Genomic DNA, 72,089 nt, shown 5'->3' on the forward strand with positions numbered 1-72,089 from the left:
GTTTTGTTTTTTGTTTTAGAAGAGCTTTCCTTTGTTTCTGTTGGGAAAGAAATGCCTGGAGTCATGGTCATTGGATGGTCACGCCTGGGCTGGGGGAGGGTTCAAATGTTGACTGTTTCATGCCCAGACCTCCCAGTAGGTTGGTTCCCTGTTTCAGCCCCATTCTCACCCCACTCTGCTTCCTACCTGGTCCTCTGAGCTTGAGTCCTTGTGGTTTCTCTGGGCAGACGACTCCATCCTCTGATGTGTCCCTGCATGTGTGTTCTAGGTCAGTGGTTCTCAAACTTGGCTGCACACTGGGCTCATCTGAGTCATTAACAAAATCCTGCCCCCCTGGGCACAACCCCAGAGATTCTGATGTAATTGGCCCCAGGTCTGACTCTGCTTTACTAGGCAACCACTCTCCTTGTCTCTGAGATTCCAGGCATCTCTGGTCTGCTGAATGGTTTCCTCCCTGTTTCTCTTTGATGTTACTGATACACTTAAGCAAAATACTTTTACCATAGTTTTATAGTTCCAGGGAAGAAGAGAACACACATGCATTTACCTGGTTCATGAACATCTTAAATAAGAAGTCCAAAACCTAACTTCAGTCTACATGTCCAACACCATGTTCAACTACAACTTTACACTCTGTAATTTAGCAAATGCAAACTCCAAAACTGTTTCCTTTCACCCATCTTCACACAGCTCTTTCCCCACATCTGTGGCATCACTCTTGCTGCTCCCTTGAGAAGAGCTTGCCGAAGCCCAGAGAAGAGCTATGGCTCAGCCTCTGCATCTCCCGACCTTCCTTCTGCTCTGAAATGACTCCAACAGTTTCAAGCTCTTCACTGTCACACAGCCACAGTCAGAGGCAAAGATCAGTGGGCAGTCTGGGGTAGGAGTTTCTCCTCTCCCTCCTTCCTCTAGTCAGGATGGAAGTCATTTTCAGAAGCTCCCAGAAAACTTTTCTTACCTATCATTGGCCAGAATAGGGTCACCTACCCACCACGAGGCTTCCCTGGTAGCTCAGGTGGTAAAGAATTCGCCTGCAGGGTAGGAGACATGGGTTCAATCCCTGGGTCGGAAAGATCCCCTGGAGAAGGGAAAGGCTACCCACTCCAGTATCCTTGGACTGTATAGTCCATGGGGTTGCAAAGAGTCAGACATGACTGAGTGAATTTCACTTTCACCTGCCACAAGACCATGGGAATATCCCCACCTACACCCCAAATATCAGATATCTCATCTTGCAGTAGGATCAGTCAGGGCTCTGTTAGTAAGAAAAGGGGAGGCTCTGGGGGAGGAAATGGAAGTATTTTATTTCTCCATTCCTTCTGTGTCTTTGTTGGGGAACTAGTTATCTACATGTTTGATTCTCATGGTCAGTCCATTTTGCTCTAATTGCTCCCCTCTTGTTTTCTATATTATTTTCTCATTCTGTCTTTCACATCACTGATGGGGTTTTCTGTCATGTTGATGCTATTCTTTGTATTTTTAAATTCTTCAAAAGAATTTTCTCCTCAATTGTTTTCTTAGCTGCCTTGCCCCAACTCCCTTCATATTCTATTAGTTCATCTTTTACCTGTGGTTTCATCAATCTTTTTTGCAAACTCTTGTTTCTTTCCTTTATTTTGGAGGACCAAATATTTGTGTAGGTCTCTTGTTAGGGTTTTTTTTTTTGTTTGTTTGTTTGTTTCCAGCTTTTTCATCTTTGACTGAAGTCTTTCTGTTTATTCTGCTGTTTGCCTCAACAAACCTGTACATTTGAATTCCTTTGACCCTGCCTTCTGTCAGGACCCTGAAGTCTGAGCACATGAGTTAGAGATCTGTATGTAAGGGCTGGTATTCTTTGTTTGGTCTACAGCTTCCTGGTGAAGGTGGGAGGAAAGCATGGGCTCTGGGCCATGGGAGGTGGAGAACCCTGCCTGCTCCACTTGCTTCAGTTCTTTAAAACCACAGAGAAACAGTCTCCTCTGGGTGGGGTCTTCCTGTTTCACGAGGAGTGCCTGTGTGATTCTGTTCCCTTTCCCCTCCTCCCCATCAGACTGGGCTGGCTGTGTGATGTGGTATCCTTGTGGTTCACGGGCTTTCTGTCTCTTCACCCCTCCACCCCTATGTCTGCTGCCTTTCCCATCTGGGTCTCTTGCTCCTGGAATGGTGTTTCTCAAACTGGTGTGTTTTATAGTCTTGGGATCCAGCAAGTGCCCTGTTCAGTTCAGTTCAGTTCAGTTGCTCAGTCATGTCTGACTCCTTGCAACCCCATGAACCGCAGCACACCAGGCCTCCCTGTCCATCACCAACTCCCGGAGTCCACCCAAACTCATGTCCATCGAATCGGTGATGTCATCCAGCCGTCTCATCCTCTGTCACCCCGTTCTCCTCCTGCCCCCAATCACTCCCAGCATCAGGGTCTTTTCCAATGAGTCAACTCTTTGCATGAAGTGGCCAAAGTATTAGAGTTTCAGCTTCAACATCAGTTCTTCCAATGAACACCCAGGACTGATCTCCTTTAGGATAGACTGGTTGGATCTTCTTCTTAGAATGTTTATATTTCTTGCTTTCATTTCAATAATAATCTGAGAGTTTAATAATCTGATAATTAGTATGTATATATTTGGATCTTGCAGGTGCCTACCTTATAACAAAGGTATTTTCAGGGCTGCATTTGCTTTTGTGTTAAAGAATCTTCATGGGGGTGGGAGGACCAGATAATGGCACAGACCACCTGGTGCATGGTTCACATGGAGGAAACAGGTGGGGGAACTGGCCCTGAGGTGGGGCAGAGCGACAATAACATCCTGTACTATTGATGCTGGCACCACTCCGAGTGATGTGAGTCTGTTAACTCAGTGACTGCCAACAGCTCTATGAGGGAAGGCTTGACAACTCCCCTCTCACAGCTGAGGGGATGGAGGCACTGGGGGGTCAAAACCTTGCTCAAGAATATGTCTGCGGCTGATAAGCAGTGTGAGGATGTGACTCAGGCACCTGGGCCCCGAAGCCTAATTTCTTATCCATTAAGTTGTAAGGCTCATGTACATTTGCCCAAAAGTTAATTCAGCTAAAACCAGTTTGCTGAAAGATAGTTTATAGAAAAATCCATCTTCTAAGTGGGTAAATCACAGGATGAGCAAGTTGATGAATTTGATAAATTTATAAAATATTTCCTTCTATTAATTGTTAATAAAAATTTGTTATTTGAATCCGATGGATTCAAAGCCCATGAGGACTTTGGGGAGAAAATATCCCAGGGATCTGGCTTCAGATTGCCTCCCTGGCCTCAGTCCCCTAGTCCCTCTGCCTGTCAGTCTCATCTCTCTGCCCGCCAGTCTCTCCTCTCAGGCTGTCTTGTGAACTGACTTCTCTTTCTGTCTCCAGCAGGGAGCTGGTTAGAGAGACATGGAACATTGTCCTTTTTTTTTTTTTTTTAATTTATTTTATTTTATTTTTTTCCAGTGGGTTTTGTCATACATTGATATGAATCAGCCATAGAGTTACACGTATTCCTCATCCCGATCCCCCCTCCCACCTCCCTCTCCACCCAGCTCCTCTGGGTCTTCCCAGTGCACCAGACCCGAGCACTTGACTCATGCATCCCACCTGGGCTGGTGATCTGTTTCACCATAGATAATATACATGTTGTTCTTTCGAAACATCCCACCCTCACCTTCTCCCACAGAGTCCAAAAGTCTGTTCTGTACTTCTGTGTCTCTTTTTCTGTTTTGCATATAGGGTTATCATTACCATCTTTCTAAATTCCATATATATGTGTTAGTATACTGTAATGTTCTTTATCTTTCTGGCTTACTTCAGTCTGTATAATGGGCTCCAGTTTCATCCATCTCATTAGAACTGATTCAAATGAATTCTTTTTAACGGCTGAGTAATATTCCATGGTGTATATGTACCACAGCTTCCTTATCCATTCGTCTGCTGATGGGCATCTAGGTTGCTTCCATGTCCTGGCTATTATTACACGGTTGGTGGGAATGCAAACTAGTACAGCCACTATGGAAAACAGTGTGGAGATTTCTTAAAAAACTGGAAATAGAACTGCCATATGACCCAGCAATACCACTTCTGGGCATACACACTGAGGAAACCAGATCTGAAAGAGACACGTGCACCCCAATGTTCATCGCAGCACTGTTTATAATAGCCAGGAACATTGCTTTAAGTGCCCTTAGGAAGAAATAATGAAAACCTGCCAGCTAAAATAACAGAAATCTTCAAAAGCTGTTAAACCATTTTTTATCCAATATGAATTGCTTTAAGTTTTACACATAGCTAAAAAAATAAGTTTCTGGTAAATGGATAGATTTGATCACTTTTGATCACTTGTTGATGACTTGATCATTTACTAAATTGACATTTGACAAATTGGCTCCCTTCCTTCCTTCAGCACCTCTCCAACAGGCAGATCACATTCAAAAGTTCCTGGTAGGTAGCTGTCGGGGACATGTCTGACTTGTGAGAAGAGTTGTGGGGTTCATCTTTGTGGTACAAATTCATAAAAGTTCATTAGCAGTAATGTTGTAAATACCCATTATGGGGTACCCAATAAAGAACATTCTTATCCTGTGATTCCAGTGGCAAGTAAATAGATATGTATTGAATGAAGACTTCAATAATGTCATGCTAATAATTTTTTTTCAGGTGAGTAAAGCAATTTTGCTGATCTATCATTTGTTACCAGGCAGAGTTTTGGTTAAGATGAGGTTCTGGTAAACAAAGGCTTTAATCAAGTGTTGGTATAATAAAGGTATGTGAACTAGCATTTTTTGTATTAAAGTTAAAAAAAAATTAAATATAGAACCTGATGTGAGTCTGCAGTTGTTTTTCCTCTTAATACTAACACCAATGGTTCAATTTCAGCAAAACCAAAACACCCATCATGTCACATTAAAGTTGCATGTTTCAGTCTGAATATGTTTGAATAATCATTGCCCTACTGTTTTGCTGCTTGGTTCTTATTTATTTTATATACATTGTTTTGGTTTATAATATAAAAAACATAAGCACAAGACATTAATATAAAGTTTCATATTTATACATCTTCATATAGCATAATAAAAATTAGATTAACACTGAATAATGATAACAATTCTCTTAAAAAATATTTTTTTAACTATAAAGCAAATTTTAAATTATTACACAAAATGAGGATAAAGGGATCTTTAATAAGCATGATACAAATAATAAGCTGACCAAGTAAAGCATTAAAGAAAGTACAAGAGAAGTTCATTTATAAATAAGGATGCAAATCCTAAAGATATTGTCAAACACTATCACATTAAAAAATAATACACATTAACTGAGATTTAATCCTAATAATGAAATAGTTCAATCCTAAGACATCTATTAATTTATTATTAATGGATAAAAAAGAAAGCCATATGCTATCTTCACAAGTGATAAATGGGGAACAATAAAATTTAATACTTTATTTTTGGTAAAATTCTTGATAAAATATGTGAGATAAAATAAGAATAAATACATACTTTCTGAACATGATACAGCAGATATGCCTTACCCAAAACACAACATCATGCTTAATGGAGAAACACCAGAAGCATTTATATTAGAGTTAGGAACAATATAAGGATATTCTTTATCATCATGATTATTTAACATGGTTTTGGAAGTATTAGCCAATTCAATTAGATAAGAAAAGGAAATGAAATATAAACATTGGAAAGAAAGAAGCAAAAGTTATAATCACTTGTTAACATTTTTATTTATTCCTAAATTCAAAGGGATCAAATGAAAACCTGTTAGAAACAATAGAGAAATTGAGTAACATGGATTAATATATGACTCATATGTATTATCTTAATAAAATTAGAATACACAGGGGGAACAAGACACTATTTTTAATAACAACAAAATGATGAAGAATTATTATTTCAATAAGATATGCCTTTTGACTTTTGTGCAAGCATGTATAATTTAATGAAAGTATAAGAGTGTGTGAGTTACTTGAACTTTGAGAAACCAGATAGTACATTTCCTGTGTCTATAATTAATTCTAGTATATGACAGAGCCAAAAAAAGAAAAACAGCTTACTTCTCTTTCCACCACTCCCCTCTACTATACAGCTGGCCTTGAATCTTGTATCTACAGGCCTCTTTTTTAGTCAAAGGCCATTCTTTTCACTATTCATAGTGGTGAACTGACTGTGAAACCCTGAAGGTCCTCCCCTCAAGGCTCATCCTTCTCAGGGGCCCCAGGTTCCTCCCTGTTCAGAGAAATAATCTCTTTCCCTCCACTACCCCTGTGCAGGTCCTGCCTGACCATGAGTATATCCTAATAGGGTTAAGAGGTTCACAGGTCCAAAGTGTGGCTGAAGGCTGAAGGCTTTCCCTCTCAAATTTGGTTATTTAACTGGCAGAGTCACCACCTACCATCTGTAATGGAAGAAAATTTTGGTGGGAACTTGGGGGAGCATCTCAGTGAGATTGGTCAGCAAGACCTAGGCTCTAGTCCCAGATCCACCTTAAGAAGGGATCTTTGGGGGCCTAAGGGTAAAGGGGTGGGGCAGATCTTGCTAAGGTCCTTGTCATGCTCCGGTTTTATCGTGGTCTAAGCATCACCCTGATTATTTAACTTATATGCAGAGTACATCATGAGAAATGCTGGGCTGGAAGAAGCACAAGCTGGAATCAAGATTGCTGGGAGAAATATCAATAACCTCAGATATACAGATGACACCACCACCCTTATGGCAGAAAGTGAAGAGGAACTAAAAAGCCTCTTGATGAAAGTGAAAGAGGAGTGAAACAGTTGGCTTAAAGCTCAACATTCAGAAAACTAAGATCATGGCATCTGGTCCCATCACTTCATGGGAAATAGATGGGGAAACAGTGTCAGACTTTATTCTTTGGGGCTCTAAAATCACTGCAGATGGTGATTGCAGCCATGAAATTAAAAGACACTTACTCCTTGGAAGGAAAGTTATGACCAGCCTAGACAGCATGTTAAAAAGCAGAGACATTACTTTGCCAACAAAGGTTCATCTGGTCAAGGCTATGGTTTTTCCAGAGTTGTGAGAGTTGGACTACAAAGAAAGCTGAGCACTGAAGAATTGATGCTTTTGAACTGTGGTGTTGGAGAAGACTCTTGAGAGTCCCTTGGACTGCAAAGAGATCCAACCAGTCCATCCTAAAGGAGATCAGTCATGGGTGTTCCTTGGAAGGACTGATGCTGAGGCTGAAACTCCAATACTTTGGCCACCTCATGTGAAGAGTTGACTCATTGGAAAAGACCCTGATACTGGGAGGGATTGAGGGCAGGAGGAGAAGGGGACGACAGAGGATGAGATGGCTGGATGGCATCACCGAGTCGATGGGTATGAGTTTGAGTAAACTCCAGGAGTTTGTGATGGCCAGGGAGGCCTGGTATGCTGTGATTCATGGGGTTGCAAAGAGTCGGACACGACTGAGTGACTGAACTGAACTGAAGCATCATCCTGGGGTTCTGGACTTGTTCGGATCTTCTCGTAGATAGTGTGGACGGCCAAAGCACACTCAGGGTTGTGTGAGTGGCAGTTGCTCTTCTCCAAGTCTTCCTACAATTCAAGCAGAGTTTAGGAGTGGTCTTGATCAATTTCTAAGCATCAAGCTGAAGGATTAGTTAAGCTACATCTCTTTATGAGCTTCTTGTCTTCACCCAGGTAGTTCTGGCTCTCAAACCTGATAACTCCCCCAAATACAACTTCAGCACAGACTCTCTATTGAACACTGTAGAATCTTTACACTTGCTCTGTCTTCTACCCAAGATGCTATGTCTCTCTCCCTAATCCAAGACCTCTATTTTTCTCACCCCCTCATGTCTCTCTTTTTGGTGAGTTTTCCCCTGACAGCCTTAGTTAAAATTGCACACTACCTATCCCACCTCTCTTTTCTGCTTTATTTTCTCCTAACACTTACCATCACCCAGAACTTGATGGTTTTCTTATTGATTTTTCACTCTCCATTCCCTCAACCTAGAATATTCTATGAGGCCAAGGACTTTTCTTGCTTTGTAGACTTTCGGAGCTCAGATAAAAACAATTCAGGGAACACAGTAGGTGCTCAACAGATATTTGATGAACTTTAATTTGGAAATCACTTTGCTCTCATTGCAAAAGTTGCTGTGAAAAGCTGAAAAGTGTCAGGTAAATGCAAGATATACTGTAATCCTCATTTTATAAAAGAATAAACTGAGGCAGAGGGAGGGAAGTGATTTTCTGGAGTTGATCAAGAAGTCTGTGTCACAAACTCATTTTATGAAACAAAAACAGACTCACAGACATAGAAAACAAATGTATGGTTACTAAGGGGAGAGGGGGGTGGCAAGAAGGGATAAATTAGGAGTTTTGGATTAGTAGACACAAAATACTACATATAGAAATGATAAACAACAAAGTTCTACTATACACTATAGGGAACTATATTCAGTACCCTGTAACAAACCATAATGGAAAAGAATATGAAAAAGTATATGTCTATCTATCTAAAACTGAATCACTTTGCTGTACACCAGAAACTAACCCAACATTGTAAGTCAACTATACTTCATTAAAAAAAAAAAAAAGAAAGAAATCTGTATCAGAGCCTCATATCCATTTCCCCAGACTCTTCTTTATGCCACCGTCATCTTTTTTGTACTTAGTTTCCTGTCTCCTTGAAGGGAGTTTATTTTCTCCATCAGACTGGGAGCTCCCCAAGGGCAGAAACTGAGGTGTCAGAGGCTTCAGCATGGGGCTGCATTTCTGGGTCAGATGTTGCCTCATTGGTTTCTCTATCCCAAAATCACTCATTGTTCTCCTCCTGTGCTTCTCTGCAGGGGTATTAGGGCTTGGGTCACAATGAACAATTTCCTAAGTTCCCCGAGGCCCAGGCTAGGTAGGGACATAACCCAGAGGGGCTGCCATGGGAAGTCACAATGTGGAGGGCACTGAGGCAGTTGGGGACAGTGCATGGAAGACCAGGCTGGGGATGAAGACACCCCTATTCTCCCTCACTTGCATGGTTCTCTGATAAGTCAAAGTATTCCCTCTTTGTCTCACTTTCCCCTACTATAACCTGCTGGGACTGGACCAGATCCTGATGCTTTGTGACACAATCATCTCGCATTGTCCCCTCTTTGGGGAAGTCAAAGGATGAGAGAGGAGAGAACTTGGCCATTGGCTACACCTGGGCATCCCTGCTTCTCTTCTGCTCACACTTTTCGTCCAGTGGTTCTCAACATGTGGGACCAGGGTCACTTGGGATCAGTATCACTTGGGAATTTGTTAGAAATACAAGTTCTCGGGGCTGCCTTAGACCTACTGAATCAAAAACTCTTGGAGTTGGCCCAGAAAACTTCATTTTTACCAAGCCCTTCAGGTGTTGCTGATGCAAGCTCTATTTGAGAATCATTGCTCTGGGAAATCCTTTAGATGTCTTCTTTTCCTCCCGTAATCTCTGTCTTCAGTTCTTCGCCGCTGGTGAAATCATTCTATCTATGACCGTAGCACCAATTTCCAACCAAGGGTCAGTAGCCAACATGAGATGCCCTCCTAGGAACACCTCATCAATGGGAGGACATCAAAACATTTACCTAAAGATGTGGTATTAGTGGTAGGATCTCAGGTAGGTAGGACAGAGAAAGACTTTGAGCTTTTCCTGTTGCTCCTCAGCTTCTTAGGTTTGCTCTCAATCCTGGACCTGCTAGGGTGTCCTCCTTTTACTTCCTTGAGCCTTATATTGGTGATGGGGTCTACCAGACACCTGGTCATTTACACTTCTCTGCTCTGCCAACCCTCCTCCTTAGGTACTGGTGAGGATGTGATGAGGCTGTGGATGTATGAGTGGAGTATGCTCCCCATCGGTGGTTTCCTAACTTGGCACCTCAGCTCCCAGCATGCTGTGGGTAGCCAAGCACACCAACTGTATTGTCCAAAGCCAGGACTGGACCCAGAATGTGATAGGGAATAGAATACTCTGGGTTTCCCCAGACTTATTGCCTCTGAGCACATAGCAGAACTGGTATGATTTGATTCCCTTGGACCCACCTTATGATGTCTCAGGACGCTGATCTCTTCATAGGGAGGGTCTAGGCTGTTGGTCACACCAGTCTGAAGGTTGGTAGATTCCTCTGTCGGAAGGGCTTGGGGAGCCGTTGGCAGGAGAGTAGACCCACCTATGTACAGCAGATGCTCAGTGAGAATGAATGGAATTGGAGGTGATCCCTCGTAAGCCCTTGAGTGAGAGCAGTCATTGCTCTCCCGGTCATGTATCAGGTCCCAGACTCCTGTTTTGTCCCTGCCTTCCTTTGCTTTTCCTTTCTGGGCATGCACGTAGCTCCCGCCCCCAGCATTGCTCTACCCCAGGCTTCCATCAGGAATGATTCACGGAAGAGGTCAATGAGCCTCTACCTGCCCTCTGCCCTGCCGCCCTCCCTGGGGTCTTGATCTACTCCCTTCCCCCAGATCCCCCTTATCCCAGCCCTCCCCTCAGGGTCTACCCAGCACCTGCCTCTCCTGGTATGCATCTTCTTTCTCATCCAGATCCACACTCCAGCCCCTAGGCTCACCATCAGAACCATGAGTAGGATGCAAAGCCAAAGCCATTTGCTCTGAAGAGAACCTGGAGTCAAAGGCTGGTGTCAGATCTGCTTCAGTCAGGCCTGTTGGGTAGGCAATGGGGAGCAGGTGGGACTCCCCTGGCTCAGAGCCTGTGTCCTGAGTGTACATCCTTGATGCAGCTCTGACAAGTTTCTTCCTTTCCAGTATCTCTACACACTAACCACTATTACTATAATATTTCATCACCAGACTTTCTGTCCGATCTCTGAACAGGACCCTCAGAGGCATCCATTAGTTGTGTGTGACATTGTTCATCTCCTCCACCTGCCTCTTTCTTCAGACTCCCAGAAGAAAAATACGTTCTAAGAGGAAGAAGGGATAAAGGACTCTAGGATAGACCTTAGACTTGTTCTTTTCTCTGTTTGGGATGTCTTTTCTATAACCCCACAAGAAAACTTCTATTCATCCTTCAAAGCCCATCTCATGTGTTCCCATATCTGTGATGCCTTTCCCAAATCAGGAAGCAGTTGCTCAACTTTTTCTTCCTTCCTTCTTCCCTCTTTCCATTTCTCCCTCCCTCTTTCTTTTCCTTCCTTTTTTCTTTCCTCCCTCCTTCCCTCCCTTCCTCTCTTCCTTCCTTTCTTTCATACCCAAACCATATACTTTGTATTTTCTCCCACTTTATTGTTTAACATCTGTTTTATTAATTAATTAATTTTTAAATTAAAGGATACTTGCTTTACAGAGTTTTGCTGTTTTCTGTTTTTATATTTAGAAATTTTCTCTTCCCCTTCTTTGAACTATCTTCTGACAATTACTGACATGCTGTGTGTCACACACATAACAGATATCTGATATCTCTGCAGATTACTGCATATCTCTGATATGATATTACTGATATTTGGTACTGCACTGATATCTCTTGGCAGATTGCTTCTTTTCATCCTCACAAGAGCCTTGTGAAGTAGATACAATTATTATCCATATTACGGAAAAGCTATAAAAATTAAGTAGCCTGTTCAAGTCTCACAGCCAGAATGTGGTGAAGCCCCCACTGCACTGTAAGTTCCTTGAGGACAAGGATTTATCTTATTTTTCACTGAGCCTTTCCCCCCTCACCAGTACCAGTAGGTACTCAGTGTGAGGTTTGAAATCTAAGTGAGTGAGGAAATGAGATGAAGGAGACTTCAGACAAGAGCCCCACATGAGCAAGTAGGGGTCAGGAGGGCATTGGTGGGATGGGGCACCTGAACTAGTAATTACACCTTCTTTTTAACATCAGTTGTTCCTGCTTTATATTCTTAGGGAAAGTAGGGGACTTCTTTCCCTAGGCATTTTACAATGCCACAGTCTGAGGCTCCTTTGTAAGGGTTCACACCCCATGACCCATGCCACTTAGTCCCTTTATGTAACCAAGCTGTTGCTCTAGGCTGATGGGGAAAGTATAGTAATCGGTTGTAGTGACCACAGGTTCTCACACTGCTCAGAGGAGGGTTGAACTGTGGTTTATGTACTCAGAGGTGGTAACCATCCTCTGGAAGGGCAAGTCTGGAATGCAACAAAAAACTGGGCATCTATCAGCCTGAATGTGCTATGTAAGTCCTCCCCACCCAGGGTAAGGGCCAGAGTCTGGGTGACAGGAGCATTCCACGGTTGGGGCAGGGTGCCCTGAGTTCCTCAGTCTTTACTCCTCAGATCTTTCTCTTCCTCTGCTCAGACCTGATGTTTAATTCAGCCTCCCAGGCTCATTGATGTTGGGAAAGGGGGTGCACACACGCCAGTCTCACATTTATGTTCTAGGTGAAGCATCAGTCTCCATAATTGGTTCAATTTCTGGATTTGCAGGTTTCAAGACTGTAATGAGGCTGTGGCCATTCACTGAGGTGGGGAAGTTTTGGTTGCATCACATATACTGCCTTAAAGTGTTCCTCAGTACCCACCCCCCCCCCCCATTTTCTTTGAGGCTTACCAGCCTCGCCCTCCCCTAGTCTCTGCTGGCTCATTTTGATCACCTTCCTAGCTGATCACACTCACCCCTCCAGGGACAGATGTCCTCCAGGTGTAGGGTTGCATTCTTCTCTTCTGCAGGGTTGCTGACCACACAGGTGAGGTGGCTGTTGATGTGACTGATAGGCAGGCTCAGGCTTAGGTTCCTGGAGCTGAGGGGTATCCCTCTGTGCTCCAGGTGCCTGGGGAGGCCCTGGCTTAGCCAGACGACTTTCAGGTTCCCTGTGTTTCCTGGGATCTCACACTCTAGACTGATGTTGCACCAGCCTGATGTGTTAGATGATGAACGAATCTGGATCTGGGGGTGTGGGACGGGATCTAGGGTGAGAGGGGAAAAGAGAGAAGCTGACCTTCAGGATTGGAGGCCAATCTGAATGTATCACCTCTCTCAGCATGTGATACATCTGTGTGAGATTTCTGACTGTAGGCCTGGGGAAGGAACCTACTCTCCCTGGCCTAAGAGGTTCTGATTCCCAGCCCACTGGCAGCTTAAGCTTTCATGCTCAGTTAAGTCTAGACACCTAAATTATCATGGAAGCCTGGAGTGCTGCAGTACATGGGGTCACAGAGTTGGATATGATTTAGTGACTGAACAGTAACAACAATCTGATAATTATATAATTATAAGTAAATACATGATATATCAATATGTGGTAACCATATATATTATTGTGTATACAATAAATGAAAAATGGGAGACACTGAGAATACAATGTAAAGACATGTTTATATTCTTGTTTTTTTAGAGAATTAAAAAAATATTGATTATCTTCAAATGTTAAAGTAAAAATGTAAGTTTAGTAATCAGTGAAATAAAAGTACAATATTGTATAATTTCCAAACTGCTAGAAAAGTTTAGATAGAAGAAAACTGTATTAATAAAACAAAAGGCAAGAAAAAACTGATAAGAAACATTAAATAAGATGTCTGCTGTAGGTCCATACATGTAAAAAATTAAAATACATCTGAATGCATTATAGCCCCCTATTAAAAAACCAAGACCCAAATTAGGTAAAACCAGCTGTATGTTATTTATATTGTTTAATGATGCAGAAAGATCAAAAAGAGAGATGAAAAATAATAGATGAGGAAAATGTCAACCAAATGATTGTTGGTGTGGCAACAGTCACTATAGATTGCTTTCATCTGAGATGAAAAACATTAAGCAGGCCAGAGATATTTTAGATTACTATGTACCTAGCAACATGATTTGGAAATGCATAAATCAAATCCACTAATACTACAATAGATGGTTTTATTTACTGTGGCAGATATAAACGGATTAGAGGACAGGATGTAACATAGGTAAACAAAGATGTTAATGGCCAGGTGGCCAGTTTGGTAGGTAACTCACTGTATGCTCAGTCCCTCTTTCCTCACTGTCCTTGACTTTGTCTATTGAAGAATCTAGAAAGCAGAATTCTCCATTTCAGTCTTTCTTATACTTGCACTTGTTCTGAGCAGTGAAGTAGGGGAAATTTGCTGTGTGAGAGCAAAGGTCTTCACTCCTGAAAAGAGAAAGCTTCAATACAAGAAAGACTATTCCCCAAAAAATAGTCTTTCTTTTTTTGCTATTTTTTTTTTTCTAGAATGATGCCTAGAGAAACAGTCATCCTGTTTCAAAGCCACAAGCTTGAGAACAAAACCCATGTGCCATTGATGGCAGAGCAGGAAGATAGAGTGAGCCTCCACCTCAGGGGTAAATATTGAACAGACACATGGATGCCAAAGAAAGTTACCTCTTGACTTCTGGTTATTTGAGAAAAGTAAACACCCATTTCTTAAGCCTTTACAAGTCAAGCTTAATGTTAATTGAAATCAGACATATTCCAAACTTACATGAATAGGTAACAGTAAAAAGATTTGAACAACAAAATCAAAGTTGATTTAAAAAAGAGATCAATAAAAAATATTGCTAACTAAAAACTTAAAGTTATAAGTAAATGTCATTTAGAATGAGAATTGGACATAACTACAGATAAAAGAGGAGAAGGAAATGACAACCCACTCCAGTATTCTTGCCTGGAGAATCCCAGGGATGGAGGAGCCTGGTGAGCTGTCGTCTATGGGGTCACACAGAGTCAGACACGACTTAAGCGACTTAGCAGCAGCAGCACAGATAAGAGAAGGGCTTCCCCAGTGGCTCAAATGGTAAAGAATCTGGTTTCAGGGGTGAGTGTGACCAAGTGACCAAAGGAAGAAAACTCTTGTGTTATATACTCTGTCTCAGAGCTTAAAAGGCAAAATATCTCCGGGTCATTCTGAAAGTACAGTTTAACTTTAATATTCACATCAGACAAGTATACCAAAACCAAAACAAGACAAAACACACAAATCCATGGGTTAATGTCAGTTTCAAACAGAGAATTCAGATGAATGGATAAGGAAGCTGTGGTACATATACACCATGGAATATTACTCAGCCATTAAAAAGAATTCATTTGAATCAGTTCTAATGAGATGGATGAAACTGGAGCCCATTATACAGAGTGAAGTAAGCCAGAAAGATAAAGAACATTACAGTATACTAACACATATATACGGAATTTAGATAGATGGTAGCGATAACCCTATATGCAAAACAGAAAAAGAGACACAGAAGTACAGAACAGACTTTTGAACTCTGGGGGAGAACGTGAGGATGGGATGTTTTGAAAGAACAGCATGTATATTATCTAGGGTGAAACAGACCACCAGCCCAGGTGGGATGCATGAGTCAAGTGCTCGGGCCTGGTGCACTGGGAGGACCCTGAGGAGTCGGGTGGAGAGGGAGGTGGGAGGGGGGATCGGGATGGGGAATACGTGTAACTATATGGCTGATTCATGTCAATGTATGACAAAACCCACTGAAATGTTGTGAAGTGATTGGCCTCCAGCTAATAAAATAATATTTAAAAAAAATAAAAAATAAAAAAATAAAAGCTGTAATCCTAATAATTTCCACAGTTTTAACAGTAACACAATTTTAAATTCAATTCTTAAAGGATTAGTATTTTCATATATGATTAAAATTTATTAAGGATTCCACAACCAGTTTCTGCTGATTGTAAAAAAATAAAATCTAATTTCATTAAAAAGTCCATGAGCATTGTCAAAATTTGTTCTTTAATTTCAAATATCTATGAGAAAAATTTCAAATAAATATACATAAATCAGTAAAAAAAAAAAAAAAAAACCAGAGAATTCAAAATTCCTAAATTAAATATTAGCAAATATAACCACACAATACACTATGATCAAGTTGGATTCATTATAGGAATGCAAAGAGAGTATTAGGAAATTTACTAATGTAGTTTATGCCATTAGCAGATGAAAAGAAAACACAACACCTAGCATTTATTGAGCAAGTATGTATTTCCAGACTTAGTTACAAAGGCTTTACATGAGCTCATCTAATCCTCATAATAACCTTATAAAGTTACATGGATTAGCTGTGTCAGTAGAGTCATCTAGGGCAGGCGTAAGCAAAGGGCAAAAGACTGGATAGTAAATATTTTAGGTTTCTTAGGCTGTATGACCTCTTGAAACAACTACTCAACTTTGCCATTATAGGGAGAAACCAACCAAATACAACATCGAAACAAATGGGTGTGTAGCTGTGTTCCAATAAAACTTTATTTATGAAGTCAGACATTGGGTTAGATTTACCAATGGCTATAGTTTGCCAAACCTTGATCTGGGGCAATTGTTAAAAATACAAATTTATGGGCTCTTCCCAAGACTCAGTGAACATGTATCTGGGGAAAATGATATTTTTATATCACTTTAAAAGATCTGATTTAATGAACAGATAATTTAAATGTAAAATCAAACGGAATGTCTATTAGAAAGAGTCATGAAGCATAGATAGGTGTTAAGGCAGAGTATGCTTTTAGGCATTTAAAGTGTTCACTCAGCGTGTGGTTTTTTTGAACTTTTGTTAAGCTCTTTTCAATAGGTAAAGGAATATTAATCAAGATTGAATAATATAAAAATCCTAGAAAACTTAGGTGCATCTCAATCATTTTCTTTAAAAAATGCTTAAATCTATTTGTCTAAAGGAATAATTCTTGAATGCCTCCTGGGACCTGTATAAAACATCAGACAGAGGCAAGAAGAGTAGGGCATGGCTGCTGTTCCCAAGTGGACAGCGGGCCACACACAAATAACTGCAGTGCAAGGCAGAGAGAAATATGATCCATAAAAGAATTAGGAAAAAGGACTTTCAGACTTCAACATGGACATATTCATTTAACAGGGATGAGAAATGCCTTTATAGCACATGACAGTTCTGAAAGCACTTGAGGTGAGAGAGAGAGAGAGAGAGAGAGAGAGAGAGAGAGAGAGAGAAAGAAAGAGAGAGAGAGAGAGAGAGAGGGAGGGAGGCTGTACTTGAAGAACAGTGTGTTTGGCTGGAAACAAGGCTAGAACACTGACATTAACTAATGGCGGATCTCTCGTGCTGTGATGAGTACTTACTTCCACAGCAATGGTAAGTAAGCAAGTATTATTATAAGGTTTAATAAGGGAACTGGTGAATTATCAGAAAAGTTGGAAGTAAGACAAAGGGATTGGAGGCAGGGGGAGAAGGGGACGACAGAGAATGAGATGGCTGGATGGTATCACCTACTCGATGGACATGAGTTTGGGTAAACTCCGGGAGTTGGTGATGGACAGGGAGACCTGGCGTGCTGTGAGTCATGGGGTCGCAAAGAGTCAGACACGACTGAGCGACTGAACTGAACTGAACTGAACTGAAGACAAAGGGAAACCAGCTAGTAGCACTTCTTCTTTTTCAAGCAACTCTTCCTTTGCTCAACCATTGTGGTTTGCATATGACTTGTTAGTCAAAACACTCTGACCCTGGTTACACGCGACAGCACAAGTCCCAGGTCTTGACAATCAGAATATGTTATTTCCCTGGTCAGTGACCCATCTAGGGGTAATCTTGAGAACCTAGCCCAACAAGTAAGAGCCTCTTCCTAGAATTTCCCATGTGAAGTGAGCCAGGAAGCTCCCTTTGCTCTCTGGTTGAGTGGGATGCATAGCTGCAAAAAGCCACACTCCCAACCACTTGGAGAGGTCAGGAGAAGAAAGCTGATAGGAAAGGAGGAGAGAGAGAGAGACACTGAAAAAGAAGATGAGAGAATACGTGGTCCCTAAATACAGAAGTGAGCCCCTGTCAGTTTTTCAGTTTCCGTGAGCATGAGGGCCAGAGGAACTCCTTTACTGATCTTGCTCCTAGAGATCTAAGCATTTTTATCACGAAAACACTCTTTATTGACTAACTTAAGTAGGCTTCCATTTCTTGATGCCAAAAGAGATACGATGAAACTCTATTGGTATGATATCACTGAGAAAGCTATGCCAGGAATTTATCAGCCAAGAAGAGAAAGACAAGTTCAGGAATCAGAAGTTGGAGGCCAGGGAGCAGCTAATATGCTGTCCGTCTCTTATCAACAGAAAAACCCAGCTTGTATAGTCAACCCAGACAACCTAGCCTCTTCTCATAAGATTTCCAATTCCCACACTTCTCCCTGGCTCCCACTAGGTGAGGTGTGCAGGGAATGTCTTTGAGAGGGATAATCCCAGTAGAGCCACCAGTGTAGGTCAAGAAGGAAAGGGCCAGGTGGCAAGGAGAAGGGTAGAAAATTCGGAGCATGGCACATGGAAGAAAGTTTTGGGAAGCAAGGCTGAAGAGGCAGGGACCAGATCCTGTGCAGAGTTGAACTTCTTTCTCTGAGTACCATTTATTCTGTGCAGAATGGGAATGGGGACTGTTTGGTGTTAAACAGGTAAACAACAGGAAAAGCACTACATTTTAAAGAAGATCAAAATATCAGCTGCATGGAGGGTGATTTGGAAGGCAGAAGAGAAGCCAGTTAGGAGGCTGATGTGATAACCCAAGCAGAGGTGGCGGAGGACGGAGGCAAAGACGGCTGGTGAAAGAGAGCACTGGCAGATTAGATCCTCCTTCTCTGCAGCTTCTTCTCACTTTTTCCTGTGTTTCTCCATTGTACTGTTTGCCCAGGAGGGCAGGTGTTGGACTCCTTACTGGCCTGGGAGCTCCAGGGAGCAGACCTTGAGTCTTCTCCTATCTCTGATTTGCATCTAGGACAAAGTTTTGTCCCCAAATCTCTCTAACTGGACTTCAGATCAACTAGTTTTAAAGCATTTTACGTAATAACTAATTCGATCATTCAAAACTCCTACTTGGTGTTTTTTCCCACCCAGTTTTGTTTTTTCAGGTTTGCCAACATCTTTTTGTCACTCAAGAACTTTTAAATCAACTTTCCCCAAAGCATGGAGTAATATTTTGTTTTTAGGAACAGGGTTTTTTTCTTTTTCCTTTTTGGCAGCTTGCAGGATCTTTTTCCCCAACCAGGGATTGAACCTGTGCCCTTAGCACCTTTAACAATGAAAGCACAGAGTCCCAACCACTGGGAATTCCCAGGAACAGGCAGAAGAAATCCAGGTGTGCCCACCAGAACACTGACACAAGCTTCCCTAACTAGGAACCCTTGACGAGCCACCTATCCAACCCCATCCACAGGGAGGAACCTCCACAATAAAGAGGAATCACCAACTGCCAGAATACAGAAAGGTCACCCCAAACACAGCAATATAGACATGATGAAAAGGCAGAGAAATACCAAGCAGGCAAAGGAACAGGATAAAGCCCACCAAACCAAACAAAAGAGGGTGAGATAGGGAATCTACCTGATAAAGAATTCCAAAAAATGATAGTGAAATGATCCAAAATCTTGAAAACAAATTGGAGTTACAGATAAATAGCCTGGAGACAAGGATCGAGAAGATGCAAGAAAGGTTTAACAAGGACCTAAAAGAAATAAAAAAGAGTCAATATATAATGAAAAATGCAATAAATGAGATCAAAAACACTCTGGAGGGAACCAATAGTAGAATAACAGAGGCAGAAGATAGGATAAATGAGGTAGAAGATAGGATGGTAGAAATAAAAGAAACAGAGAGGAAAAGAGAAAAACGAATTAAAAGAAATGAGGACAACCTCAGAAACCTCTGGGACAAAGTTAAACACCCCAACATTCGAATCATAGGAGTCCCAGAAGAAGTCAAAAATAAAGACCATGAGAAAATACTTGAGGAGATAATAGTTGAAAACTTCCCTAAAACGGGGAAGGAAATAGTCACCCAAGTCCAAGAAACCCAGAGAGTCCCAAACAGGATAAACCGAAGGTGAAACACTCCAAGACACATATTAATCAAATTGACAAAGATCAAACACAAAGAACAAATATTAAAAGAAGCAAGGAAAAAGCAACAAATGACACACAAGGGGATTCCCATAAGGATAGCAGCTGATCTTTCAATAGAAACTCTTCAGGCCAGAAGGGAATGGCAGGACATACTTAAAGTGGTGAGAGAGAAAAGCCTACAGCCCAGATTACTGTACCCAGCAAGGATCTCATTCGAATATGAAGGAGAAGTAAAAAAAAAAAAAAAAAAAAAACCCTTACAGACAAGCAAAAGCTGAGAGAATTCAGCACCACCATCCAGCTCTTCAACAAATGCTAAAGGATCTTCTCCAGAAGGAAACACAGGAAGGGTATATAAGCTCAAACCCCAAAGAAGAAAGTAAATGGCAACTGGATCATACTTATCAATAATTACTTTAAATATTATTGGGTTGAATGCCCCAACCAAAAGACAAAGACTGGCTGAATGGCTACAAAAAGAAGACTCCTATATATGTTGTCTACAAGAGACCAACCTCAAAACAAGGGACACAAACAGACTGAAAGTGAAGGACTGGAAAAAGATATTCCATACAAATAGAGACCAAAAGAAAGCAGGAGTAGCAATACTCATATCAGATAAAATAGACTTTAAAACAAAGGCTGTGAAAAGAGATAAAGATGGACACTACATAATGATCAAAGGGTCAATCCAAGAAGATATAACAATCAAAACTATATATGAACCCAACATAGGAGCACAACAATATGTAAGAAAAATGCTAACAAGTATGAAAGGGGAAATTAACAACAACACAATAATAGTGGGAGACTTTAATACTCCACTCACACCTATGGATAGATCAACTAAATAGAAAATTAACAGGGAAACACAAACTTTAAATGATACAATAGACCAGTTAGACCTAATTTATATCTATACAACATTTCACCCCAAATGAATTTCACCCCAATGAATTTCACCTTTTTCTCAAGTGCACATGGAACCTTCTCCAGGATAGATCACATTCTGGGCCATAAATCTATCCTTGATAAATTAAAAAAAAAAAAATTGAAATCATTCCAACATCTTTTCTGACCACAATGTGGTAAGATTAGATGTCAATTACAGGAGAAAAACTATTAAAAATCCAACACATGGAGGCTGAACAACACGCTACTGAATAACCAATAAATCACAGAAGAAATCAAAAAAGAAATCAAAATATGCATAGAAATGAATGAAAATGAAAACACAACAATCCAAAACCTATGGGACACTGTAAAAGCAGTGCTAAGGGGAAGCTTCATAGCAATACAGGCTTACCTTAAGAAACAAGAAAAAGGTCAAATAAACAACCTAACTCTACACCAAAAGCAACTAGAAAAGAAAGAAATGAAGAACCCCAGGGTTAGTAGAAGGAAAGAAATCTTAAAAATTAGGGCAGAAATAAATGCAAGAGAAACAAAAGAGACCATAGCAAAAATCAACAAAGCCAAAAACTCGTTCTTTGAGAAGATAAATAAAACTGGCAAACCATTAGCAAGACTCATCAAGAAACAAATGGAGAAGAATCAAATCAACAAAATTAGAAATGAAAATGGAGAGATCACAGCAGACAACACAGAAATACAAAGGATCATAAGAGACTACTATCAGCAACTATAGGCCAAAAAAATGGACAACTGGAAAAATGCAAAAATTCTTAGAAAAGTACAACTTTCCAACACTGAACCAGGAAGAAATATAAAATCTTAACAGACCCATTAAAAGCATGGAAATTGAAACTGCAATCAGAAATCTTACAGCAAATAAAAGCCCAGGACCAGACGGCTTCACAGCTGAATTCTACCAAAAATTTAGAGAAACATTAACACTATCCTACTCAAACTCTTCTAGAAAATTGCAGAGGAAGGTAAACTTCCAAACTCATTCTATGAGGCTACCATCATCCTAATACCAAAACCTGACAAAGATGCCACAAAAAAAGAAAACTACAGGTCAATATCACTAATTAACATAGATACAAAAATCCTTAACAAAATTTTAGCAAACAGAATCCAACAACATATTAAAAAGATCATACATCATGACCAAGTGGGCTTTATCCCAGGGATTCAAGGATTCTTCAATACCCGCAAATCAATCAACATAATACACCACATTAACGAATTGAAAGACAAAAACCATATGATTATTTCAATAGATGCAGAGAAAGTCTTTGACAAAATTCAACGTCCATTTATGATAAAAAAAAAAAAAAAAACCCACCAGAAAGCAGGAATAGAAGTAACATACTCAACATAATAAAAGCTACATATGACAAACTCACAGTAAACATTTTCCTCAATGGTGAAAAATTGAAAGCATTTCCCCTGAAATCAGGAACAAGACAAAGGTGCCCACTCTCACCACTACTATTCAACATAGTTTTGGAAGTTTTGGCCACAGAAATCAGAGCAGAAAAAGAAATAAAAGGAATCCAGATTGGAAATGAAGAAATAGAACTCTCGCTGTTTGCAGATGACATGATCATCTACAAAGAAAACCCTAAAGACTCCACCAGAAAATTACTACAGCTAATCAATGAATATAGTAAAGTTGCAGGATATAAAGTTAACACACAGAAATCCCTTGCATTCCTATACACTAAGAATGAGAAAACAGAGAGAAATTAAGGAAACAATTCCATTTACCATTGAAACAAAAAGAATAAAATACTTAGAAATATATCTAAAGAAATAAAAGACCTATATATAGAAAACTATAAAACACTGATGAAAGAAATCAAAGAGGATACAAATAGATGGAGAAATATACTATGTTCATGAATTGGAAGAATTAATATAGTGAAAACCAGTATACTATGCAAAGCAATCTATAGATTCAATGCAATCCCTATCAAGCTACCAACGGTATTTTTCACAGAACTAGAACAAATAATTTCACAATTTGTATTGAAATACAAAAAACCTGGAATAGCCAAAGCAATCTTGAGAAAGAAGAATGGAACTGGACGAAACAACATGTCTGACTTCAGGCTCTACTACAAAGCTACAGTCATCAAGAGAGTATGGTACTGGCACAAAGAGAAATATAGATCAATGGAACAAAATAGAAAGTCCAGAGATAAATCCACACACCTATGGACACCTTATCTTTGACAAAGGAGGCAAGAATATGCAATAGAGAAAAGACAATCTCTTTAACAAGTGGTGCTGGGAAAACTGGTCAACCACTTGTACAAGAATGAAGCTAGAACACTTTCTAACACCATAAACAAAAATAAACTCAAAATGTGTTAAAGATATAAACATAAGACCAGAAACTATAAAACTCCTAGAGGAAAACATAGGCAAAACACTCTCCAACATAAATCACAACAGGATCCTCTATGATCTGCCTCTCAGAGTATCAGAAAGAAAAACAAAAATAAACAAATGGGACCTAATTAAACTTAAAAGCTTTTGCACAACAAAGGAAACTCTAAGCAAGGTGAAAAGACAGCCTTCAGAATGGGAGAAAATAATAGCAAATGAAGCAACAGACAAAGGATTAATCTCAAAAATATTACAAGCAACTCCTGCAGCTCAGTTCCAGAAAAATAAATGACCCAATCAAAAAGTGGGCCAAAAAACTAAACAGACATTTCTTCAGAGAAGACATACAGATGGCTAAGAAACACATGAAAAGATGCTCAACATCACTCATTATCAGAGAAATGCAAATCAAAACCACAATGAGGTACCATTTCACGCCAGTCAGGATGGTTGCTATCCAAAAGTCTCCAAGCAATAAATGCTGGAGAGGGTGTGGAGAAAAGGGAACCCTCTTATACTGTTGGTGGGAATGCAAACTAGTACAGCCACTATGGAGAACACTGTGGAGATTTCTTAAAATACTGGAATAGAACTGCCATATGACCCAGCAATCCCACTTCTGGGCATACACACTGAGGAAACCAGAAATGAAAGAGACATGTGTACATCAATGTTCATTGCAGCACTGTTTATAATAGCCAGGACATGGAAGCAGCCTAGATGTCCATCATCAGATGAATGGATAAGAAAGTTGTGGTACATATACACAATGGAATATTACTCAGCCATTAAAAAGAATACATTTGAATCAGTTCTAATGAGGTGGATGAAACTGGAGCCTAGTATACAGAATGAAGTAAGCCATAAAAAAACACTGATACAGTATAGTAATGCATATATATGGAATTTAGAAAGATGGTAATGATAACCCTATATGCAAGACAGCAAAAGAGACAGAGATGTATAGTACAGTCTTTTGGACTCTGGGAGAGAGGGCGAGGGTGGGATGACTTTGGAGAATGGCATTGAGACATATATATTATCATATGTGAAATGAATCGCCCTTCCATGTTCGATGCATGAGACAGGGTGTTCAGGTCTGGTGCACTGGGATGACCCAGAGGGATGGGATGGGGAGGGAAGTAGGAGGGGGGTTCAGGATGGGGAACAGATATACACCCGTGGTGTATTCATGTCAATGTATGGCAAAGCCACTGCAATATTGTAAAGTAGTTATCTTCCAATTAAAAAAGAAAGAAAGAAAAAGAACTTTTGAATCAGTTTTTGAACCAACCAATAAGGACATTTCTGATACAACTGTATATTTCTAATAATCACTTTTTGTAGTATTTTACAATTAAAAGGTTTTTTGTTTTGTTTTGTTTTTTGTATACTTTTGATTGGGCCTCTGTGGCAAACCACTCTACTATTCCTGTCTGGAGAACTCCATGGAGAGAACGGTCCGGAGGGCTACAGCCTATGGGGTCCCAAAGAATCACAACTGAGTGATTAACACTTTTACTTTCACACTTTCACAATCCTGGGGAGCCTCTCAAGTGATCACTCTGCTTTAAAACTTTCATTGGTTGTTTCTCATGAGATATGTAGCATTGGAGTCCATCCTGTATCCTGTACCTTCCCGCCACCAACTGTGTGTGGGTCCCTGGAGTAGGGAGTGGAGTTTGGATGAGGGTCAAGCTGGGGAGGGGAGGTCACGTGGTCAAGTGATCTTGGTTCTGATAGAGGTGGATTAACTGGAAGGTGACAAAGCTTAAGCCCTTTTTTGTTCTTGTTCTAAATAAATGTTTTTAAATAAACACAAAGATATTTTAGCTAGTTTTTCCTAAGATGTAATTTTTAAAATTTAGTTTTACCTTTAGGGCATCAGAAGAGATGTAAAAAATTCTAATAATTTTTTTTTAAAATATCCTGAGTTTAGGCTAAATTACTTTAAGTAAAGTGGTTGTTGGAATGCATGCTTGGGGCATGGTCCCACACCTTACCATATAAACAGAGTCTAAATTTTTCCTCCTTCGATTTTCCTGAGTTGAATTTGATTTTTGCTGTATATAGTCCACTCATTTCCATGGTGAGATTCCTGATGCTCAAGAAAGCCTTCTCTGTTAAGTTGAGTCTGTGCTTGTATATTTCTTCAAGATCATACCAGTCAGGAGTAGGGGTCTGAGGCTTCCAGGTCACTAGTTGTGTGTTCTCATCATTCTCAGATTGCCAATTCCACTCAATCTCTCGGATGCTAGAATTCAAAGGGGAGGTCAATGGCAGCTGTACAGATGCCCCCACAGTCCTTTTCAATGTGCAGGAAGAGCTGGGGTATTTGACAGCTTGATAATCTGGTGAAGCACTAGTTAAGCCTGGAGGAAGAAAGAAGCAGAGCAAACATTATACTGTATCTGCTGTCTTCACATCACGCTGATTTTACACCTATAAAAAGATTATCTCCATTTTTACAGACAAGGAAACAAAACTGCAGAGGTAAACTTGCTTAGGCATTGGTCTTGCCTAGAAGTTGATAGTTTTGATTCAAGCATATGTCTGTCACCCTTCCAGACTCATGCTCTTTCCTTTTCTTACAGCTTGCACCCAATATGGCCTTTGGCTTAATTCTAGGAACTAGAAACTGAAAATATTAAAGTTGATGAGTAATAATACAATTTCCCCACTATTTCTATAGACTGGAAGAAAATCATTTCTGCTTTCTCCTATGCTATCATTTTTTCCCCCCTCAACCCATTGCTTTTTGGTTTCTGGCCACCACTCCTCTGAAATTGCTCTTGATTGAGATACTGATTACTACTTAAAATTAACAAATCCACATGTCATTAGTCAATCTGTCAATCCTAGCCTTATGGGACCATCTTGTGGCATTTGACATATGACTACTCTTTCTTGAAACTCTACTTATTTGAAACAAATTTTTACTCATTGGGCCCTCAGTCCACTTTTTTTCAATAAATGTTTAATGAGCTAGGTATAACTGAGGTTGCCAGAGATACAATGGTGAACAAGTGGGCCTGATCCCTGCTTTTATGAAACTACCATTGTAGTCAAACAGACTGCTGAAAAAAAGCAGGAGAAAGTACAAGATTTCAGATACTTGTAAGTGCTGTTAAAACAGGATGTGGCACAGATTTCATAACAGTTGCCTGGCATCTGAACTCCCTTCTCATATTTATGGAATTTTCTGTCTTACGAAACACAGCCCAACGTGAAAATGCCTGATACTTTCCCAGCCACCTTTATAGCAGAGACAGCACATAATCTGGGCTCCTCCAGTCAGATGCGCCTATTCAGACTTCCAAACAGAAGCTACTGCATGGTGAGAGGAGGACCACAGCATATGTGCTATTGACAATGACAGTCGTGGAAGCAGCCGCCTGATTGCCTGAAGCAATGTTGACAGTAGTTCTGAGGCAAGTCAAGTATCTAGTCAGTGAGATGTAAGCTGTGGTGTCTGTGTCAGAAGTAACAGAGTAGTTTCTACTGGACCAGTTCTGTTGTGGCTCCTGGGTGAGTCATCTCAGAACCTAGTCACCCGGATCCCTCAAAGGTCAGTGAACCACCTGATCTCCTTTAATATGAATATTTAACTATCAATTGATTTCTTGGACTTACATAGTCAAGAAATACAAGAGAAGAAGAAGATCTACAAAAATCAACTCCAAACAATTAAGAAAATGGCAATAGGAACATACATATCAATAATTACTTTAAATGTAACTGGATTAAATACTTTTTAAATTTATTTTTAATTGGAGGATAATGCTTTACAGTGCTGTGTTGGTTTCTGCCATGCAACAACGTGAATCAGCCATAGGTATACACAAATTCCCTTCCTCTTGAGCCTCCCTCCCACCCCACCTCCCACCCCAGCCCTCTAGGTCATCACAAAGCACTGAGCTGAGTTCCCTGTGCTATACAGCTGCTTCCCACTTGCTATTTTACATAGGGTAGTGTGTGTGTGTCATTGCTACTCTCTCAATTTGTCCCACCCTCTTATTCCCTGACTGTGTCCATAAGTCTGTTCTCTACATCTGTATATCTACCTACCCTGCAAATAAGTTCATCAGTACCAATTTTCTTAGATTCCATATATATGCATATATATTTCAATATATCAACATTTGCTTTTCTCTTTCTGGTTTACTTCACTGTTTAACAGGCTCTATGCTCATCCACAGTCAGTTGATATCTGTTGTTTGTGACCAAGAATGCTGAGTGACAATTAGAGATAATGTGATAAGATACTGGTAGTTTAATGGACGTGTGAGGCATGGATGGTTATTAAGAAAGTCTCCTAAAAAGGTGTGACAGCTAAAGTGAGTTCTGAATGATTACAGGACAGAAAGAATTCTTCCAGACACAGAAAGTGCATGTACAAAGTTTCCAGTGTACAAAAGATCGTGGTCTCCATGTGGGATGAATGGAGGACTGTGCCTGGAGTGGACTGAGTGAAGAGATCTGAAGACAGACTGAGGCAGGAAAGGCATTGTAGGGTTTGTAGGCGGTTTGGATGGATTCTGATTGCCACAGGAAGCTACCAAAGGGTTTTTAGCAGGGTAATATGTGGTTTACATTTTTATTGATCACTTTAGAATATATACTGTGTGCATAATGGTTTATAGGAAGGCAAGAAGAGGAAAAGGGACTCCACTTCAGAGACGTTTGCAATAGGTTAAGTGAGAGAAGGATGGTGGTAGGAGATGAGGAGAAATGGGGAGATTCAGCAAATTTTGGAGGTAGAGTTATAGAGAGTGCTGATGGACTGGATATCAGAGAGAAGGAAAGAAGAATCAAAGATGATTTCTAGGATTTTGGCTTAAACAACTGAGTAGATGGAATGACATTTATTGAGATGTAAATATCATTAAAGTCTGGGGAGGAGCAGGTTTGGGGTAAAGGTAGGCATAACATAAGAATTCAGCTTTAGATTGTTAACTTTGGCTTCCAAGAACAGATGTTAAATGAGCCACATAGATAGGTTTAACCTGGGAGGAGATGTCCAGGCTGAAAATGTGGCCCTCAGTGTAATCACGCTACTTACAACCATGGGATTAGTTAAAATCACCTAGGGACTAGGTGACTATAGTTAGGGAAGGAAAGAGGGCATAGCACTGACCACCAGAGGATTCAGGTCTATTGGGAGAGGTGGAGAAGGAACAGCCAGTGGGGAAGAACAGGTAAGTGCAGGATCAGAAAAGCCAAAGAAGGAAAATGTTTCAAGAAGGAAGGGTGGACAACTAGGGCAGCACTACTGAGAGCTGAGGTCAGATTTCCTTTTATTCTTTTGTCTATTCCTTAGTACTTCCAAAATGCTTTTGTACTTCTCATTGCATTAGTACTTATCCCCTTAATACATATACTTCTTCACTATTATATCAAAATAGTCAAATAATACCCATCCTGCTCTTTATTTACCGTTGCTCACCACCATCAAAACTAGAGTGAAAATACAGAACATTCACTAGCCCACATTCCCTGCTCAGCCTTGTACTATTCTTACACATTCCCCTGCAACATTCTTCCAATTTGAAGGTTTCACTGACTTAGTCAAATGTTCTGTTTCTAGACATTTATTAGATTTTCTCTGAAAATGTGACATCTTTATTTCCAGAATCTTTGCTGTTGTTGTTGTTCAGTAGTCAAGTCGTTTCTGACTTTTTGAGACCCCATGGACTGCAGCGTACCAGGATTCCCTGTCCCTCACCATCTCCCAGAGTTTGCCCAAGTTCATGTCCATTGAATCAGTGATGCTGCTCAACAATCTCATCTTCTGTCGTCCACCTCTTCTCCTGCCTTCAATCTTTCCCAGCATCAGGGTCTTTTCCAATGAGTCAGCTCTTCACATCAGGTGGCCAAAGTATTAAAGCTTTAGCATCAGTCCTTCCAATGAGTATTCAGTGTTGATTTTCTTTAAGATTGACTGGTTTGATATCCTTGCTGTCCAAGGGACTCTCAAAAGTCTTCTCCAGCACCACAGCTTGAAAGCATCAATTCTTTGGTGCTCTGTCTTCTTTACGGTTCAACTCTCTCATCCGTACATGACTATTGGAAAGACCGTAGCCTTGACTGTACAGACATTTGTCGGCAAAGTGATGTCTTCACTTTTTAACACACTGCCTAGGTTTTTCATAGCTTTTCTGTGAAGAAGCGATTGTCTTCAATTTCATGACTGCAGTCACCATCTGCAGTGATTTTAGAGCCCAAGAATAGGAAATTTGTCACTGCTCCTGCCTTTTCTCCTTCTATTTGCCATGAAGTGATGGGACCGGATGCCATGATCTTAGCTTTTTTAATACTGAATTTTAAGTTGACTTTTTCACTCTTCTCTTTCACCCTCATCAAGAGGCTCTTTAGTTCCTCTTCACTTTCTGCCATTAGAGTAATATCATCTGCATACCTGAGATTGTTGGTTTTTTCCCAGCAATATTGATTCCAGATTGTAATTCATCCAGCCTGGCATTTTGGATAACATGCTATGCATATAAGTTAAATAAACAAAGTGACAATAAACAGCCTTGTCATAGTCCTTTCTCAATCCTGAACCAGTCAGTTGTTCCATACAAGGTTCTAACTGTTACTTCTTGAAATGCATACAGGTTTCACAGGAGACAGATAAGAAGGTCTGGTATTCCCATCTCTTTAAGAGTTTTCCATAATTTCTTATGATCCACACAGTCAAAGACTTTAGTGTAGCCAATGAAACAGAGGTAGATGCTTTTCTGAAATTCTCTTTCTTTCTTTATGAAAGCAAGAAAGTGAATGTTGGCAATTTGATCTCTGATTCCTCTGCCTTTTCTAAACCCAGCTTGAACATCTGAAATTTGTTGGTTGGCATAGTGCTGAAGCCTAGCTTGGAGGATTTTGAGCATAACCTTACTAGCGTGGAAGATGAGTGCAATTGTTCAGTGCTTTGAACATTCTTTAGTATTGCCCTTCTTGGGAATTGGGATGAGGATTGATCTTTTCCAGTCCTGTGGCCACTGCTGGGTTTTCCAAATTTGCTGACATATTGAGTGAAGTACTTTGATAGCATCAACTTCTAGGATTTTAAATAGCTCTGTTGGAATCCCATAAACTCCACTAGCTTTATTAAGAGCAGTGCTTCCCAAGGCCCACTTGATTTCACACTCCAGAATGTCTGGCTCTGGGTAAGTGACCACACCATCATGGGTATTTGGGTTATTAAGATCTTTTTTGTACATTTCTTCTTTGTATTCTTTCTATCTCTTCTTGATCTTACATTATCATCATTTATGCAGTTTAATTACAATTGTTGTGTGTTTTTTTGCTTACCACTGTTTATTCGTTATCTTTCCCTACTGTTCCATCTGGGTTCTAAGTCACTTCAGTTGTGTCCGACTCTTTGAGACCCTATGGACTGTAGCCCGCTGGTCTCCTCTGTCCATGGGTTTGTCCAGGCAAGAATATTGGAGTGAGTTGCCATTATTCTTCCTCCTCCAAGGAATCTTCCCAACCCAGGGATTAAACTCCTGTCTTTTATGTCTCCTGCATTGGCAGGTGGGTTCTTTACCACTAGCACCACCTGAGAAGCCCACCTACTCTTAAGATTAGCTTCTTATTTGATGGACAACTATTTTGAGGATTTTTCTCAAATAGGATCTGTGAGTGATATACTCTCTGAATCCTTACTTAATCCTAATGTCTTCTCTTGTTTAGTTTAGTACATGGTTAGCACATCCTAATGTGCTAATGTCTTCTCTTGTTAAGTCACTAAGCCATATCCAACTCTTTTGCGGCACTATAGACTGTAGCCCAACAGCCTCCTCTCTCCATGGGATTTCTCAAGCAAGAATACTGGAGTGGGTTGCCATTTCCTTCTCCAAGGGAATCGTCTCAACCCAGGGATTGAACCTGAGTCTCCTGCATTGCAGGCAAATTCTTTACTGCTGGGCCAGCCAGGATGGCATTCAGGCTGAATGGCAAAGATTGCTCTCCCATCCTCTGAGTAGCACACAGATGCCTTTTCATTCTCATCAAGCTTCCAGTTTGCAGATGAAAAGTCTGAAATTTTTTTCTCTTTAAAATATTTTCCCTTTGGAAACTTTTTGCTATATTTCAAGAATTGTACCAGCATACACTTAGGTACAGGTTTCCCAGGTGGTGCTGGCAGTAAAGAACCTGCCTGCCAATGCAGAAAATGCAGGAGACCTGGGTTCGATCCCTGGGTCTGGAAGATCCCCTGTAGGAGAGCATGGCAACCACTCCAGTATGCCTGGTGTGCTATGGTCCATAGGGTGACAAAGAGCCAGGCATTACTGAAGCAACTTAGTACACATGCACTCACTCTTAGGTACTTGTCTTTTTTTGAGGTGAAATTCTCATGCAATTAGCACTATAAAGCGTATGATTCAGTGGCATTTTCTATATTCCCAATGTTGTGCAGCTATTACCTCTCTCAATTTTGTTCATCTTTTCAAAAAACTAACTTGTGGTTTCATTGATTTCATTAATTTGATTACTTTTCTACATTCTATTTTATTTATTTATGCACTAGTATTTATTATTATTTCCTTTTATTTTGCTGATTTTGGGTTTAGTTTGTTCTTCTTTTGATAGTTCCATAAGATATATATTTACATTGTTGATTTGAGATCTTTAAAAAAAATTTTTTAATATAGGGATTTACAACCATAATGTAATGTAATGAGCAGTACTTTTAATACATTTATAAATTTTTGTATGTTTTGCTTTGTTTTCATTCATCACAAAGTATTTTTTCATTTCTCCTTTGGCCTATTATTTGAATAAGAGTATGTTGTTAAATTTTCATGTAATTACAAATTGTCCAGCTTTCTTTTGGTTATCAATTTCTACCTTTGGTTATCGATATCTACCTTGGACACATTATGGTCCTGGGAGATAGTTTCTATAATTTTGAACTTTTAAAATTTGCGAATTTTTATTTCATGGTCTAACATGATTTACCTTAGAGAATGTTCATGTGAAATTAAGAAAAATGTGCATTCTTATATTGTTGGGTAGAGTGTTCTATACATGTATTTTATAAATTTAATTGGTTTACAATATTGCCCAAGTTCTCCATGATTTACTGATCTTTTCTAGATGTTTTGTCTGTAAATAAGGCATTGAAGTTTCCAATTATTTTTGTAAAATTACTTTTCCTTTCAGTTCTGTCAATATTTGTTTCATAATTTGCAGACTTGTTGGAAGAGGGTGTTTGCTATGACCAGTGCATTCTCTTGGCAAAACTCTATTGGCCTTTGCTCTGCTTCATTCCGTACTCCAAGGCCAAATTTGCCTGTTACTCCAGGTGTTTCTTGACTTACTACTTTTGCATTCCAGTCCCCTATAATAAAAAGGACGTCTTTTTTGGGTGCTAGTTCTGAAAGGTCTTGTAGGTCTTCATAAAAGTCAAGTGGGCCTTAGAAAGCATCATTACGAACAAAGTTGGTGCAGGTGATGGAATTCCAGTTGAGCTATTTCAAATCCTGAGAGATGATGCTGTGAAAGTGCTGCACTCAATATGCCAGCATATTTGGAAAACTCAGCAGTGGCCACAGGACTGGAAATGGTCAGTTTTCATTCCAATCCCTAAGAAAGGCAATCCCAAAGAATGCTCAAGCTACCGCACAATTGCACTCATCTCACATGCTAGCAAAGTAATGCTCAAAATTCTCCAAGCCAGGCTTCAGCAGTACATGAACCGAGAACTTCCAGATGTTCAAGCTGGTTTTAGAAAAGGCAGAGGAACCAGAGATCAAATTGCCAACATCCGCTGGATCATTGAAAAAGCAAGAGAGTTCCAGAAAAGCATCTATTTCTGGTTTATTGACTACACCAAAGCCTTCGACTGTGTGGATCACAATAAACTGTGGGAAATTCTGAAAGAGATGGGAATACCAGACCACCTGATCTGCCTCTTGAGAAACCTGTATGCAGGTTAGGAAGCAACAGTTAGAACTGTACATGGGACAACAGACTGTTTCCAAGTAGGAAAAGGAGTACATCAAGTCTGTATATTGTCACCCTGCTTATTTAATTTCTATGCAGAGTACATCATGAGAAACGCTGGGCTGGAAGAAGCACAAGCTGGAATCAAGATTGCCGGGAGAAAAAACAATAACCTCAGATATGCAGATGACACCACCCTTATGGCAGAAAGTGAAGAGGAACTAAAAGGCCTCTCGATGCAAGTGAAAAAGAAGAGTGAAAAAGTTGGCTTAAAGCTTAACATTCAGAAAAGTAAGATCATGGCATCTGGTCCCATCACCTCATGGGAAATAGATGGGGAGACAGTGGAAACAGTGTCAGACTTTATTTTTGGGGGCTCCAAAATCACTGCAGATGGTGACTGCAGCCAAGAAATTAAAAGACACTTACTCCTTGGAAGGAAAGTTATGACCAACCTAGATAGAATATTTAAAAGCAGAGACATTACTTCGCCAAAAAGGTCTGTCTGGTCAAGGCTATGGTTTTTCCAGTGGTCATGTAATGATGTGAGAGTTGGACTGTGAAGAAAGCTGAGCACTGAAAAATTGATGCTTTTGAACTGTGGTGTTGGAGAAGACTCTTGAGAGTTCCTTGGACTGCAAGGAGATCCAACCAGTCCATCCTGAAGGAGATCAGTTCTGGGTGTTCATCGGAAGGACTGATGCTGAAGCTGAAACTCCAATACTTTGGCCACCTGATGCGAAGAGTTGACTTGTTGGAAAAGACCTTAATGCTGGGAGGGATTGGGGGCAGGAGGAGAAGGGGACGACAGAGGATGAGATGGCTGGGTGGCATCACCGAGTCGATGGGTATGAGTATGAGTAAACTCCGGGAGTTTGTGATGGACAGGGAGGCCTGGCATTTTGTGATTCATGAGATCGCAAAGAGTCGGACACGACTGAGCGACTGAACTGAACTGAACTGAATTTGCAGATTGTCGTTTGGCATACATATTGCATACTTGTTATAATTTCTTGATGAATTGACCCAATATAGGTATAAAATGTCCCATTTTTGTTTTATAACTGTTTTTTAGCTTAAAATCTGTTTTTTCTGATATCAGAATATTTACCCTAGCTCTCTTTTCACTATGACTTACGTAGATCTCCCCCCCACCCCCATTCTTTCCCTTTAATTCTATTTATGTCTTTATATCTATAGTGAGTCAGGGCAGTTTAATTTTTTCAACTTTATTAAGCTTTTGAATAGCCAATAAAGTCACATGGCTATAAACTTAAAAGGTATAGAATGATAAATCATGAAAAGACTCCCATGCCTTTTTCCTTTTCCCTATAACTTTTCAAAGATAGTCTATCTCTATGTATAGAAAACACATACATAATTCCCCTTCTTCTTTACATGAATAACAAATTATGTAATCTGCTCTGAACAGTGCCTTTTTTCTCTTGATGATGTAGGTTAGTAATTATTTTATAACAGCATGTAAATAACTGAGCTAATCTTTTGCATAGTCATATAGAATTCTCCCGAATTGTTATTGATCCTCTTTTTTGTCAAAGGAAGAACATTTAAATATTTCCCCCTTTTTTGACTTTTAATATATGAGTTATACTATTTTCTCTAATTTGTGACATTTTTTCTAACCATGTGGGCTTCCCAGGTGGCTCAGTGGATAAAGAATATGCCTGCAGTTCAGGAGAAGCAAGAGACACAGGTTCGATCTCTGGGTTGGGAAGGCCCTGGAGGAGGGCATGGCAACCCACTTCATCATTCTTGCCTGGAGAATCCCATGGGCAGAGAAGCCTGGAGAGCTACAATTCATAGGGTCACAAAAAGTCAGACATGACTGAAGCAACTGAGCATGGAGTCAAATCTATCAACCTTTTCTGTTTTTCAGAAGTTTTTGATTGTGCCCTTGTCTTTGTCATACTTAAGCCTTTCTTACTCTTGGCCATTAAATAAATCATCCCATGATTGTTTCATTTTTCTTGGAATGGTAAAAATTTAGTTTTGAACAAAAATATCCTTAAAGTATTCAGTATTCTCTATTAACATTATTGAGGTAGTGATGGGGCAACTAAACATATTTCTTTCTTGCCTCATAAATAGGGATTTTAGCTTTAGGGGGGGGTTTAATGAACATTAGTCCTACACAAGAATCTGTTTCTATTTCCAGTCAATTACCAATAATAATAGCAATTTATTTTAATGGGTTATTATGAATTCTGCTAATTTTCTATCATTAGAAAGTATTTTGTAAATACTTAGAAAAAATGGGAGAGACACAAAACTTCCATGTCTTTGGGAAGTTTTTCTAACACATTGAGAATTATTTTGTGTCAGTCATCTAGATCTGGATATAGCTGCTCAGAAGAAAGAATTTGACTGGTGTAGATGGAGAAATTATTTAAATGAAGAGTGGAAGTTAATTAGACTATCACTGGCTAGATGAGAGTTCAGAATGAGAAGGAGGACAGAATATTTACAATAAGGAAATAAATAATATAAGTGGAGGCTTGAATGCAGAATTAAGCAAGATAACTGTAATTAGTCTCACTCAAATGATGGCTCAGGTGGTAAAGAATCCTCCTGCAATGCAGGAGACCTGTGTTTAGTCCCTGGGTTGGGAAGATCCTCTGGAGAGGGGAATGGTTACCCACTCCAGTATTCTGGCCTGGAGAATTCCATGGACTGCATATTTCACGGGGTCGCAAAGAGTCGGCCATGACTCAGTGACTTTCATTTTCAAAGTGTAAGTAAATGTCATGTGCTAGCATATTGTAGGAAATTAATTTGGCTTTATTGAAAAGTATTAAATACAAACACTGTCAAAAATCAAAGGAGTTTTGAAAAAAATAAGTAATGGAAGCAATTGAGATTTCTCAAGAAGGTAACCTCTAAAATTGGTCTAATCCTATTGCTGAGCATCAACTTGACTGGAGAGAATTCTGGAGGCAGACAAGTGAAGAAACTCTTTAGGTCTGAGTACAATTATACAGATTTAAGGTATTATGTTGCTATTCTATATCTTCCTATTAGCAATTATAATAATGACTTCAATGAGATTATTTTTTCCCACATATTATATTCATGTTCCAAAGAATGCAAGACAAGGTTACTTCACCTAAATGTGACCTTTATTTCTAGGAAGATTTATCCCCTAAGTTATTGCATCCTTTTTAAACTTGTCAACCCTGATGAGCAACATAGGAAAAAAATCCTAAAAATTCTTATAAATCTTTCTAGTAAAACAATAGAAATTCTCAGTATGCCTAATGTATGCTCAGTCACTCTGTCGTGTCCAACTCTCTGTGGCCCCATGGACCGTATGTAGCCTGCCAAGCTCCTCAGTCTATGGAATTTTCCAGGCAAGAATACTCAACCAGGTTGCCATTTCCTACTCTAGTGAATCTTCTCAACTCAGAGAGTGAATCCTCACCTCTTGCATGTCCTGAGCTGGCAAGCAGATTTTTTTTTTTTTTAATTCATTTGTGTTTCTCTCTCTCTCTCTCTCTCTCTATATATATATATATATATATATATATATATATATATATAAGCATAGTGGACTTATATCATTTCAGGTGCACAGCAAGATGATTCAGTTATATATATACACATATATATATGTGGTGGCTCAGTTGGTAAAGAGTCTGCCTGCAATGCAGGAGATCTGAGTTCGAACCCTGGGTTGGGAAGATCCCCTGGAGAAGTGGAATGGCAACCCACTCCGTATTCTTGCCTGGAATCCCATGGAGGAGCGTGGCAGGCTACAGTCCATGGGGTCACAAGGAGTCAGTCAATCAGACTGAGTGACTTTCACTATAAACACATATTATTTGTCAGATTACTTTCCATTATAGATTATTACAAGATATTGACTAGAGTTCCCTGTGCTATACAGTAAACCTTTGTTGCTTTTTGCATATCTTGTTTTCTAGTAGTCTATTCATACTAAGTCAAACAAGCGGAATCAAAATGTCATAAATTTTATAGTTAGGAAAATTCATAAATTTTCTAAAATATATATTATATATACTATTTATATATATGCATACAAAAGCTTTTCTACTATGCTTGGTAAAGACTTGATACAGAACATCAAAAAAAGAAGAGCTGGAAAAATTGGAAAACATAACCTAAATGAAATGGGGGCACTGACTATGAAATAGAAAAATTGAAACAAACTAGATAAAAGTAAAAGATCATCATATAGTCCAGTTGTTTTAAAAATGGCTGCTCATTAGAAATATATCTGGAGCTCTAGAGAAAAAAAGTAGTACTTTGGAATTTGTATTTTTCAAAAACTTCAAAGATAATTCTGATATGCATCTGGATTTTAAAAAGTGATTACAGGTTTTTCTATTAAATGGTAGTTTAGGTGGTATAGAATTCTCTTATTTTTCTGTTGACTAATCATGATACAATGGTATTAAGTGAATAATAGTTATATTTTTAAATTTAAATCTCTGATGCATTTTCTATTGTGATAAAAATATACTTAACATAGAGAACAAGATGGCAGAGAGTATGTGGACATGGAGTAAATCTCTCTCCACAGATACATCAGGAATACACCTTCAGACACAGAAGTGCATGCAGAACACCAGCTGAGAACAGATAGGAGTACCTGACCAGTGGAAAAGAATATATAGAACCACACAAAGCTCAGCAGGATGAAGGAACTAGGGGGTAAAGCAGGAGTGTTAGTAGGACTGGGCCTGCCCTTGGCGGGTGGGGGAACGGAGGCAGGGATCCAATTCTCACATTGGGGCAACTGTCTGAGTCAGAGGAGAAACATTTAAGGCTGAGAGGGAAACAGCTGATCTGTGGCAGCCTAAATGGAATGAGAATCAGACAGTCCTTGCTGCAGCCGTAGGTACCCCAGGCAGGGACGCAGGTGCCCTGGAAGGTGCAGCGGCTGGAAGCTGAAGTTTGGGGAATGTGGACCAATTCCAGGGCGAGGGCTGCTGTTGAGTGCAGAGGGACAGATGGAAGGGTTGTGAGGGAGGAGAATATGGTGGGAAATGCCTGTGGAGGAAACCCGGGTAGCCATAGAAACAAGGCGATACTGCTGAGTCACACGTAGAGGGTGGAGCCACCACCACAGCCTCTCTCACCCCACACACCGGTTTCTGCAGCTGAACAATAGAGAGGCTGGACCATCAAATGTTTGACGCACTGAACTAGAGTAGGACCCACGCAAGGTGCTCCTTTAAGAGACTGATGCACTGAACTGCAGAGTAGGGCCCCAGCTAGGGGCCCCCCGCTCTATGTGTCCGACACTCCAAACAACAGAGAAGGGCCCCAGGCAAGGGAACCCTCTAAGTGCTGGAACGGGCAGAGCTATGGAGAAAGACTGGCCAAAGAGTTCTTCTGATTACCAGCTACAGGAGGCTCGAAAAAAGACTCCAATAGGGCCATAACTCCTGCAGTGGAGGCAGTCAGTGTCCCTGCACACTTGGCGCCGCCAGAGTCTCTACAAGCCAGGCAGATATGCCACCTTCATGCTCAACTCTCATGGGGCAGAGCTGCCACAGGCAAAAAAGTTTTGTGTCTATGCATGCAGGGTCACTTTGGTCATGTCCAACTCTTCACAACCCTGTAGACTGTGGCCTGCCAGGCTTCTCTGCTGGGGGACTCTCCAAGCAAGAATGCTGGAGCATATTGGCCAATACTGGTTGCCCTACCCTTCTAGAGCACTATATTTCCTGCTGCCCTAGCCGCCAACTCTCCTGAATACATGGTGCTGCCAGAACCCCTGCGACCCAAACAGCTGCACCACCTCCACAGCTGGCCCTCACTGGGGCAGAGCCAAGTCCTCCAGGGCAGCTCAGGAGCAAATCCCAGTGGTTGACCCATATGCACAGGTGGAAATAAAACCACGAGTGAAACCCAGGGGCAGTGTGAATAAGAAAGAAGACCCAAAACCATCCCACCACCTGTATAAGCTGCAGATTAAATCCACATGATCAGCTAGGCAGACTCTATGTCTATGGAATACATAAAAGGACATTGAGAGCTCCCACAAAAGAAAATGCACTAGTTCTGATAGCTGTGGACGTCGGAGGCAAGAACCCACAGGACAAAGACCAAATTAGAATCTGAGCTGTGCTCACAACAGATTCAGAAGTCAACACAGTGTAGGAGGGCATCCTAGGGAGGTGGGGTGGACTGTGACTCCCAGCGAGGGAAAAGACTCTGACACCAGTGACTCAAGAAAAACATTTATTATTCTTATATTTTGACTTGTTCTGTAGACTCTTTTGGATTTTTTCCCCTTTCCCCCCCTCTGTTGTAGTTGTTGATTTTGTTGGCACTATAAAATCTAATTAAGCTTTTGAGCTATGTTTTTTTTTTCTCAGTAACATTTTTTATTGTTGTTATAAATCTCTGCCTTTACATCGGGGTTTTACAGTTCTGTGGATTTTTTCTTTTCTTTTTCCTCCTTTTTGAATTTCTATTTTTAATTTTTTAAAACTACTATTATTTTTCTACATTTATTCATTTGTTTGCTTTTCCTACTGTCCTTTCCCCCTTGCAGTTAAACATTAATGTACATAAATCTTCTTTATCTACGCCCATTTAACTTGGCAAATCTATTCTTTCCTTCTTTTCTTTCTTTCCTTTACTCTCAACTTATTTGTTAGCTTTAGTTTCATTGCTTTATTCCCCAATTGGCACTTTACTTTAGTTTGTTTTCCAGTTTGTGCTTTAGTTAGTTTTGTTCTGAAATGGTAGATATAATTTTGGTTTCCTTTGTTCACCAGGTCAATCTATTGTACATTATTTTTGTTGGACTGTTTTGATTTTGCTTATGGGTGTATATGTATATTTGTATATTCAGTCACACTTTTTATTGTTGTTATAAACCTCTGCCTCTATGTTGGACTTTTGCAGTTCTGTGAAATTTTCCTTTTTTTCTCTTTTCTCTTTTTTTAATTTTAATGTTTAATTTTTAAACCTATTATTATTTTTCTACATTTGTCCTTTGTTTGCCTTTCCGACTGTACTAATTTCCTTGCAGTTAACCTCTAATGTATATAAATCTTCTTTATCTACCTCTATTTAACTTTGCATATGTATTCTTTCCTTCCTTTCTTTCTTTTCCTCTCTTTCCTCTTTCCTTTGGTTTCCTCACAGAAACCAAGAGGAAGAAAGAATTCAACACTGAAGCCTGGGAAAAGGAGACCTCAAACTCAATAACTTAAAAAAGAAAATGAAAAGGCAGAAAAATACTACACAAATGAAGGAATAAATTAGAAACACAGAAGTCCAAATAAATGAAGAGGAAATAGGCAAACTACATAAAAAATAATTCAGAATAATGATAGTAAAGATGATAAAAAAAAATTTTTGAAAACAAAATGGAGAAAATGCAAGAATCAAGTAACAAAGACCTAGAAGAATTAAAGAATAAGCATACAGAAACAAAAAACACAATTACTAAAATTAAAAATAATCTGGAAGGAATCAATAGGAGAATATCTGAAATAGAAGAATGAATCAGTGACCTGTAAGATGAAAATAACTTCTGAAGTGCAGAATAAGTGAAAAGAGTGAAAAGAACTGAGGATAGCCTCAGAGACCTCTGGGACAATATCACACACACCAATATTCAAATTATAGGGGTCCCAGAAGAAGAAGAGAAAAAGAAAGGGTATGAGAAAATTTTTGAAGAGATTATAGTTGAAAATTTTCCCAACATGGAAAACGAAAGAGTCAATCAAGTCCAAGAGGCACAAAATGTCCCATACAGGGTAAACCCAACAAGAAACATGCCAAGATATATACTAATCAAACTAACAAAGACTAAACACAAAGAAAGAATATTAAAAGCAGCAAGGAAAAAGAAACAAGTAACATACAAAGGAAACCCATATGCTTAACAGCTGATCTTTCAGCAGAAACTCTGCAGGCCAAAAGGGAATGGCAGGGTATATTTAAAGTACTGAAGGGGAAAAATTTACAACCAAGATTACTGTACCTGGAAAGGATCTCACTCAAAATTGATGGAGAAATAAAAAGCTTTTCATACAAGCAAAAGTGAAGAGAATTCAGTACCACCAAATCAACTGTAGAACAAATGTTAAAGGGACTTATATAGTCGAGAAATACAACAGAAGAAAAAAGATCTACAAATCAACCCCAAGCAATTAAGAAAATGACAATAGGAACATATATATATATATATATATATATATATATATATATATATATATATATATATATCAGTAATCACTTTAAATGTAAATGGATTAAATGTTCCAACCAAAAGACACAGACTGGCTGAATGGATACAAAAACAAGACCCATATATATTCTGTCTACAAGAAACCCACTTCAGACCTCAAGACACATATAGACTGAAAGTGAGAGGATGGGAAAATATATTCCACGCAGATGGGAAGCAAAAGAAGGCTGGAGTAGCAACCCTCATATCAGACAAAAGAGACCTTAAGATAAAGAAGATTACAAGAGATAAGGAAGGACACTACATAATGATCAAGGAATCAATCCAAGAGGAAGACATAACAATTGTACATATCTATGCACCAAACACAGGAGAACCTCAATACATAAGACAAACACCAGCAGACACAAAAGGAGAAACTGACAGTAGCACAATAATAGTAGGAGTCTTTAACACACCACTCACACCAATGGACAGATCATCAAAACAACATTAATAAGGAAACACAAGTCTTAAATGATACATTAGATGAGATGGGTCTCATTGATATCTTTAGGACATTCCATCCAAATACAGAAGAATACACCTTCGTCTCAAGTGCACATGAAACATTCTCCAGGATAGACCACATCTTGGGTCATAAGTCAAACCTCAGTAAATTTAAGAAAATTGAAATCATGTCAAACATCTTCTCCAACTACAATGCCATGAGACTAGATATCAATTAGAAGAAAAAACTGTGAGAAACACAAACATATGGAGATTAAACAACACATTTAAAAAATAACCAACAGGTTACTGAAGAAATCAAAAGGGGAATCAAAAAATTTCTAGAAAAAAATGACAATGAAAACACAGCAACTCAAAACCTCTGGAATGCAGCAAAAGCAGTTCTAAGATGGAAGTTTGTAGCAATACAATTCTACCTCAGTAAACAAGAAAAAACATCGAACAAAGAACCTAACTTTACACCTAAAACAACTGAAAAAAAACCCGAAAAACAACAAGACCCCAAAATTTGTAGAAGTAAAGAAATCATGAAGATCAGAGCAGAAATAAATGAAAAAGATATGAAAGAAACAATAGTAAAGATTAATAAAGCTAAAAGCTGCTTCTTTGAGAAGATAAACAAAATTGACAAATCTTTAGCCAGACTCATCAAGAAAAAAGAGAGAAAAATCAAATCAACATAATTAAAAATGAAAAAGGAAAGGTTACAACAGACAATGCAGAAATGCAAAGGATTATAAGAGACTATTATGAAAAAACTATATGGCAATAAAATGGATAACCTGGAAGAAATGGACGGATTCTTAGCAAAGTTCAACCTGCCAAGACTGAAGAAGGAAAAAATAGAAATTATGAACAACTCAATTACAAGCACTAAAACTGAAGATGTGATAAAAAAAAATTCCCAAACAAAAGCCCAGGACAAGATGGCTTCACAGGAGAATTCTATCAAACATTTAGAGAAGAGCTAATGCCTATCCTTCTAAAACTCTTTCAAAAAATTGTGGAGGTAGGAACACTTCCATACTTATTCTACAAAGCCACCATCACCCTGATACCAAAACCAGACAAAACACCAAAAAAGAAAACTACAGGCCAATATCACTGATGAATATAGATGCAAAAATCCTCAACAGAATTTTAGCAAACAGAATGCTGCGACACATCAAAAAGCTCATACACCATGATCAAGTTGGGCTTATTCCAGGGGTGCAAGGATTCTTCAATATATGGAAATCAATCAATGTGATACATCATATTACCAAACTGAAAGATTAAAATCCATATGATAATCTCAATAAATGCAGAAAAAGCCTTTGACAAAATTTAGCATCCATTTATGATTAAAACTCTTCAAAAAATGGGCATAGAAGAAACCTACCTCAGTAAAGGTCATATATGATAAGCCCACAGAAAACATTATTCTCAATGGTGAAAAATTGAAAGTATTTCCCCTAGGATCAGGAGCAAGACAAGGGTGTTCACTTTCACCACTATTATTCAATAGTGAAATAATATTATTCCACTTAATTATATAATTAATATTATTCCACTTAATTATATTAATTATATAATTAATAATAATATCTGGAAGTCCTAGCTAGAGCAGAGAAGAAAAAGAAACAAAAGGAATCCAGATCAGAAAAGAAAAAGTAAAGCTCTCACTGTTTGCAGATGGCATGATATCGTACTAGAAAGACCCTAAAGATAGTATCAGAAAATTACCAGAGCTAATCATGAACTTAGCCAAGTTGCAGGATACAAAATCAATACATAGAAATCACTTGCATTTCTATATACTAACAATGAAAAATCAAAAATAGAAAGTAAGCAATCAATCCCATTCACCATTGGAACAAAAAGAATTAAATATCTAGGAATAAACTTACCTAAGGAGACAAAACAACTGTACACAGAAAATTATAGGACACTAAAAAAAAGAAATCAAAGATTATGTGAACATATGGAGAGATATTCCATGTTCCTGGGTAGGAAGAATCAATATTATGAAAATGACTATACTACCAAACACAAACTACAGATTCAATGTATTCTCTATCAAATTACCAAAGGCATTTTCCACAGACTAAAACTAGAACAAAAAATTTCACAATTCATATAGAAACACAAATACCCAGAATATCCGAAGCAGTTTTGAGAAAGAAGAATGGAGCTGGAGGAATCAGCCTTCCTGACTTCAGATTATATACTACAAAGTTATAATTCAAGACAGTATGGTACTGGCACAAAAACAGAAATATAGACCAATGGAACAATATAGAAAGTCCATAAATAAACCCATGCACCTTATGGGTACCTTATTTTTAACAAAGGAGGCAAGAATATATAATGGGACAATGACAGCCTCTTCAATAAATGGTGCTGGGAAAATTGGACAGCTACCTGTAAATGAATGAAATTAGAACACTTCCTAACACCATGCACAAAGATAAACTCAAAATGGATTAAAGACCTAAATGTAAGGCCAGAAACTATAAAACTCTTAGAGGAAAACATAGGCAGAACACTTGACATAAATCAAAGCAATATCCTCTATGACCCACCTCCTAGAGTAATGGAAATAAAAGCAGAAGTAAATAAGTGGGACCTGATTAAACTTAAAAGTTTTGCACAGCAAAGGAAACTGCAGACAAGGTGAAAAGATAACCCTCAGAATGGGAGAAAATAATAGCAATTGAAACAGCTGACAAAGGATTAATTTCCAAAATATATAAGTGGCTCCTTCAACTCAATGCCAGAAAACAACCAACCCAATCAAAAATTGGGGAAAAGACCCAAACAGACATTTCTCTAAAGAAGACATACAGATGGCTAATAAACACATGAAAAGATGTTTAACATCACTCATTATTAGAGAAAGGCAAATCAAAACTACAATGAGACATCACCTCACACCCATCAGAATGACCGTCATCCAAACGTCTTCAAACAATAAATGCTGGAGAGGGTGTGGAGAAAAGGGAATGCTCTTGCACTGTTGGTGGGAATGTAAATTGATACAACCACTATGGAAGATGGTATGGAGATTCCTTAAAAAACTTGGAATAAACACACCATATGACCCAGCAATCCCACTCCTAGGCATATACCCTGAGGAAACCAAAATTGAAAGACACACGTATCCCATTGTTCACTGCAGCACTATTTACAATAGCTAGAACATGGAAGCAACCTAGGTGTCCATTGACAGATGAACGTATAAAAAGTTGTGGTGCATATAAACAAAAAACATTATTCAGCCATAAAAAGGAACACCTTTGTGTCAGTCCTAATGAGGTGGATAAACCTAGAACCTATTATACGGAGTGAAGTAAGTCAGAAAGATAAAGATAAATATATTCTAACACATATATATGGAATCTAGAAAAATAGCTGAAGAATTTACTTACAGGGTTGCAATGGAGAGAGAAACAGACATAGAGAATAGACTTATGGACATGGGGAGAGGGGAGGAGAGGGTGAGATGTATGGAAAGAGTAGTATGAAAACTTATATTACCATATGTAAAATAGATAGCCAAGGGGAATTTGCTGTGTGGCTCCGGAAACTCAAACAGGGGCTCTGCATTAACCTAGCAGAGTAGGATGGGGAGGGAGGTGGGAGGGAGGTTCAAAAGGAAGGGGATATATGTATACCTATGACTGATTCATGTTGAAGTTTGAAAGAAAACAACAAGATTCTGTAAAGCAATTATTCTTCAATTGAAAAATTTTAAAAATATATATAATATAAAATTTGCCATTTTAAACATTTGAAGTGTACACATCAATGTCTTAAGTATAATTACAATATTGTGCAACTATCACTATTATCCATTTCCAGAGGAAATTTCCAGATATATTTAAATGTTTGGTCCTTGTAGAATTTATTTTGATATGAGATATGTGGTATGAGTATAATGTTTGTTCCCTTATGGCTAGCCAATTGTCTCAAAATAATTTATTGTGTCTTTTCTGAACTTACCATGTCTGACATTCTGCTGCTTTAACCTCTGTAGTTTTATGATATGTTATAATGTCTGGTAGACCTATTCCCTCAATTATGCTTATTTTTCAGAATGTTTCTGAGTGCTCTTGCCTCATAATTTCCCATATAAACAATCTGGATTTAAAAAGAAAAACTTCATTGGTAATTTTTTCACTAGGGATCACATTTAATCTATAGATTAATTTCAGGATAACCAATTTCTTTACAATTTAATCTTCCTATTGGGTAATATGATATGTTTTTCTATTTATTCAGGCTTCCCTGGTGGCTCAGAGGGTAAAGAATCTGCCTGCCTGGGTTTGATCCCTGGGTTGGGAAGATCCCCTGCAAAAGGGAATGGCTACCTGCTCCAGTATTCTTGCCTGGAGAATTCCATAGACAGAGAAGCCTGGCAAGCTACAGTCCACAGGGTCACAAAAAAGTGGGACATGACTGAGTGACTAACACTTACACTTTCATTTTTTTCTATTTGTTCAGTAATTATTCTGTGTGCTTCTATAGCATTTTATATTTTTGTCATGTATTTTTGACAAATTTCTTGTTATGTTTACACATTAGGCATTTTGTTTTCCTGATGTCATGTTTTTCTGGTTGTTAGTATTGTGTAATATGTTCATTGATTTCTTTTTTTTAATTTTGTATACAACTCTTTTCCTGAATTCTATTATTTGTAGTAATTTTTCTATGGATTCTTTTGGATTTTTCAAGTAAAAAATTAAATCATCTATATATTATGATAGTAGAACGCTCTTCTTTGAAATTTCATATCTCATTTCTTTCTCTGGACTGTTGAAATAAATTTCTAGGCCCACAATTGAGCCACTCCTATTGGGGTGTCATGTCAGCAAACCCAAACTTAAGTAACTTTCATATGCTTATAAATGTTCCTCTTGACAAGAAAACAAAATATCCGGTCAGCCAATCCCTAAACACCAGACCAACTGTGGGCTCTGCACTTATTATCTTGTTCCTTGTTTATTTTCTATTTTTATCTTCCATATTCATTATTCTTTATGCTATAAAATCTTTCTGCCACTCATTCTATTTTCAGTTTTCTGGACCCTTGGAAAGGAGAATGGCCATTTCATGATGTATTAAATAAAGTTGATCACCTAACTTGCCTTTGTTAATCATATTTAACACAGATCTAACTGTATTAACTAGTATGTTATAATACTATTAAATTATAGTGGTGAAGGTAGAATCTTCTGTTCTGTAAACTTGGGTTATAATTAATCTATGAAACTACTGTGCCTGTTACCTTTTAAAGAGTAGGTCTTAGACAATTTAGCCTATTTTTAAAATAAGTTAATGTGTTTTTATGATTTATATGGAAAATATATGTATTTGGCTCTTTGTCTATTACTCCTGGGACATAGCTCCTAAAGTCTTTGCAGCTTCCTACATGAGCATTCCAGGGGTAAGTTATGACCAACCTAGATAGCTATTAAAAAGCAGAGACATTACTTTGCCAACATACGCCCGTCTAATCAAAGCTATGGTTTTTCCAGTGGTCATGTATGGATGTGAGAGTTGGACTATAAAGAAAGCTGAGTGCCAAAGAATTGATGCTTTCGAACTGTGGTGTTGGAGAAGACTCTTGAGAGTCCTTTGGACTGCAAGGAGATCCAACCAGTTCATCCTAAAGAAAATCAGTCCTGAATATTCATTGGAAGGACTGACGCTGAATCTGAAACTCCAATACTTTGGCCACCTGATGTGAAGAACTGACTCATTTGAAAAGACCCTAATGCTGGGAAAGATTGAAGGCAGGAGGAGAAGGGGATGATAGGGGCTGAGATGGTTGGATGGCATCACCGATTCGAAGGACATGAGTTTGAGTAAGCTCTGGGAGCTGGTGATGGACAGGGAAGTCTGATGTGCTGTGGTCCATGGGGTTGCAAAGAGTCGGACAAGACTGAGTGACTGAACTGAGTATTGTTCCCAGTTCCTGAGTTAGCTCCAGAGCAACAACGGTGAAATGGGTATCTTTCATTAACCCTAACAAACCCTTTTTATACCACAACTGAAATTTATGTTCGTTAGGTGACTTTGGAAAGCTCCTTGGGATGGGAGCTGGTTGTCAAGGGAACTAAACCTGTTAGCAAGTTGAAACTTTCAGCCCCACACTCTGTTATCCTGACAGGGAAAGCTCCTTGGGATGGGAGCTGGTTGTCAGTGGAGCCAAACCTGTTAGCAAGTTGAAACTTTCAGTCCCAGACTCTGTTATCCTGACAAGGGAGAAGGGCTAGCAACTGAGTTTAATCATCAGTGGCCAGTGATTCAATCAATTCTGCCTGTGTAATGAAGTTCCCATAAAAACCCAAAAGGATGGGGCTAGGAGAGCTTCTGGGTTGGTGGACACAAGTAGGTGGTGGGAGGGTGGCATACCAGGAGAGGGCATGCAAGCTCAGCACCTCTTCCCACATACTTGGCCTGATCCATCTTGCTCATCTGGCTGTCCAGAAGTTATGGTTTTAGATAATAAACCAGTGATCTAGTAAGTAAACTGATCTCCTATTGTTCGGTGAACTGCTCTAGCAAATTAACCAAACCTAACAAGAAGATCATGGGAACCTCTAATTTATAGCCTGTCTGTCTGAAGCACAGCTAACCTGGACTTGTTACAAGTGTCTGAAGTTGGGAGAGAATAAGGGATTGAACCTTTAATCTGTGGGATCTGACAAGCTGATCTGACAGGCAGATAGTGTTATAACTGAGTCAAATTGTAGGAAGCCCAGGTGGTAACCGGTAAATGACAAAATTGCTTGGTGTGAGGAAAATAATTCTTACATCCAGCATCAGAAGTAGTGTGCTAGCAGCATGAGAATAGAGGAGAAACACAGGAGTGCGTTTCCATAGCAGCTCATTTAACTGCTTAGATTTTTTTTCTCTTCTGGATTCAGTATTGGTAAATTATATTTTTCTAGAGTCACTGCATCTCAGTTTTCAACATATTTGCATAAAGTTAAACAGAATAGAGTTTTGTTTAAATTTCTTTGTATACATGGTTATTTCCTGCTTTTAATTTCTTCTTTTGGGTATTTAGGTTTTCAAGGAAGGATTTTGAAAGACTGGAAACACAAGATCATGCTGGTGGGCTGGTAGCAGTGATTCATCGGTTTCATTTTCTTTCAGACAAAACACTGCAAAGCAATGTTTGGTGTTTTTGAAGAGGGAACTAAATCACTAAAGAGAAAGCAAATAGTCAGGGTTCAGGAAAAAATAGGAATGAGGGAATTTCCAGAGACTAACAATTTGATGAAGAGAGTTTGCAAGAGTTCCATAAAGCTGTAAAGCTTAGATCTGTATATTTGTGCGGTTGCAAGCTGCCTGACTCTTGGGTTTTGGGTTTTGGGTTTTTGTTTTTGTTTTTGGCTTTTGGTTTGTTCTCTCTCTTATATTTAAAGAAATTTATTAAATTATTTCTCTCAGGCTACAGAAAATATTCTTTACATGATAAGGGAGATAAAGTTACAATTTACAAAAAAAAATGAGAAAAATGACTAGAGAAAAGTTGGTGCCACTATCCTTAGATCTCAATTCCTGATTTCCAATTCTTTTTCTAGTGCAGCTTCTGGAATCCATTAGAACATGCAGAAAAAGACCAAATCCAACAATGACTGAAAGGCTGGTAAGAACAGTGTAAATAAGGTCATTTCCATCTCTCATGTATACCAAAACATCCTGTGTGCCCTGCCTTAAGGACACATGAAAAAATACACCCATAAAACTTTCTTTTGCAAATTTTTAAGGAACTGAAATTAAATATAATGCTATGATGCCATATCCTTTAAATGCCTTGAAATTATAGTTTTAAATAAAGGGCAAGCACTCACTAGTTCAATCAACATCAGTTCTTCAAAGTATGAAACCAGTACTGCCTGAATCATCTTTAATCTAGGATGCATTCACAGGAAAGAGCTCTTGTTTTGTCACTGTTTAAGGAATGTAAAGGACACTGTGGCTAGAGCCACTGGGACCCACCCAGCTACCTGCCCTCCCCTCTCAAGTGGGATTTACATACTCACAGCCTTGTTATTGTTGCTCTCAATATGCTTATAATTTGGCTGATGCCTGTTTGCATGAGGCAGAAACAGCTGCACTTTCATTGGGGGAACTTCCAGACCTCAGTGGTTGTTTGGAAACTAAAAGTGCACAGACAGAGCAGATGGGCAGATGGCTTCCTATGTAGCCCTTGTGCTCCCATCTACACAGCTCTCTGAGAAAGGTGAGAGGTGCTATAATGGCGGAACAGTGAAAGAGCTCTGGAGTCAAACAGTGAAAGAGCACAAAGGGGCCAGCCTAGATGTAATTACATCTAAAAAAAAAAAAAAAAATCAGGACAACCTAAATGGCTCACTGGTCGCACAAACTCCATGACCCCAATGAGGAAATTTAGCATTTGTTGACTAGTAAAAGGAAAAAGAATTCAGATGGTGGAAGCCACTAAGGGAGCAGCTGTTTCCTTGCTGAGAAATGTAAATGGGATCATTTTCCTAGAGGTTGGGGAGAGAAAAAAGGGTCAGAAACGGAGAGAAGAGTAATTTGTTTCAAAAAGCAGAGGTTCCCCTATCCTTGAATTAAGAGGTCAGAGTTCTCTATGGGGAGTGGGGGGTGGGGAGGGTTAGGACAGTGAGGGCCATGGATTATGATAAAACCATCAATTGTGAAACAGTAAACAATATTTTTTTTCTCTTAAATGTCTCTGCAAATCTTTCATCAAGATAGAAAAGTATAACACGATGTACATGAGTATTCTGTGTCCCTACGTCAGACACTGATCAGAATGTGCTGTTTCATTTAATTTCCCAAATGACACATAAAGTTGGGTGTTATTCTATCCATTTTACAAGTGAGGAAGCTGAAGCTCAGACAGGTAAAGTCCACTTGTCCCAGGGTATATATGTTGGCTGAAGATTTTATGGCCAATATGGGGCAGGACCAGAATTTGTGACCCAATGGGTCTGACTACAGAGTTTAGCCTTACTTTGTACCATAAACAGGTTGAGGTACAAAGTCAGGGGGCCAACTCACAATCCACACACAAGACAGCATCTGCACCCTTATCCCAGCCTCCGCAGAGTTGAAAACAACTGTAACTGCACATAAAGGTCATCAGCTTAACCACACATAAAGGTCATCATATGAGAGGTCAGGATCCCACTTCCCCCACCACCCCCCAACCCCACTATTCCCCACCTCTCCAGATGTCCCCACAGCTCAGATGTCCCTGAATATGGGGCAATGGGAGCTTGTCCTGGTCCCCCACTCACCCCACATGTCCCCCTCAGGCTGTAAGGAGAAGAAGAAAGAAGTCTGGGGGGTGGGGGCGAGTAGGGGATGGAGAGAAGGGCCTGAGATTGTGGAGATAGTTTTGCAAACCAGAATCTGATAAATGAGACACTGCTCTAATTATTTCAGCAGCAGCATCCCCACAAAACAGGGCTAATAACCACCTTTTGAAGTAAGGGTTTGATGGTGATTTTCCCATACTGAGGAACTTGCAGACATTCCAGAAAGGCCCTCATCCCCCTTTCCTCCCGTGCAACCCTCAAAGAAACTTGAGAAACAGGATGTTGATACCAGGCAAGCCCCAGCTGCCCACCAGTCTTCCTCACACCTGACTCAGCCTCTCACCACCCTGTCCCAGGAGCAGCCCCACCTGTCCTGTCACTCACCAAAAATGAGGCTGATTTGGAGAATCAGTGTCTGGGTGGGGAGCCAGCTGCTGCATAAGGAGTCCATGACTGCCTGTGGACTGTGTTAGACATTTGGCTCCTCCTCTGGTCTCTCTCCGCCCCTCTCTTCTCTGATCCTCTCGGCACTAGAGTCTCTCCTTGCCTGATGAGTCAAAGCAGAAAGTAAAAAATTAGAGGGTTTTTTTCCTGATAAAAATTATCCATGTTGATTATTTAAAATTTGGAAAATATAGAAAATTGTACAGAAGAATAAAGAATCACTTGTTATCACACCTCATAAATCTAAGCATCATAAACATTCTATTTTTCCAGGTTATCATGACATTATTGACATGTAGTACGTATAAGTTTAAAAGTAAACAACATGATCATGAGATATATGTATGACAGCAAAATAATTACCACAATGAAGATAGTTAACATCTCTCACCCCTCACATAATGACTGTGTGTGTGTGATGATAACACTTAGGATTGATTTATGCTTTTGACAAGTTTCAAGTATATAATGCAGTATTGTTAATTACAGTCACCTTGCCATGCAGTAGATCCCCAGAGTTTATTCATCTTAGTTATCTAAAGTTTGTACTTTTTGACCAACATCTCCCCATCTGCCAGCCCAGACAATGACCATTCTACTCTTTATTTCTATGAGCTCAGCTTTTTTAGATCCTACATATAAGTGAGATCATACAGTACTTGCCTTTCTCTGTCTGATTTATTTGCCCTATCATATGGCCCTCAAGGTCCACCAAGTTCTCGCAAAAGGCAAAACTTCCTTCTTTTTATGGCAGAATATTTTCTTTATCTGTTTATCCACCAATGGGCATTTAGGTGTTTCCATGTCTTGACTGAAATGAACACGGAGTTGGGGGATGGGGCAAATATGTCTTTGAGATCCTGATTTCATTTCCTTCAGATATATACACAGAAGTGGAATTGCTGGATCATATAGCAGTTCTATTTTAAATTTTTTGAGGAAGTTCGATACTGTTTTACATAAAGGCTGTACCAATTTACATCCCCACTAACAGTGATTATGATTTTGAGTAAACTCCAGGAGTTTGTGATGGACAGGGAGGCCTGGCGTGCTGCGATTCATGGGGTCACAGAGTCAGACATGACTGAGCGACTGAACTGAACTGAACTGAACACTGACTAGAACTTCCCTGGTGCTCATTGTTAAAAAAAATTCCACCTGCAATGAAGAAGACTCAGATTTGATCCTTGGATCAGAAAGACCCCCTAGAGAAGGAGACGGCAACCCACTCCAGTATTCTTGCCTGAGGAATCCCATAGACAGAGGAACCTGGCAGTCTATGTATGGGGTTGCAAAAGAGTCAGACACAATTTAGCGACTAAATAACAACAGTGGACAAGGATTTCCTTTTCTCCAGAGCCTCGCCATATTTATTGTCTCTTGTCTTTTTGACAATAGACATTCTAACAGATGTGAGATAGTTTCTTATTGTGATTTTGATGGCATTACCCTGATGCTTAGGGATGTTGAGTGTCTTTCATGTACCTGTTGGCCATTTGTATGTCTTCTATATTTTTTTTTTCATTTATTTTTATTAGTTGGAGGCTAATTACTTTACAAGATTGTAGTGACTTTTGCCATACATTGACATGAATCAGCCATGGATTTACATATATTCCCCATCCCGATCCCCCCTCCCACCTCCCTCCCCACCCCATCCCTCTGGGTCTTCCCAGTTCTCCAGCCCTGAGCACTTGTCTCATGCATCCAACCTGGGCTGGTGATCTGTTTCACCCTTTATAATATACATGTTTTGATGCTGTTCTCTCGAAACAACCCACCCTTGCCTTTTCCCACAGAGTCCAAAAGTCTGTTCTGTACACCTGTGTCTCTTTTTCTGCTTTGTTTATACGGTTATTGTTACCATCTTTCTAAATTCCATATATATGAGTTACTATACTGTATTGGTCTTTATCTTTCTGGCTTACTTCACTCTGTATAATGGGCTCCAGTTTCATCCATCTCATTAGAATTGATTCAAATGTATTCTTTTTAATGACTGAGTAATATTCCATGGCATATATGTACCACAGCTTCCTTATCCATTCATCTGCTGATGGGCATCTAGGTTGCTTCCATGTCCTGGCTATTATAAACAGGGCTGCGATGAACATTGGGGTGCACATGTCTATTTCAGTTCTGGTTTCCTCAGTGTGTATGCCCAGAAGTGGGATTGCTGGGTTACATGGCAGTTCTATTTCCAGTTTTTTAAGAAATCTCCACTCCATAGTGGCTGTACTAGTTTGCATTCTCACCAACAGCGTAAGAGGGTTCCCTTTTCTCCACACCCTCTCCAGCATTTATTGCTTGTAGACTTTTGGTTAGCAGCTATCCTGACTGGCGTGTAATGGTACCTCATTGTGGTTTTGATTTGCCTTTCTCTGATAATGAGTGATGTTGAGCACTTTTTCATGTGTTTGTTAGCCATCTGTATGTCTACTTTGGAGAAACGTCTGTTTAGTTCTTTGGCCCATTTTTTGATTGGGTCATTTATTTATCTGGAATTGAGCTTCAGGAGTTCCTTGTATATTTTTTAGATTAATCCTTTGTCTGTTGCTTCATTTGCTATTATTTTCTCCCATTCTGAGAGCTGTCTTTTCACCTTGCTTATAGTTTCTTCTGTTGTGCAAAAACTTTTAAGTTTCATTAGGTCCCATTTGCTTATTTTTACTTTTATTTCCAATATTCTGGGAGGTGGGTCATAGAAGTTCCTGCAGTGATTTATGTTGGAGAGTGTTTTGCCCATGTTCTCCTCTAGGAGTTTTATAGTTTCTGGTCTTACACTTAGATATTTAATCCATTTTGAATTTCTTTTTGTGTATGGTGTTAGAAAGTGTTCTAGTTTCATTCTTTTACAAATGGTTGACCAGTTTTCCCAGCACCACTTGTTAAAGAGGTTGTCTTTTTTCCATTGTATATTCTTGCCTCTTTTGTCAAAGATAAGGTGTCCATAGGTTCGTGGATTTATCTCTGGGCTTTCTATTCTGTTTCATTGATCTATATTTCTGTCTTTGTGCCAGTACCATACTGTTTTGATGACTGTGGCTTTGGAGTATGGTCTGAAGTCAGGCAGGTTGATTCCTCCAGTTCCATTCTTCTTTCTCAAGATTACTTTGGCTATTTGAGGTTTTTTGTATTTCCACACAAATTGTGAAATTATTTGTTCTAGTTCTGTGAAGAATACCGTTGGTAGCTTGATAGGGATTGCATTGAATCTATAGATTGCTTTGGGTAGTATAGTCATTTTGACAATATTGATTCTTCCAATCCATGAACACGGTATATTTCTCCATCTGTTTGTGTCCTCTTTGATTTTTTCATCAGTGTTTTATAGTTTTCTATGTATAGGTCTTTTGTTTCTTTAGGTAGATATACTCCTAAGTATTTTATTCCTTTTGTTGCAATGGTGAATGGTATTGTTTCCTTAATTTCTCTTTCTGTTTTCTCATTGTTAGTGTATAGGAATACAAGGGATTTCTCTGTGTTAATTTTATATCCTGCAAAATTACTATATTCATTGATTAGCTCTAGTAACTTTCTGGTAGAGTCTTTAGGGTTTTCTATGTAGAGGATCATGCCATCTGCAAACAGCGAGAGTTTCACTTCTTCTTTTCCTATCTGGATTTCTTTTACTTCTTTTTCTGGTCTGATTGCTGTGGCCAAAACTTCCAAAACTATGTTGAATAGTAGTGGTGAGAGTGGGCACCCTTATCTTGTTCCTGATTTTAGGGGAAATGCTTTCAGTTTTTCGCCATTGAGGGTGATGCTTGCTGTGGGCTTGGTATATATAGCTTTTATTATGTTGAGGTATGTTACTTTTATTCCTACTTTCTGGAGAGTTTTTATCATAAATGGATGTTTAATGTTGTCAAAGGCTTTCTCTGTATCTATTGAGATAATCATATGGTTTTTATCTTTCAATTTGTTAATGTGGTGTATTACATTGATTGATTTTAAGGATACTAAAGAATCCTTGCATTCCTGGGATAAAGCCCACTTGGTCATGATGTATGATTTTTTTAATATGTTGTTGGATTCTGTTGCTAGAATTTTGTTAAGGATTTTTGCACCTATGTTCATCAGTGATATTGGCCTGTAGTTTTTTTTGTTTGTTTGTTTTTGTTTTTGTTTTTTTGTGACTTCTTTGTCTTGTTTTGGAATTAGGGTGATGGTGGCCTCATAGAATGAGTTTGGAAGTTTACCTTCTTCTGCAATTTTCCCGAAGAGTTTGAATATGATAGGTGTTAGCTCTTCTCTAAATTTTTGGTAGAATTCAGCTGTGAAGCCATCTGGCCCTGGGCTTTTGTTTGCTGGAAGATTTTTGATTACAGTTTCGATTTCCTTGCTTGTGATGGTTCTGTTAAGGTCTTCTATTTCTTCCTGGTTCAGTTTTGGAAAGTCATGCTTTTCTAAGAATTTGTCCATTTCATCCAATTGTCCATTTTATTGGCATAGAGCTGCTGGTAGTAGTCTCTTATGATCCTTTGTATTTCAGTGTTGTCTGTTGTGATCTTTCCATTTTCATTTCTAATTTTGTTAATTTGGTTCTTCTCCCTTTGTTTCTTAATGAGTCTTGCTAATGGTTTGTCAATTTTGCTTATTTTTTCAAAAAACCATCTTTTAGCTTTGTTGATTTTTGCTATGGTCTCTTTAGTTTCTTTTGCATTTATTTTTGCCTAATTTTTAAGATTTCTTTCCCTCTACTAACCCTGGGGTTCTTCATTTCTTCCTTCTCTAATTGCTTTAGGTGTAGAGTTAGGTTATTTATTTGACTGTTTTCTTGTTTCTTGAGGTAAGCCTGTAATGCTATGAACCTTCCCCTTAGCACTGCTTTTACAGTGTCCCATAGGTTTAGAGTTTTGTTTTGTGTTTTTTTTTTTTCATTTTCATTCATTTCTATGCATGTTTTGATTTCTTTTTTGGTTTCTTCTATGATTTGTTGGTTATTCAGAAGCATGTTATTTAGCCACCATATGTTTGAATTTTTAATAATTTTTTTCTTGTAATTGAGATCTAATCTCACTGCACTGTGGTCAGGAAAGATGACTGTAATGATTTCAACTTTTTTGAATTTCCCAAGGCTAGATTTATGGTCCAGGATGTGATCTATTCTGGAGAAGGTTCCGTGTGCGCTTGAGAAAAAGGTGAATTTGATTGTTTTGGGGTGAAATGTCCTATAGATATCAATTAGGTCTAGCTGGTCCATTGTGTCATTTAAAGTTTGTGTTTCCTTGCTAATTTTCTGTTTAGTTGATCCATCCATAGTTGTAAGTGGGGTATTAAAGTCTCCCACTATCATTGTGTTACTATTAATTTCCTCTTTCATACTCGTTAGCATTTGCCTTACATGTTGCGGTGTTCCTATGTTGGGTGCATATATATTTATAATTGTTATATCTTCTTCTTGGATTGATCCTTTGATCACTATGCAGTGTCCTTCTTTTTCTCTTTGCACAACCTTTATTTAAAAGTCTACTTTATCTGATATGAGTATTGCAACTTCTGCTTTCTTTTGGTATCTGTTTGCATAAAATATTTTTTTTCCAGCCCTTCACTTTTAGTCTGTATGTGTCCCTTGTTTTGAGATGGGTCTTTTGTAGATAGCATATATAGGGGTCTTGTTTTTCTATCCATTCAGCCAGTCTTTGTCTTTTGGTTGGGGCATTCAACCCAATTACATTTAAGATAATTATTGATAGGTGTGGTCCCATTGTCATTTACTTTGTTGTTTTGGGTTCACGTTTATACATCCTTTCTGTGTTTCTTGTCTAGAGAAGATCCTTTAGCATTTGTTGAAGATCTGGTTTGGTGGTGCTGAATTCTCTCTGCTTTTGCTTGTCTGTAAACTTTTGAATTCTCCTTCATATCTGAATGAGATCCTTGCTGGGTACAGTAATCTAGGTTGTAGGTTATTCTCTTTCATTACTTTCAGTATGTCCTGCCATTCCCTTCTGGCCTGAATAGTTTCTATTGATAGATCAGCTGTTATCATTATGGGAATCCCTTTGTGTGTTATTTGTTATTTCTACCTTGCTGCTTTTAATGTTTGTTCTTTGTGTTTGATCTTTGTTAATTTGATTAATATGTGTCTTGGGGTGTTTCACCTTGGGTTTATCCTGTTTGGGACTCTGGGTTTCTTGGACCTGTGTAACTATTTCCTTCCCCATTTTAAGGAAGTTTTCAGCTATTAGCTCCTCAAATATTTTCTCATGGCCTTTCTTTTTGTATTCTTCTTCTGGGACACCTATGATTTGAATGTTGGGGCGTTTCACATTGTCCCAGAGGTCCCTGAGGTTGTCCTCATTTCTTTTGATTCTTTTTTCTTTTTTCCTCTCTGCTTCATTTATTTCCACCATTTTATCTTCTATCTCACTTATCCTATCTTCTGTCTCCATTATTCTAATGTTGGTTCCCTCCAGAGTGTTTTTGATCTCATTCATTGCATTATTCATTTTTAATTGACTCTTTTTTATTTCTTCTAGGTCCTTATTAAACATTTCTTGCATCTTCTCAATCTTTGTCTCCAGGCTATTTATCTGTAACTCCATTTTGTTTTCAAGATTTTGGATCATTTTTATTATCATTATTCTAAACTCTTTTTCAGGTAGATTCCCTATCTCCTCCTCTTTTGTTTGACTTGGTGGGCATTTTTCATGTTCCTTTACCTCTTGGGTATTTCTTTGCCTTTTCATCTTGTTTAGATTGCTGTGTCTGGAGTGAGCCTTCTGTATTCTGGTGGTCTGTGGTTCCTTTTTATTGTGGAGGTTTTACCCAGTGGGTGGGGTTGGACGATTGGCTTGTCAAGATTTCCTGTTTAGGGAAGCTTGTATCGGTGTTCTGGTGCGTGGAACTGGATTTCTTCTCTCTGGAGTACAATGGAGTGTCCAGTAGTGAGTTTTGAGATGGGTCTATGTGTTAGGTGTGACTTTTGGGCAGCCTGTATGTTGACGCTCAGGGCTATGTTCCTGTGTTCCTGGAGAATTTGTGTGGTATGTCTTGCTCTGGAACTTATTGGCTCTTGGGTGGTGGTTGGTTTTAGTGTAAGTATGGAGGCTTTTGGGTGGTCTCTTATTACTTAATGTTCCCTTAGTCAGTAGTTTTATGGTGTTCTCAGGTTTTGGGCTTAAGTGTCCTGCCTCTGGATTTCAGTCTTATTCTTCCAGTAGTCTCAAGACTTCTCCAACTATACAGCACTGATAATAAAACTTCTAGGTTAATGGTGAAAAGATTCTCCACCATGAGGGACACCCAGAGAGGTTCACAGAGTTACATGAAGAAGAGGAGAGGGAGGAGGGAGATAGAGATGAGCAGGAGGAGAAAAAGAGGGACTCAAGAGGAGAGAGACAGATCTATGCAGTTCTCTGTTTCCAAAGTGTTCTCCATAGCCCAGACACCCACAGAGATTCACATAATTGGATTGGGAAGAGAATGGGGAGGGAGGAAATAGAGGTGATCTGAGGGAGAAAACAGAGAGTCAAAAGTGGGAGAGAGTAATCAACATACTCCTGAGTAAAAATGGTACTGAATATTGGATTCTTAAATGTCCAAAATTGATATCAAATACTGAAAAAAAAAGATTAGAAATCTAGAGTAGAGGTTAGACTCAAAAATACAATATTAAAAACAAAAACAAAAACACAAAAAATGTTAGTAATATATATGAAGTTTGGTTTAAAAATAGGGGTCTTTTTTTTTGCAAGGTTATAGTGAAATGAAAAGGACAATTAAGGAGTTATAGAGGAGTAATAGAGGACTTTAAAAGAAAATAAGAGAAAAAAATAAAAAAGAAAAAAAATTTTCTAATTAGAAAGTAGTAAAAATATATGAAAATGAAAATGAAAGTTAAGGAGTAATGGAAGAGTAATAGGGAATTTAAAAGAAAATAAAAGAGAAAAAAAATTTTTAAAAGAAAAGAAAAAAAATTTTTTAATTAAAAAAAAAAAGTAAAATATATCTAGGAATTTCTCTGGAGCTGTTGCTGTCAGTATGGGTTTGGTTCAGTTTCAGAGAGCTCCTCGTTCCAGCTTACACTTCTTGATAGCTATAGGCCACTTCCGGTGTAGTTGGTGTTACCTACAGGGTTTTATTCTGTCGCACCAGTCACTTCTGAAGCAGTTCCCTTTGTTTATTTGGCTTCTGTTGGCCAGGCTCTTCAGTGTCTAATTTCCACCCTGACACAGGTGGGCAGAGGTGGTCTCTTGTTCAGGTTCGCTTGTTCAGTCGTGCTGTGGGGAGGAAGGGGCGCTGCAAACAAATGTCACTGTCCTGTGTGGGGAGCACTCGCAGTGTTCTGGCCACACTGGGTTTGCCCCCACTTACGGGTGTATGCTTTCCCCGTCTACATTGCTCAGGCTCCCGGCTTCTCTATATGGAGCAGGCCCTGCGTTGCGTGAGGTTCCAGTTTTCGGGTATTCCACAAAAGCGCGGACTCAGTTGGCAGCCAAGAGCTTGACGGGCTTGCACTCTCCCCGGGTGCGGTGCACCTCATCCCCTCCGCGGTCCCAGCCTCAGTTTCTGCGCGTGCCTTGTGTCTGTTCTTGGGAGCTGGCCTCTAGCCGTAGCCCTCCTAGTGGACATCAACCATCCAGAATCTCAGGAAGTCTTTGGTTAGAAACTGGGAGCCTGTTTGAAGTTTGGTAGGGGATGCCGTCTCTGGGGCCGAGTTTGTCCCTTTCCCCTCCCCCTTGCCTCCAGCGGAGGATGGACTGGTCCGCCGCTGGCTAGCTCTTCTCTGGAATTGCTCAGTCCCTTTGTTCTGTGAATGGCTGGCAGTTTGTTCGGACCGGTTAATTTTCCCTCTCTCTCTTGCTATCCCACAGTTTAAGTTGCTATCTCACATTAGATCCCTCCAATTGCCCTCATGACATTCGGGCCCAGTCCTTACCCTAAGCAATGCTACCCGCTCCCCTCCATTCCGCCCCTACTTGCTGGTGGCGGATGTGGGTGTCTGGGGTACTTTTCTGCTGGGAGTTGCTTTTAGGCATGTAACCTGTGGGTTTTATTTATTTTTTCTCCCAGTTAGGTTGCCCTCTGAGATTTGAAAACTTCCCCCAGACCCACCAGTGTGAGGTTTTCCTGGTATTTGGAAACTTCCTCTATTAAGACTCCCTTCCTGGAATGGGTCTCCATCCCTAGCTCTTTTGTCTCTCTTTTTATCATTTATATTTTGTCCTACCTCCTTTTGAGGATGATGGGCTGCTTTTCTGGGCACCTGGTGTCTTCTTCTAGCAGTCAGAAGTTGTTTTGTGAAGTTTGCTCAGCATTCAAATGTTCTTTCAATGAATTTGTAGGGGAGAAAGTGGTCTCCCTGTCCTATTCCTCTGCCATCTTAGTTCCTTCCCTATATGTCTTCTTTGTAAAATGTCTATTCAGTTCCTCTGTCCATTTTTTTAATTGATCATAAGCACTCTTCTATAGTTCCCCCTGGGTATGTTTGTGCATTTTAAAATATAATGAAAAAAAAATTTAACTTTTTAGATAGATAAAGTAGTAGTCTCCAAAGTGTGTTACCTGAGATGATCCACTGAAATAGAAGAATAAAATAAAAAAATTTCTATCTATATTTTTATTTACAATAGGAAAGAAGAACCCACCCATAGCACATAATAGAATTTCCCTGACACCCCAACTTGGTCTATTTGTCTAACTTGAGTGAATTACCTCAGAAGAAATGCCAAGGTCGAGAGTGGCACTCTCATTTGCTGGGTCAGTTTCAGATGATAGCTCTTGAAGGCATGAACATCATTGAATTAACCAGAATAGAGTGGTTAAAGTAAGAAGCTCTCCTGACAAGTGTGAACTAGAAAAAACACATGTAACGGAAAGAACAAGAAGAAGACAGCTGACCCTCTCCTACACCTGATTAAGTTATCAGCATATTATGAGGCAAAATTGGTGACTGAATTAAGCTGGACAAGAAACTCACCAAGAACTTAAATACAAATAACATGTTTGGAAATTTCCAAGTATAAGTCTAGAAAGGAATCTTGGAGGAGGAAATTTACATCTTAGCATCAAATTAGAAATAATGTATATATTGATAAAATTTGACATTTGGAGATGGACGGAAAATATTGGGGAAAAAAATTCAAAGTTTTTAGGTCATGATGAGATCTCTCTAAATAGTTGCCAAGTATATTTCTAACAGACACAGATGTTTTTGTAGTGTTGCTTTAAAATAGAAGAATAATGTAAATAGTCTAAATGTTCTTGCTTTAATTTTTGAAGTAAAAAATTCAAACACAAAAATTCAAGAATATCCTATGAAATATGGATTTGTCTCCACTACCATTAATAATAAACCTTACTGTAAATGCATATTGAGTCTTGAAGTATAAGCTAAGGTTGTATGAAACATCATGAACTGCAACTATTAAAATACTGTTTATTTCATGGATATGGATATCTCATGTTTTTAGAGATTTTTAAATATATTTTAACTTCTAGTGTATGATTTTTAAAATGTGATTCACAATTAATAAGTATACATATGGTGGGATTGCCTGCTTAAAATCTTTTGTCTTTCACAACCCTGCCATAAAAAGTTTGTAGACTACACATATAGACTCTATTTCTTTACCTTCTCTACCTTTTAATGGTTTTGATGATAACCATCCTATTTTCAATTTTGTTAGTAGCTTTCTATACATAAATAAAAATGAGCTTGAACCTGTTTTTCCTCTTATCATCAACACTATGCATAGAATGCTATTTCCTTTCCCATGTTCAATGAGAACTGAGTATGTTTCCTCTCTTTCTCCCAATTCTCAGTTTTAGTTGATATAATTTGTGGTTTTATATACAGTTTATATGGGTTTCCCACATGGTGCTAGTAGTAAAGAACCCGCCTGCCAATGCAGGAGACATAAGAGACATGGATTCGATCCCTGGGTTGGGAAGATTCCCTGGAGGAGGGTATGGCAACCCACTCCAGTATTCTTGCCTGGAGAATCCCATGGACAGAGAAGCCTGGCAGGCTATAGTTCATTGGGTTTCAAAGAGTCAGACATGACTAAAATGACTTAGTAAATACAGCACACATACAGTTTATATAGTTATTGAATCTTGTTTACTTTATGTCTTCTTTTTTCCAAAAAATTTAAAAATATTTACAAGTTCGCTTCTCTAGCAGTTTGAGAGTAATGTGCTGAAGTGGGGCCAAGATCAAGTTATTTTAAGAAAAAAAGGGGGTTCAATGTCAAGGTTTTCGTGTATTAACACTGGAATTCAATCTAGAAAATCTCAGGAAAGTGGGAGCCAGAGGCATTTCTACTGCTTACATTATTCCCTCTATTTTAAAGCAGTGTTACAGCAAACTTCTGTCTGTCAGAAATATATTCAGCTGCTAGTGAGAGAGATCTAATCTAGATGGCCTAAATAAATTGCAATCTTGTTTTTCTCTTGTTTTCAGATAAACTCTGTAAGAATCAATGCAGAGCAGCCATGGTAATTCTATGAAGCACCAAGTTCCCAGACTCCTTATATTTTTCTGTTCCTTGATGTGTGGTTTCCATTCTTGAGGTCACAGGATGTCTGCTGGAGCTCTAACCATCATATACAAGTTCTGGACATTGCAATAAAAGAGAAGAAGGAAAAGGTAAGAGGCTTTTTCTCAAGTCCCACCCAGTGACTTCTGCTTGTATCTCATTGCCTTGCCCTGTATTATTAAGGGGTCTGAGAAATGTTAATTTTTAGTTAAGCACATCACTACCACCAAATATATAGTTAGAAACAGAAAGGATAGAGAGTAGGTAGGCAACTAGCAGTTTCATCCATAACACCCTTAAACTTGATTCTTTGAGAATTTATATGGCTTTGTTCCTGTTAAGATAGTTCCCTAGGAGTGGAATTTCAAAATCAAAATGCAATGTGCATTTACAATACTGATATATTGTCAAATTGCTTCCCCAAAATGCTGTGCATGTTTACATTCCCACAAACTGTGTGAGAGTTCCTATTTTTCCATAGCCTTGCCAATACTGGCCATTATTAGCTTGATTATCAATTTGATAAATGAAAATTGGTATCTTTTTCACTTTTTATTTCCCTGATAGCTGGTGAATTTGAGCATCTTTTTATAAGTTAACTTATTGACTTTTACAAATTGGGGTTTGTCTAGGTAAAATACTCTTCCAACTAAGTCACCCTTCACCACCTCATCCAAACTACCCAAATCAAGAGTAGGTTTGTAAAGAGTATTCAGAGCTAGAGATGTGTAGAAAGTTGATTGAGCCAATAAAGATAAGTTCTATGACATAGCGTCTGAAAGGGAAATTGAGTTTTATTCTGGACCGAGTGAAATTCTAATGAGGAAGAAAAGGCCAAGGGAGATGCTTGTTAATCAGAGTCATAAGGTTTGGGTGAAGAGAGAGACAGAGAAATGATTGTTTAGGATGTTCTGGGAAGTTGTTGATTCAGTTCCCATACTCGACTCACAATGAGGGTCTCTATCTGGGGTTAGTCCTGATAGCAGTAGAAATGTCTGAGAAGAGGAAGAAATTAAAAAAAAAAAAAAAAGAGGAAGAAATCAGTTCAGTTCCTGCCAAAGGCTTGGTTGACTTATGGTGTTACAGACTCATCCAGCCTGAATAGGGAAATACTTTTTTTTTTTTTTTGGATTTTCTACCCAACATAAAAACCCCAATTAATGACACCCTGTCACTTGTCACTGAATAACCCAAAGATACAAAGTTTGTCTGTTCTGGTGCCTCTTGGAATGCACGTTTGCATAACTCATTTGTCAACTTAATAAACATTCTCTGAAACTCACTTTTATATCCTAGAATGGTCAAAAGCCTCCTTGGTCTTCAGTAATATTTGATCTCTACATCCTCATAGTATCTTCCTGGGGCTTTATCCATTGCTAAATCCCTCCAGATATTTCAGATCTTCCCTATTTGCATTCCACTGAAGTGATCCAGTTGAACCAACCATCTTATTGGCCTAATAACTTCACTGAACTTCTGGAGTTTGTCATACAAGGAATTACACTGCATAGCCTCTACCATCTTGTTCGCACTCCCTTCACTGTCTATCTCCTTTCAAAGCCAAGTTCTCCTGACAAGTGACTCTACCCTTAAAGTGAGGTGACCAGCCTTTTCACTCCAATTGCCTGTCTCATGTCCTCAAGATGCCTTTCTCAATCCTTGGAATTTTGGTGAATAAGATTTTCTCCATCTTATTACAACTTCTTAGAAAAATATTTGTAGCCCTTTGCAAATTTTCTCCTACAAGTTGAGGAAGAGAAAACAAATCACAGTATTTACTTGTGGAACTGGGCTCCTCTGTCCTGTGTAATATCACACTCCCTGCTTTTTATAATGGTTAGAGAAGAACTCTTCTGTGGGAACACTTTCAATAATTCTGTAACTTTTTGATCTTTTATGTCTCTGGCCCTTTTCTTGGGTGCATGGATTAATCAAATATGTCTTTCTCTGTTCAACCCAAGTACAAGTCCCACTGCATCAGTAGAATGTTTGGTTCAAACTGGGAAATATGCAACTGTTGTTTGATGGAATCTGGAAGCATTCAGGTTTAGAGAAGATCTTATTCCACTTGTCCTACCTGTTCAGAGTCAGGAACCAGCCTGGTATCATGTTCCTGCTCACTGGAAGAGAGTGGTTCTTTGGTGGGTGTGCTTTCTCTTACAAGAAGAGCAGGGCAGTTTGTCTACAAGGTGTTTTAACTGTAGATCTAAAACTACTCATCACTCTGACTCCCCTCATTTCTTGATCTTAATCTCTGGACTCCCAAGGTGGGGTTTGCTTCTGGTGCAGTCTGAAACACAATACACTCTCCTGATTTAGGTGAAACAAGTCGGTAGGATTTTTGACTCCCAGGATCCAGGCAGTACTTTGATTACACAAATCTACACCATATATACTAGGGCTTCTAGGCACTAAGGGCAGATGCCATTCCTATGATAAGTTTAGCTTCTTGCCTTCATCCCACAAACACAAAAATTAATTAGTGGATACTGTATATGTCAATGCTTCTTACAAATTTGGTCTGAGGCCTCTTTTGTGGTTAGAGGTGGGAGTTCTTTTTTCCCCTACATGGAAGGTTGCTTTGTAAAAATCTAGCTTTAGAGGTTCAACGTACTTCCATTGGTCTCCAGCTGAATTGATGTTGTCCGCCTCCCATCCAATCCAATATTTTATAATATTGCTACCATCTCTTCTTCCTTCTCAAATTGCTCCATCAAGAACAATAATCTGGAGGTCCATCTGGTGAAATCCAAGCCTTGTCTGGTCTGAAAGATTTCATTATAAATTCTCCTTCAATGCCATGGTCTAGCGAGCAATGCCCTCATCACTTTCATCATCTTACTAAGTATATCTGTCTAATCTCAACACATGTATACAGCCCTCTTCCTCTTGAGTGATATGTGGTCAGAAACCTAATATGCAAGCCTTTCTGACTGCAAACATTACCAAAAATCTGTGAAAATTCTTTCAGACATTGACTTCACAGAGAAAGAGGCATTTGCAGCTTTAAACCCAGGTATGGTCTATAATGGTAGGTACTACAGACTTTCTTTAATCTCTGTCAATTCTATGTCTCCAAGCCATAGAATGGAATGCCTTCAGTCACAGGCACTACATTTCTTGCTAATGTTTCTTATTTCTGTTAACAGTCTACCTGATGGTTGTTCCCTTAGTTGCAAGAATCAGGTTCAGGAAACTCTTTTTCATAGATGAAACAGATAGGAAGCCCAAGTCAGCCCAGTGTTGGTCACAGGCCTCCTTTCCCTTCCAGGAAAGCTTCCAGTTTCTTAGGAATTGTGGTTCTATTGGATGAACATTAACTTCCAGATTACAGATTCAGGAGTAATTTGTTAGAATTTATTCACTCAATTATGCTCACAGGACAATATTTCAATGTGGGAGAATCAAATGTATCTTATTTAACATTTAATCATACAGAGATATATGCTGTATGCATCTTCATTTGTCCTCTTGTCCCAAGTTCAACAAATGTTAGAACATATTATACCCAGTTATGAAGCATTTACCTACAAATACAAAAAGACTTAGAAATTGTGGTATCTCTTTCCTCATGACAGGGCATTAAGGTAAGACAAAATTGCTTTTAACTTTGAGGGGATATGTGGATATTCCCTGAATAATTAGACTCCTGGAAACTTTGTCAGAATCATCGATTTTTATGAGATTTATAATCTATTTTTCTTTTGCTTTCTGTTGTATGAGGGCATCTATGGTAACTTCTACTTCCTGCTCACTACATCAGCAGGATGAAATCCCTATGGTAGGTGAGCACATGGCAGATAAAATGAGATATGATCAGCAGAACGGCTTAGATGCAAAACAGGTTAATTCCTGTGGCTGGATGCAAACTGAGCAAGTCCATTCATAGGACACCCAGGAAGCTTCTCTTCAGCAGAATTCGGCAGGCAGTTCTGAGTAGGTCATCTCCAGGGACAATAACATTCAACTTTAAGTGATCTGTGTGCTTGAGCAGGCTCCAAAAGCAGCCCAGCGATCAGGGAAGGAGCAAATTATTTTGAGAAAATGTTTTATATCTTCCAACAATAATTAATGAACAGCTGCGAGGAAACAACTCTTGACCTAGTTGTACAGGTGATGGAGCAGAGAGCAAACATCTCTGCCCTCAAATTGCCTATAGTCTAGTGAGGGAGAAATAATGCTAAAACTAAGGATGCTGGTAGGTGCAGCTAGCATTTATGGACAGGATCAGGGTTCAGGTATGAAAGGAAAGTTAAAAGAAGAGAGAAGGTCCTTCATACAAGCTTCACCTGTTCACTTTTTGGAAAAGAAATAAGGAAAGCAGGTGTTTTACAGTCTCTGGTCTATACCACAGAAGACAGTGAGTGTGGAAGCTGGAAGGGAACATTGTGATAGGCAGAGGGAGTTGAGGTGTCAGAGGCACCTGGGTCTCCCCATGTCACCCTGGATGGGTATGTGGTAGATCAAAATGCTATCAATAGAGAGATTTATGAAACTCACCAGGTCTCATCCACACAGATAAGATCTTCTCTTCTCTATCATGGAGCCATTCAGTTTCCCTTCCAGACCACATGTTCAATGCCTTTTCAGAGAGTTTGCACCTCTAGTGTTTGTAAGCCTTTCCCATCTGCTTTTGGCTGTGTGGCAATTGAACAGTCTTTCTATTTATGGACCATGACTTTTGGGTAGATACTTGTCCATATTTGTCAATCTTTTTCTGCTTTCACCACTACCCCTACTCATTTTACTTTTTTAAATAGCATTTTTAAAACATTATAAAAGGAAAGTCAGCTCTCATGAGCAGCATTAATATTTTTGTTACCATTATGGTTGTCTCAAAAACCTCAGTAGGGGCTGGAGGGATAAGGCAATCTGTCCAATCATCACTCCATGGTTCCTTCCCCACATCTCTCCACCCTGTTGGGTCTAGTTCTGGAACTTTTATTTTCATACACTGGCCAGAGTTCCACTGGAGCAGAATAACTGAAGTGAGTGGATCCCTGTGACAACAAGAAAAACCTAATATTCACTGAGAGAATGAGGATGAGAGAAAAGCTAGAAAGAAAAGATAGTTGTAAGAGAGGATCTCAGGAAAACTGTCAGTCAGGAAAACCAAAGCCCTGGTAAGGATGATAGGGTGATTAAAAATTTCATGAAGCTTTTCAACACAGTCACAGGGTAGAGGAGGAAGAGGAAGAGGGAAGCGCATGGTCAAAGGACATCTCAGCTAAAGGAACAGGCAACTGGACACAGAACTGAAGTGCTCTGGTCACTCTGTAATCACAGTTCTCTGCCTGGCTTGATATAGATAAGGGAAAAGTAGAAAGACAGGAAAAGATGCCATGTATATTAGTCACGATTCTCCAGAGAAATAGAATCAAAAGACTGTATATAGAGAGATTTATTTTAAGGAATTGGCTCACATTATTATAAAGACTGGCTGGTCTAAACTTGAGGGTAAATGATCCAGGCTGGAGAACCAGAGAAGATCTGTTGCTGTGGTTCGAATTCAAAGGCTATCAGGGGGAGAGACACAGGGAGGAGCCAATGCTACATTACCCTGTAGGGAAAGGAGCTTGGCTTAGATCAGTAACTGCACAGTTCAGAGAGACAACCCTGCTCTCCTACTCATCTGGAAGAAAATATTCTCAGATCCTTAGAATCCTCCTTTAAATTACAATCTGCATGTTTTTGGAGTAGACTTAGTTATGATTCACGCAATGGCATGGCTGTACATGTGTGTGTGTGTGGGGGGGGGGGGATGGTTGTGTGTATGTGCATGCATGTGTGTGTGCTTCCTTTCAGAGGCTAGGGTTTTAGTAAAGTTAGTTTCCTCTAATCTCTGGAAGACTAACTGCTACAGGTTGAACTTTCTGGCCAAGCTGGGGAAATTTAAAGTGAGTGAGATCTGAGATACACTTTTGTCCTGTTTGAATTAGTAATTTAGGCAAATAGGAGGCTGCTTTGTTTATATGGGGATAATGATGGTAATAGAAAAAAGGAGAGAGAAATTATCATACAATACAGGTTGAACTTTCTGGCCAAGCTGGGGAAATTTAAAGTGAGTGAGATCTGAGATACACTTTTGTCCTGTTTGAATTAGTAATTTAGGCAAATAGGAGGCTGCTTTGTTTATATGGGGATAATGATGGTAATAGAAAAAAGGAGAGAGAAAATATCATACAATAAAAGATAACCTTACAATATTATCCATGGGCCCAGATAAACTAGATAAAATTATTCCACCCTTTCCCATGACACAAACCACATTTATTGCCAGATTACAGAAGAAGTAATAGCTTTTGCTTTCATTTCCTATGGGAAAAAATAATTCATCCCTTTCCCATCAAGCTCTATGTTGTAAAAAAGAAACTCAATATGTTGCAATTTATTAATGCAGTGGCAAGAGAGCTCTAGAGAACATAAAAGGAGCATGTCCTCTGTTCTGAAGTCAGAGAGAGGTATGAGGATGGGGGCACTGTTCCAGACATTCAAATTAAGGAGGGTGGGGTAAGAAGCTGAGAAGAAGTATGATGACTTGGAGAACTCTTCTTCCATTTCCTTTGCAATAAGGATTAGAAACAGAGAATATTTAATTTATTGTTTTCTTACCTCTGAAGGTTATGACAATAAAATAAAATTACTGCATGTGAGGTGCTTAGCATAGGAACTGACATCTTAAAAATACTTAGTCAACTACCCTATGGAGTAGGAGAGGAAAAAGTCAAGGCAAAGGCACAGGTTTCTGGAATAGGTCATTGACTGAGAGTAGGAACCTAACAATAGTTTGGAGATTGAAGACAATGAACGGGGCATTGGCCATGTTGTACATGACCCCTAGTGGAGATGACTAGTAGAGAGTTGGATGCAGGGTCTGATGCTAAGCAGAGGGTGTGGGGTGGAGTTACAGACTTGGACAGTAGCAGCATGTGAATGATATTTGGAGCCCACAGAGTAGCTATCCTAGAGAGATAATGAAAATGCATTAAAGGGAGTCTGTGACAAAAACACGAGAGCATTGATATTGTAGAAAGCATTGAGATAGAGGAAAAGCAGCCAATAAAGGATCCTGAGGGAGATGGCAGAGGGGAATGAGGAGGCCTAGGGTGTATGACATCAAGGAAACCAAAGGAAAAGAGGCTTTAGGAAAGAGGAGTCAACAGTGTCAAATGTTGGAGCAGCTGTTGGTCACCTCGTGATGCCCATAGGAGTCAGGGTGAAGGGATGCCGAGGAGTGAGTCCCTTGGAGCAACTGTAGAAGTGTCTGTGATGTGGGAGAGGGAGAAATAGGACAACAGCTGGAGGTGCAAATTTAAGGGAGTGTTCAGAAGTGGACTGAGAATGTTTAAGGACTACTGGAAAGGAGTGAGAAGCATCAGTGAAACGTGCCATAGAAAAAGGAAGTACTCTGGACAGTAAAGTTCCTGGAAAGGGGCAAGAAGGAGGGGCTTAAAGCATTGGTGAAAGTATCAACTTTAGATTCTAGGAGCTCAGTGTCCTTTGTGGGGGCAGAAGAGAAAGCTGGAACAGGTGTAAATAAATGCAGGTCAGTTAAAATTTAAGTAGTAGGAATTTGAAAGCATCACTTTTTCTTTTTCCCAAAGAAAGTATTTTATTGTGTTTAAAATTTTTGAGGAAAGTTATTTACAAGAGTATAAAATGTAACTGAAACTTCTGAGTTGAAGTTTTGAGAAGTAGCGCCCCATCTGGTCCTTCTATTGCTCACCAGAGAGAACAAGCATATCTCTTTCACATCCTAAGCTAACGAAACAAAGTGTCATCCTTTGTTGTTTCAAGCACATGGTTGCAGAAGGCATCACTTTTTAAAAATGCATTTGTTCATTTTTTTCTGCACTGTGTTTATTGCTCCAAACGGGCTTTCTCTAGTTGGGACGAGCAGGGGCTCTCTCTAGTTGCTGCAAGGGGGCTTCTCATTGTGGTAGTGTCTCTTATTGCAGAGTATGGGCACTAGGGCACATGGGCTTCAGTAGCTGCAGCTTGTGGGCTTTAGAGCGTGGGCTCAGTAGTCGTGGCACATAGGATTAGTTACTTCAAGGCATATGGGATCTTCCCTGACCAGAAGTTGAACCCATGTCCCCTGCATTGGTAGGTGGATTCTTAACCACTGGACAACCTCAGAAGTCCAAGGCATCACTTTCTGACTTCTATTTGTGTTTCCTGATAAATAGGAGGCTCTTTCATTACCCAAGAGTGGCAAGGTAGAATGGAGGATTGCAGGGATATGAAAAAAAGTTAGTAGATGATAAAAAAAAAAAAAAAAAAAAAAGATGGGCTGTGGAATTCAGTTACCTGGATTTGAATCCTGGTTCTGATACTTCCCACTGTGTGGACTTGATCATATGATTTAGTCTTTCCATGTCTTCTTTTACTAATCTGTGAAATGAGGATAATGATAGCTATCTCACAGTGTGTTTTTGAGGATTCAATGAATTTAAAGCATGTAGACTAATCAGGACAATACATGGCACATGGCAAGCACTCAATAAATGTTAGCTGTTACTAATTCATATTATCTTTAAATAGCTACTAAGCACATAGCTGATTGCTGAGTGGTGTTAAAGATTGGTTGAGGCTAGGAGAATCCCAGGGACAGAGGAGCCCAGTGGGCTGCCGTCTATGAGGTCGCACAGAGTTGGACATGACTGAACTGACTTAGCAGCAGCAGCAACAGCAGTAGCAGCCCCAGATAGTGTTAATTCATAATGACTTTGTCAAGGAAGGTTGATGATTCTTTCAGGCAACTTGAGTGTGGTACAGAGGTGGAGATGAGTTGGATCAATCTAGGATTGCCAAGAAGGAGAGAACACATTTTTATTCCAATTTATTTACTCATTTCCCCCTTGATCCACCACTATGTCCTATGATAAATTTGTGCAGAATGTCTTAGCATGGAAACTAGCTGATATACAGACAAATGCAATTCTTCCTCATGACTTTCCATCTGAATTATCATGAGAAAGCTTTAACTCAAATTGTCAATATATTTCACCATCATTATCAATATTATAATCTTACAATGCCAGTTGTTTTGGACTGAACTGTCTTCCCAAAATTCATATGTTGAAGCCACCCCAGTATGATTATATTTGGAGACACAGCCTTTAAGAGGTAATTTA

At 39.2% G+C, this 72,089-nt stretch overlaps 1 protein-coding gene across 4 annotated transcripts; it reads right to left on the reverse strand.

The window, feature by feature from the left end:
• Positions 1 to 5,019: 5,019 nt before the first annotated feature.
• Positions 5,020 to 51,514, reverse strand: LOC136161285 (SLAM family member 9-like). Of its 4 annotated transcripts, none has more exons than XR_010661706.1 (6): positions 51,407 to 51,514; positions 25,063 to 25,431; positions 12,570 to 12,860; positions 10,482 to 10,636; positions 10,023 to 10,150; positions 5,020 to 7,553 (listed from the first exon to the last, which is right to left on the reverse strand). XR_010661706.1 is itself a non-coding variant. In XM_065926007.1 (6 exons), the coding sequence occupies exons 1-6, from the start codon at positions 51,471 to 51,473 to the stop codon at positions 7,320 to 7,322; spliced, it is 1,200 nt and encodes a 399-aa protein (XP_065782079.1). In that variant the 5' UTR covers positions 51,474 to 51,514; the 3' UTR covers positions 5,020 to 7,319. The 4 variants fall into 4 exon arrangements, 3 of the variants coding, with proteins under 3 accessions (XP_065782079.1, XP_065782094.1, XP_065782086.1); XM_065926007.1 differs by having other exon boundaries at positions 10,486 to 10,596; XM_065926022.1 differs by having other exon boundaries at positions 10,486 to 10,636.
• Between the last annotated feature and the right edge of the window lie 20,575 nt (positions 51,515 to 72,089).

Source organism: Muntiacus reevesi, chromosome 1 (assembly GCF_963930625.1).
Source record: "Muntiacus reevesi chromosome 1, mMunRee1.1, whole genome shotgun sequence".
NCBI lineage: Eukaryota > Metazoa > Chordata > Mammalia > Artiodactyla > Cervidae > Muntiacus > Muntiacus reevesi.

Excerpts from the sequence above, each read along its gene's own strand:
- LOC136161285 (XM_065926007.1), bottom strand. The coding sequence starts at position 51,473 with ATGGACTCCTTATGCAGCAGCTGGCTCCCCACCCAGACACTGATTCTC. Across the intron at positions 12,861-25,062 it reads ATTTAGACTCTGTTTATATG|ATCCCGTCCCACACCCCCAG; the intron begins GTAAGGTGTGGG and ends CTCTCACCCTAG. Across the intron at positions 10,151-10,485 it reads GAAGATGCATACCAGGAGAG|GTGGGTCTACTCTCCTGCCA; the intron begins GCAGGTGCTGGG and ends TGCTGTACATAG.